General features: G+C 35.6%; 3 protein-coding genes and 1 pseudogene across 14 annotated transcripts in view; 1 reads left to right on the top strand and 3 right to left on the bottom strand.

Moving 5' to 3' along the window:
* LOC131154046 (O-fucosyltransferase 15-like) overlaps window positions 1-3,634 on the top strand; it is a 20,670-nt gene extending 17,036 nt beyond the window's left edge. Inside the window, exons 10-13 of one of the 11 annotated variants that reach the window (XR_009136313.1) lie at window positions 962-1,285; window positions 2,245-2,673; window positions 2,755-3,088; window positions 3,171-3,634. Coding sequence is in view for 4 of the 11 variants with exons in the window: in XM_058106528.1 (XP_057962511.1) it covers window positions 962-1,270 (309 nt within the window). In the remaining 7 variants the exon portion in view is untranslated. Of the gene's footprint in view, window positions 1-961 lie in introns of all 11 variants that reach the window. The other 10 variants (XR_009136311.1, XR_009136310.1, XR_009136309.1 and 7 more) reach the window with 10 other exon arrangements.
* Window positions 2,222-8,054, bottom strand: LOC131152944 (subtilisin-like protease SBT2.4; annotated as a pseudogene).
* Window positions 8,055-18,581: 10,527 nt separating this feature from the next.
* Window positions 18,582-39,306, bottom strand: LOC131153757 (subtilisin-like protease SBT2.4). Of its 2 annotated transcripts, XM_058106204.1 has the most exons (10): window positions 38,906-39,306; window positions 37,842-37,986; window positions 35,788-36,206; window positions 35,551-35,646; window positions 35,220-35,289; window positions 25,630-25,912; window positions 24,582-24,922; window positions 24,227-24,494; window positions 19,391-19,663; window positions 18,582-19,283 (listed from the first exon to the last, which is right to left on the bottom strand). In XM_058106204.1, the coding sequence occupies exons 1-10, from the start codon at window positions 39,085-39,087 to the stop codon at window positions 18,865-18,867; spliced, it is 2,496 nt and encodes an 831-aa protein (XP_057962187.1). In that variant the 5' UTR covers window positions 39,088-39,306; the 3' UTR covers window positions 18,582-18,864. The 2 variants fall into 2 exon arrangements, with proteins under 2 accessions (XP_057962187.1, XP_057962186.1); XM_058106203.1 differs by having other exon boundaries at window positions 24,227-24,922.
* Window positions 39,307-40,192: 886 nt separating this feature from the next.
* LOC131153758 (chromatin remodeling protein EBS-like) lies at window positions 40,193-46,071 on the bottom strand. Its single transcript, XM_058106205.1, has 5 exons — window positions 45,695-46,071; window positions 45,112-45,454; window positions 44,885-44,953; window positions 43,695-43,818; window positions 40,193-40,515 (listed from the first exon to the last, which is right to left on the bottom strand). Exons 1-5 carry the CDS (start codon window positions 45,765-45,767, stop codon window positions 40,489-40,491), a joined length of 636 nt encoding a protein of 211 aa, XP_057962188.1. The 5' UTR covers window positions 45,768-46,071; the 3' UTR covers window positions 40,193-40,488.
* Between the last annotated feature and the right edge of the window lie 26,018 nt (window positions 46,072-72,089).

The raw sequence follows: 72,089 nt of genomic DNA, 5'->3' as shown, positions 1-72,089 counted from the left end.
TTTGTTTTGCCTTTGTTTTTTTTCCTTTTCTTTTTGAGGATTTTGTATCCTTGCTATGATTGTACACTCTCTTTCCTTATATTTCTTCTTTTGTTATGAAAAATGAATGTATGGTGGTCAAGGGGAGGTAGCAATTGTCCCACATGGTGGAGGTTGTGGGTCAAGTAATAGTTGAATCATGGCGTGTGGGTTGCTGTAATATGTTTGATTCCCAGCGTCATGGGTGATTGGGGGTTGAGATTGGAGATTGTTGGCCAAGCTCTGGCAGCAATTGGCCATGTGGCAGAGCCCTGGGGTGTGTGAGTCAAGTTACAGTTGAACTATGGAGCTTAGGTTGTTGTGGTATAAGGATATGGGTAGAGCACTCTAACCATCAATTATAGCTCTAGGTGCAGTTGAGTCCTACAACCTAGAAATTCATTTTGAAATTATTATGTTAATTTCCATGGCGTTAGAATCATTCCATTTTTTTCATTATAATTTAATTTAGGAGTGAGGTTAGAACTAAATTTGTCCTTACATTAGGGTTTTATTGTGCTGGGGCATGGCCCCCTCATCAGTGAGAGATTCTATCGAGGTTTTGAATGAAGAGCTGAAAATTGAGGTTCCGAAATTGGAATTCCATCAAATCAATTCCTGCTTCTAAATGTCATGTCCTTTGTGAACCATCCTACATGCATTGCTACCTATCTTGTAGCGTATGCATTTCATCTGAACATATTATTTTTTTGGTTACACTCTTGTTGCTCTTTTGCCAATCTTGTGATTCAACTCTCAGTTGCAATAGAGCTTGTCACCTGGTGATGGTGGTGGTTAGTAATTCCTCTTTTTTTAATTTAATTTATTTTATTTTTTAACTCTTAAGAACCTTGATTTTTTATTTTTGCCATGAAATTATTTATTTATTTTTATGATTAGTGTTTGTTTTTTAATGTATGGTTGGCTGATTTCTTTTCTGTAGCTTGCAGCACTGGACTTCATTGGCTCCACTGCTGCTGATGCATTTGCTATGACAGATTCTGGGAGTCAATTTTCAGCTTTGGTTTCTGGTTATCGTATTTACTATGGTGGAGGTAGAATGCCAACTATAAGACCAAATAAACGCAGACTTGCTAATATTTTCTTGAAGAACAACACCATAGAATGGAGGGTATTTGAACAGAGAGTGAGGAAGGCAATTCGACAAACAAAGAGGGCCAAGGAAAGACCTGTTGCAAGGAGTGTTTACAGGCATCCCCGTTGTAAAGAATGCATGTGCTTTGCAGATTAGTTTTTGCTTTAGCAGGTAAGATAATGCCAAATTGTAAGATGCAAACGTTCAACTTCATTATATTTATTTGAGCTTGCTGCCACTTGTTACGGGAACATCCATTGTTCATGAATTTTAATATCCATGTATTATCCGATGGGTTATTCTGATTATTTGAATTTTGTAGGGCCATTGCCTCTCTTTTCCTTTAAGCCTCGAGGATTGCTTGTAAATATTTTCTTATAATATTCTTGGCTAGCCTATCAATGGAAGTTACTAATGGTTTAAAAAATTATGATCATGGAATTAGGTTGGTTTGATTGATGCGACTTTTGTTTGGATGAGCAATTGTATACTAACCAGTATGTTGGCCTCGCCCACAGGTTTTGTTAGCATCCTTCAAAACCTGATTGTCCGCAACAAAGCATTTTTAGCATTTGGATGGATGCAAACAACCTCCTATTGAGAGTAATTTTTTGAAATAATCCAGTAGATTGCATCAATTAGCCATGGTTTGTTCTTGAAATTACAAGCTATCATTATTGGCATTGTATAAATGGATTAATTGCATTTCTTTCTTGTTACTTTTCTTTGTACAATCATGAACATAATTTGACAGTGTTTTCTTTGTAGTAAATGTTGAAGAGATAAATGGGTTGTATGTTTCTGCTAATCTTTGTAAAGTAATCGTAAGGCACTTTTTGGACAAATTATGAATAAAGACTAATTTCATTGCGTTATCTATTGCATGTAAATTCTTCTGGAATATTGTCATTGTTCTTGGATCCTTCATGGTCTGAAGTAGTCTGATCATCATCTATTGTGATTTGTTGAATAAATCATAATCGGATTAGTTCACCCTACCTGCAAATACCATACAATTCATTGTTGTCTTCCCTTTCAGCCTTTGTTCTGCATTATTCAATTTGAAAATAGTCTCCAATCCCCTGAAATTAAGGAAGTTATCATCTTTCATCTGGATGACCTTGAAACAGGCAGAACAGATAAGGGTATCCGCACAACGTGATCCTAACGTCCTGTTAGAACAATCTCACCAAAGCTAAACTCATCCATCTCCTGTGTCACATTGAAATGTATTTCCAAATCTTGTGTTTCCCTTGGAGCTATGGTAAATCAAGGTGGATACATGCCAACTGTGACCCCCTTGGATAGTCGAACTGAGAATGAGTATGTCTCTGGCTTGTTCCCCATGTTCTTGACATTCCGTCATACCACTCTGAATCCAGCTAGTGTTGATATTGTTACTGAAGGAAGGTTCAGGTCAGATGGTAAAGTGGCTTATTGCACTACTTGTGTAGCATTTTGAACCATAGCTGGGTTAGTGTTGGGCAAGGAGCACAGGAAGCTGATGTAGTCCTGGAATTTTGCTTCACAGTCAAATGTTATCATATATTTAACCAGGGGTAAAAACTGACAATACTTGAATTCAGTTATTTTTATCTCAGGATGTCAAATAACAAGCTACTTGAACTGGTGGGGGACAGAATCCAAAGAGCTGAAGCTGTGAAAAAATGCTGAGTTAACCTGATGGAAAAACCAGACTTGGATCCTTCACATGAACTGGATCTACAAGGCCAGCATCAAAATCAAAAGGATCGGCACGATTCAAGCTGCTGATATCAGATCCTTCTGCCATCATGGACTGCCCATGGTTGTCATGCTTGGTTGCGGTGGTAGAGATTGCAGAGGCAATCGTTGATGGAGTCCATGAATGATTGTGATGCTTGATGAGTGGCTTGAGTGCTGCTATTCTGATGACGTGAGGTGTTTCCATGTTGGTACCAGACAAAAGTGTAAATCTGTATCCTACAGGCAGAGGTATGGTCAATTGAGGAACTAGGTATAATTAATTATAGAACATCTGATGGGGATCGACATACTATGCTCATGTCATTTTCAGATATTATGACACGTGGACGGTTTCCAAATGTCCACATTTCCTTCGCCGACATGCTAACACATGGAAGACCTCCGGATGCCTCTTTTGTTCGTTGCTTCACAGAAATTCATGGAGTATCTAAAATACGTTTTCAGTATGAGAAAGACCCCAACAGAGATGCTGAAGCAAGCCCGTGATCAAGACCCCATGTGGGCCCCACATGGTCTTGTGGGTCCCACATGGTTTCATATTGGGCCCGATACAGCTGGGCCTCCCCTTTGACATAATTGCAGATTTTAAGTTGTAATAATTATTGAGTCAACTTAGCTTGCAAGTGTGCTAAGTATTTAATAGGTCTAGTAAGTTGAGCTAATTAATGTATTTAGTAAGTTGTGAGCTATTTAATATGTCTTGAAAGCTGGAATATTGTAAGTTGTGTGAGTATTTATTATGTCTAGTAAGTTGTGTATTTATTATTTGTCTCACATGCTTGCGTGAGAATTGTTAATTGTTTAATGTCTTTGTTCCCTCATGCTAGTTAAGCTTATTAATGCTTTGTCCCCCCATGCTAGCTATATATATATATCCCTTTCATTGTAAGAATTATGTAGAGAGAAGTATTGTTATTGAATTAAAAAGGTTTTTCCTTTGTGAAGTTTGTTAAGCTTTGTCCAATCCTTATGATTGTGTAGTGGGAGACTACGTTGTTCTCCTCGGAGATCAGGTGGTGAGAGACTACTATTCTATCCAGTGACTCCTTCCCTATTTCACTTTCACGACTTTCCTCTATCACTCACACGACCACCACCAAGTTGCACTCTAGGCCAACAATCCATCATTTCATTGCAGCATACATGTTACATTTCAAAGTTTGCACGAAGGACTTCAGGAGAGTTTTATCTTGTGTAGAATATCGTTAAGTCAACCATCATTTTGATTGGTAAATTCAGTATTCATCTGGATCATTATATACTTACAGTAGTTCCACTTCCCCTCCATTATATTGTTGCGTTTGTCTTGGTGTTTTAAAGCTTGTTCCAAGGAATTTTCTGACATTGTCCACGACTTGTGTTGAACAACGTCAAGTCATCCAAACATTTCTCTTGGTAATTTTAGTACTTGTGTTTGAATCTTTGCTATACATTGTAAACCCTTGCTTATATTGAAGTCTTTGCTTGAAAGCTTGAAATTCTTACTTGAATACCACATTTGAATTCATTGATTTCAATATTGATACTTGTTAGCTTAAAATCAATTGTGGGAATATTGCTTGCTGGACATAAAACTTTATTCTTAAAATATTGAAATAATATCTTTTCCGCATTTAACTTGATTCCATTGTGAAAGAACTCTTGGGACTTATTTCTGGATAGCATCATACACCTTTTAAAAACCTTGAAACATGTGAAATATAACATGATTTACTGTATTTATGTTTGGATAACTGAATTCTTAATTTAAAGTGTATTGAGTGTATGTGCTTGTGTGAGGGTTGAAATCGTAAGACTAGGCCACCATTTCCCATCCTACATCATCTTGGTATCAGAGCTTAAGTTAGAGCCTAGGTTTAGTTAAGCTGAACTCTCAAAGCCCCATTCCCTTAGCTTGCAGGATTTTAGTTTTAGACTAAAACGGCTATAGGATTTTGCCCAGACTAGCCCACCTATATTCTGAATTTTGGACATTTGGAACTTAGTTTGGTTAGGTTTACACTTGACCCTACTTTGTGTGACCAAACACCATTTCGAGGGCTTTCCTAGTGTGTCCGAATCCTTTCCCAACCCCTAGGATGTCTAGTCAAGTCAGGAATCCTTAATGAGGTTGTAGGATTAATGATGAAAAAGAACCACCTATGCCTCCTAGAGAAAGACCTCCCCTCCTTCCACAAAGGTGAGTGAATCGTCAAGATGACTTTGCTGGGAGACCCCCACGTCATGAGCCCTATGCCCAACATTGGAATGATGAGGACCATGATGTTGATGACTTTCACATTAGGAGACCTTATCATAGGGACCATCGTGATCCTTACAAGGATGTAATGAAGATAGAAGCCCCCACCTATGATGGACAAAAGGATCCTAAAGTCTTCCAAGATTGGTTGACTGTGATGGATTTCTATTTTGATTGGTGTAAGATGACTGACCCTTATCGGGTTATGTTTGTGAAAATGAATTTAACGGGGCAAGCCAAACTCCATTGGATAAACGTTGAGAGGCAAGAAGCGAGATTAGATCATAAACCAATTGAGCATTGGGATATAATGAAGGATAAGTTAATGGAGAAGTATGTAGCCCTTAGTTATAGAGAACATCTTATAGATCAGCTTTACAGCTTGCGTCAAGGTAGCATGACTGTTTCATAATACATGAGTCAATTCGATGAGTTGTTTATAAGATGTGATGTCTATGTGACTGTTAGTCAGCAGATCTCTCGATTCCGCCTAGGATTAAAGCCTGAACTGATGAGTAAACTGTTTCCCCATCACATTGAGTCCCTTGAATAGACCTATAATTTAGCTCATGACTTTGAGCAAATAACTAAAGGGCCCATGGAAAAACAGTTTGATACCTCTTCAAATGAGTCATACTCTTGAGAAATATAGAGTTATGACAAGTCTTGACTAGCACAATCAAGTCAAGTCATCTCTCGAGGGAGCAATTCCACAGTCCAACAACCTATGGACAAAGGAAAAGCATCCATGACAAGATCCTCTCACCAGAGTTCTGGCAGTGCAGTGTACTTCAGGTTCCATAAACAAGGACACTTTTCCGAACGATGTCCCACCAGGAACTTGGCGCTTAAGAAGAAAGATGTTGAGAAAAATAAGAAGGAAAAGAAAGTAATAGGGTGAGTTGCAAACAAACGAAATAACTCATGAGTGGTTGGGGAACTTGACTTAGTAGAAGATTGTTTGAGTTTGTTTATTATTGAATGAGTGATTCTTAAGGTCAGTTTTTAGGTTCATTAAATAATAAATGAGTTGAGCTTGAACATAGATGGTTCCGTTCGTTTTGGCTTGTAAGCTCAATTATAGGTTGGATTGGGCATGTTTATTAGGCTCGAATTAGGCTCATTAAGCGGCCCAATCATAGGATCATAAATAGGGTCAAATAAATTTGTGTAAGCTAAAAGTTTATTATGATAAGTTGGATGAGCCTAATCCCAAATTTATTATGCTCCCACGGGCATGGCGCGGTAGAAAGACATCAGCACGTAAGAAGGAACATCGGGGGTTTAATTCCAGGTAGATACACTCACGGAGTTAGCGATACCTGTGAATGGTGAGAATTTACTTTGTGAGCCAGCAGAGACCGTGGATGGTGAGAGTTTGCTCTGTGAGTCAGCGGGGACCGTGGATGGTGAGAGTTTACTCTGTGAGCCAGCGGGGATTGTGGATGATAATGGAGATGTGTCCCAAGGGTCGCGTTAGCTGAATGTCCAACTGATGCACGGAAGCTGTGTCCGCATTATGGACTTTACCTGATCAGCGAAACCTAGGGGGAGGACGTTGATCCGTAGGTTTGGTGCCGCAACAAGGGTTCCGAAGGACTTGTTGGTGGTTTGAGTTCCTATGTAATAAAAAAAAAAAAAAAAAAATTATGTAATCTAGAGAGTTGTAGGTTGTATCCATGTGTTGAGCATAAATACTATCAAAAATGAAAAGGAAGGGAAACGAGAGTAGTAAGGAAATTTATTTTTTCTTATATTTTGCTTCTTTATTAAGTAGTATAAAAAATGAAAGTTTGTTTTAATATTACTAAAAATTAATAAAAATTAAATATTAATTATGTGTAAGATCAAATTTTTATTTATATATTTAATATATTTTTTATTTTATTTTTCATTTTCCATGATAACCAAACATGCAAATGAGAATTACATAATATTTTTCTTTCCTTTTTGTAATATTTTCTGAGTTCTAAACGAGATCTTAGTTTAGTCGTAACTCAAAGTAAGTTTGCACTATCGAGAAGCAAACGATGGAAGGAAAAGAAAATGGCTTTGCATGAATAAAATTGATTGGAGACGAATTAATCTTTTAGGTTATATTTGGTTTGACATGGGAATAGAATGGATGGCAAAACCATGATAGCTTATTAAATAATAGGATAAAGTATTTTTTTATGTATCATAAAATTATTTGCATGTCATTATCATTTATTTTTAAAATAATTTTTATTCTTAATTTTATTTGGTATGGAGGAAAAAATGACATAAAATCAAATTTTTTTCCATAATTTTTCCGTTTTTTTCTTTTCAAATAGAAAAACATATTTTTTTATGAGTTCTAAGAATTCTAGCCTCATTCCATTTTAATGACACATTTGGTGCATAGCAATGAAATGGAATTGTGAAAAAAAAAAAAAGAATTTATTATTTGATTTTGTTATAAAATAATATTTTTGCGATTAGATGGAGTACCCAACGCTAGCAATTATTAGACCGTGGTTGAGGTGGAGAGCGGCGGTGTAGGTGTCGTCGGTGGTGGAAGCAGCCTCCGAAGGGCTAACAGTCACTACTGCGGAAGGATCGGGGCTACGGTTTCGGGCAGCCTGCACCACCAGAACTCCAGTTCTCTGCGCAAATAGCGTGACAATTTCAAACACCCCTAAGAACGTGATAGTATCATCCGGCGGCCCATCTGATCCAATCGAGAAATTTAGAGTTTTTTTACAGTTTATTATTAATTTATAATAATATATGAAAGTGGAATAGTGATCTCAAGAGGGGGGTGAATTGAGTTATTAAAACTTTAAGTTCCTTTTTAAAATTTTTTAACTTGTTTGATATACACAACAAAGTTTAAGCAAATCAATCAATTCACAACTAAAACAAGCCACAAATTAACTGAAAACTTAAACAACGATCTCTCCGCCTGGTACTCAAACCTGTGAGTTTGCCCATTTTAGTTTTCAAATCATGAATATGCATATTTAAAACACTGTTGAGCTTAAATACAATATAACAACTGCCAACACATTACCCCTTGACCTACGGGTTATGCAATTTACTATAGTCCGATTGGTACCACCTGGTCCATTAATCCACCAGTGGCCACTCCAATATCCAACTAACCATCTCGATACCCACACTGAAATCAACCACAAATACCAAACTAATCATAATTTGGAGACCTTTATGAAATTTCAGTTTTTGTTTTTGTAAGCAATTTGCAAGCCCTGTTTTTTAATTGATTTTTATTATGTTTTCTTAATTAATATTTCCGCAAATTAACTAATGTACTCTCTTGTGGTTTTCCGCAACTGGAGTTACAAAATTATATAAAGAGAAACTTTAAATAAATGACTTGAGTGTGTAATTCTTAGGTTATATGCAAGTATGTGAATGGTATATGTAATGACCCAGAGGAATTATTATATTTTAAATAATGATAAAGAGGGGGAAAATAGAAGTTGGAAGGGAAAAGAAAGGGGCAGTAGGCCTCGTCAACGAGAAAATACCGAGAAAGGGTTTTGGGTGATTCTGAATTTCGTCGACGAGGAGAGAGTTCATCAACGAGTCTTCTTCTTGGCCTCGTAGACAAGATGACGTGGTTCATCGACGAAGTCCAATGTATAAATAGAGTCAACCTTCATTTTTTTGGCCATTTATGGCGCAAATACTCCTCCCTCTCTCTCCTCTACGCCCCTTCTTCCTTCTCTCTAAGTTCTCGGGCCGATCTGTCACCGGTTCGACTATTTGAGGCCACCACGACGCTCCTCGTGAAGTTCTCTACATATCTGCTGGAGTGGATCGTCGGTGGGGCTGAGTTGGAAACCATCCCAAATTTAGGGTAAGATTTTCTACTCAGTACTTGGCCTTACTATAGTTGTAAGAAATGTTATATACGATGAAATACTGAAATTTAGTTCTGGAAAATATTATTTTTAGGATGTTGAGCGGGGAACCTTGCAGGTGCAGGGTGGATTATTTTAGGGCCTTTTTAGGAATCAGGAAAGAGAATAAATTAAGCCAGTAATTTTATGAAAATGTATGTATGATATTACAATAGTTGGTTTCAGGAAAATGAATATGTATGTATATTTTATGTTGGGAAATACTATGATAAATGGCGATGTGTTTAAATATACCTAATACCCATTCTGTGTGACATGAGTAAGATTTATTGTGAAATATTATTTTTTGAGAATATTTTTATATGATATGCTGGCGTAAGGGTTGAACTACTAATATGATATGCCGGCGTACGGACCGAACTACTTATGTGATATGCCGGCGTACGGGCCGAGCTATTGAGGTGATTGAGCCAGCGTATGGGCTGAAACTCTTTTTTGTTGTGTAATGCGGCGTACGGGCTGTGATTGATAAAATATGAAATGCCGGCGTACAGGCCGATGATTTTTCACTTTGTATATGAAATGTGATATGATGATAGTGAATTGACAATTATTACTATGGAATAATGATGTGTCATGGTTTGGAATATGATATATAGTATCAGAACCTGATTGACTTGGTTTAGACTTACACTAGACACGGTACCGTAGTTATGTGGTCACGTTGATCGTGATATTTGTGTTATCGCTGTCGTACGGGGCAGCGTGAGGATGGATAGTCGATGTGGTTATTGAAGTGTTGGCGCCCTGGTATACGGACCAGTCTGGCAGACCCATCGTACTTATAGACATTTATTTTGACTTGGCAGTGGTCGGCCAGCCATTGTCAGGTCCCGCCTTCGGGTCACACAACCTAGTCATGTGGGGGTAATACATGACATTAGCCAGCTAACCTACTAGGGTTGTTTTCGTATTATTATCATTATAAAATACAGATTATGTTTATGGAAACTCAATATGTTCGGTTATGTTATGATTAAACATGTTTTCCCAGAAATATTATCGACACTTTTACTAAATATGTTTATGTATGCTCTTATGTATAACACTGAATATTCATGTTGTCACACATTGGTATTAGTTTATTTTCCTTTATTGAAAGGTGTCTCACCCCAAATTATTTGATTATTTTAGTAGGCTCGGATAGGAGAGCGGATAAAGCTCCGTTGAGATAGATATCGCCGGTCTACCCTTTTCTGAAGGGTAAGTCTTTTTGGTAGGGTCAGAGGAATATTGTGGAAAATGACCCTCGGACTGGTCTTTGGAGATTTTGGGAGTTGTATTATGAATATAGTAAACTCTGGTTTTGTATTTAATGATATTCCAGGATATATATGATTTTATGTTTTCCTGCTACCTAGGCTTCCGCATTGTATTTTTGATATGTCCCTAGTACCCATGGGTACAGGTGGATTATGATCTGCAAGATTTATTAATTTGGAAAAAAAATGGTAAAATAGGCAAGTCATTACAGTATACGTCAGTGTTAATCATGACATAAGTTAGTGTAATTCCTCAATACTTTTTCTTTCTTTCTTTCTTGTTTTTTTCTTGTTTTTAATTAATTAATATAAAACCCTGCAAGTAGACGTGCACAGTGTCACATGCAAATTTTCACCCCCCCCCAAACTAAAGTGGAACATTGTCCTCAATGTGAAAGCATTGGGGAAATAGAAAAACTATGCATGAGTGAACAAACTAATAGAAGAAAAAATACAAAAAATCACTACCAACTAATGCAATAGAAAAAAAAAAAAAGATGCAAATAAGAACAAATAAAATGAAAAATAAAAATTAAAAAGAAAAACAGCAAAATAGAAAGGTCAGAGGACTTCCTTGGGATCTTGCAGAAGTAAGACCTCTTTATTTGGATTGAAGGGAGTCGTGAGAGGCTTGAGTTGCTGTTCATTGATCATGAAGTTGTTATCATTCGTTGGATCCACAAGTTCTACTGTGTCGTGGGAATGAATATGTTCAACAATGTACGAGCCACCCCATTGGGACCGTAGTTTCCAGGGGAACAAATGTAATCTAGAGTTGCAGAGAAGATCTTGCTGATTTAGGAAAAGTTGTTTATCCTTGATTTTATGCAGCAACTTCATCCGCTTCTTCACTAAGCGAGCCTTGTCATAAACTTTCCTCTTGGGTTGTTTAAGCTCGCACACCTGCAACTTTCTCAAACATATGACATTATCAAGTGAAAAATTAATTTGTTTTATAACCCATAATGCATAATGCTGAATCTTAACAGATGCATAGCATGCCTTACCATAAATCAATTTGTAGGGAGTCATCCTTGAATTTTTCTTGAATGCAGTTCAGTAGGCCCAGAGCACATCAACCAATTCCTTGAACCAGGCGTTTCGATTAGGACAACCCGTCTTCTCAAATATGATCACATCAAGACCACAATACAAATTATTTATAGTGGTGACATTCAAACTAACATCTTTCATATCATCGTCATTATATTCTTCCTCAGTTTTTGGAACTCTGGTCTTACCCTCTATTTTCATAGGATCATAATTTCCCTTAGAGACAATCCTCCACACGTTCCGATCTATATTTCGAAGGTAGATGTGCATCCTCCGTTTCTAGATAGTGCAATTAACACCACTGAAAATCAGAGATCGTGTGGAAAAGGGTCCCTCAGGGAAAGGGGTCACGGTGCTATGAGACATCCTAGATCTTTTGAAAAATAACTGTTAAGTCTATGCTACATGGTTCTGATACCAATTGTTAGTTTTATCGTAATCCCAAGAGGGGAAGGGGGGGGGGGTGAATTGGTATTTTCAAATTTTATCTCCTAGGTCAATCTCTTAACAACAGTATTACACAAGCCTAGGGTCAATCTAGTGTAGATAAAGTAAAGCAATATAAATATACAACGAAAATTAAATTGCACAAATAATTTAGCTAAACATGCATAACAAAGCGGTAAATAGAGATGACACCTAGAAATGCTATCGAGGTTCAGAAAACTGCTTACCTCCCCACCTTGGCTAACAAGTACAAGTATTACCATTATAAGCTCACTTAACAGGTTGAGCGGTGTAATCTCCCAGTAAATTGTATGTAGGGAAATGTAAAAATAAAATAAAAATAAAAATAATAAAAATAATAATAATTAAAAATAAAAATTTTTAAAAAATTAAAATTAAATAAATTAAATAATTAATTATTAATTAAATTATATAATATATTATATTATATTATATTATAAAGTTAAAAAAAACTTCTTGGATTGAATGAGAAGCCGTAGGCAGCCCCCAGCATCTCTCTCCCCCTCTTCGTTTTGACGTCTCTCCCACTCTCTTTAATTTCTCGACTCATTTTTGCCCAATCAAAAATCAAAAAATACTGCTAGACTCTATTTTTCACCACCGACATATCCACCAGAGCGAATTTATCGTGGGAGTGACGTAAGTATATCTCCTAGGGTAAGGCCAATTCTCACTCTTACTTCAAATTTTCTTAAATCTTAAGCTCAATTAACGAACAAAAATTTTCAGGAGATTTGTGGGGAGATTCTCTACAATCTAACTTGAGCGGGTTTTCGAGTTGGAGCTTCGGGGCACCAATCCTAATTCGAGGGTAAGTTTAACAATTTAGGCTTTTAATAGACTATTTAGGGTATTTAGAACGTAGGGAAATTTTAGAGAAAGTTACTTTAAGGATTATGACGAATAATATGATGAAGTTTAAATTTCAGAGTTTCAGGAGCTTTGAACGCCGTGGGGCGTAGGTCGAGATTTTATTGGGTTTTTCAGGAATCAGGTAAGGGGATTAAGTTAAGTCGGTAATTTTATGAAATTTGAATAAATTTAATTGTTATTTTTATATAAATTTATTTAGTTGAGAATTTAAAGGTTATTTTTGAATAAAATGAACGGTGGAAAACTTGTTTGTTGATATGGATATGTTAAAATGTTGAAAATCGTGTGGAAAATGGTTTAATTGGTATGAATTATTGTATATTTGGATTTGAGATTTTGAAATATTGAACTTTTTGTGAAATACTGAAATGTTGGCGAAAATATTGGAATTGTTTATGAAATGTAGGAGTTTGAAATAACGGCCAATGGCTGAGTATTGTTTGATTGGCCAAGGGCCACGATTATTATTTGAAGGCCAAGGACCGAGTTTTAATTGACGGCTATACACCAGATTGTATTTTGTGGCCGGGGGCCAGATTTTTAGAATAATAGGAATTATATGTGAATTGATGTTTTAAATGATTATTTCTATTATCTAAATTGCATGATATGCTTTAGGAACCCTGAGGACCAGTGTATTGTGAGCACAGTACCATTGCTATAGATTTTTTTATGTGGCCGTGTGTGCCACACTTGTGCTGAGAGGTGTAGGGTGACCTTGTCCGATTGCCTACGTGAGGTGAATGTACCCCCTAGGTGAGGGCAATCAGACCAGCAGTTGGAGCTGCATAGACCCGCGGAGTATGTTAGCGGAGAGTACAAATGACTATTGTCTGGGTGAATACCCTAGGACAATAGTCCAGCCTTCGGGCCGCACAACCCGTGCTATGGGGGAAGTAAATGACATGTTTGTCACAAAGAGTGTCTTATATGCATATCTGTTAGTTTATGTGAAAACGGATAATTAATAAGATAATTTTGAAAGCTTACTGAGAAAGGTGAGTGCCCTAATAGCAGTAATGGTATTAGAACAGAGGGAAACTACTTGTATGAGTGGGTAATCTTCCCTATCCTTGACTAATTGTGTGTGTGAGTGTACAATAAGAATGATTTCATAAATGTGTTTATCTACTTAGTGAACTGGCTATTTTTTGTACACTAAATGCATGTTGACCACACACTAACATTAACTTAGTTTTTCCCTTACTGGGTTGTGCCTCACCCCTACTTTACAAACTGTCTTTTCAGGGAACCCTAGAGATCGGTCTAGTGGGCTAGAGGAGCCGGGCAAGTAGTGTAAATTTTATGTAGGTAGCGTATAGATAGAAATTTTATTTTTATTTAGTTTTATGGTATGTAATTATGTGAAAATGGATATATTTGTGTATAAGGATAGATAGAACTCTAGTAATGTAATTTGAGGATTTTGTATTTTATTTTCGCTACGTATATGTGTTTTATATATGATGAATAAGGTATTAGGTACATAGACATATCTAAAGTAGCACTCCGGGCCCATATGGCGGGTCGGGATCGTTATAAGTGGCACCTAAACAACTAGGACAATTAGCACAGAGCTAACCTCAACCTTTACAACCAATCCTTACCGGACTGGATTACCGCCCCCTCAGACCACGCCTGAAATACAATAGATTTCTTAATAAAATTTGCATACAACTAATATGCTTCTCAACTAAGCAAATTATGTACCAATATAATCAATACACTATCGAATGATATGATAAGATAAGTTCAGTGTAGCCTTAGTGTCTACTCTCAAAGATTAATGCAACTATTGCAATTAATACATGAGAGTGTAAGTGATAGGAGCTTTGTGTAAAAAATGATATTCTCAATCACAATGTACCAGCAAAGATCACAAATATACTTCAAATATCTCAACAAAAGTTTTTCTCAAAAATAAACCATAAGAGATATTCAACAATGATTTGTAAAAAAATATTTGATCTTTTTATTAAGAAGATAATCTCAATCACAAGATATAGCAGCAAAGATCACAAGCACTCAAGCAAATATCTCAAAATGTATTTCTCAAATATAAGCACAAGAGATATTTTTAAAATGATTTGTAAAATATTTTAGCAACAAAAATCCAATGTGAACTCTTTGAGTATTGCAATGACAATGCAAAACCCAAAAGCTCAATGAAGTATTCTTAAGGAAGACTTATTAACAAAGTCTCCTAAGGAAACTTAAAGTTTTGCTCTCTAATAAAATACTTTCAATCAAGAAGAACAAGAGAGAGGTTAAGCCTATAAGAAGAACACTCAAGCACACTTACAAAGAGATTTAAGCAATAAAGGGAGTAAGAATGAGTGTAGGAGACTTAAAAATGGAAGTAAGAATTTTGAATTTTAGAGGATTTTTACTAATTAAGATTGTTAATTATTGACTAATTTTTGCAAATAAGGGGGTATATATATAATTTCCCAAAATTATAACCATTCAATACATATTAGCCATTTTTGAAAAAGTTTAATTGAGATTAATAAATTTTAACTAGGTTTTAACCTTGGTAATTCTCGCCAACCCGAGAGCACCGGTCGACCAAACTTAAGGTTCGGTTGACCAAGTGGCTGGGTTCGGTCGACCGGGAGAAATTTGAACTGAAAGGATGGTCAACTGGACTTGCAGGGTTCAAGGGCTATTTTCAAAATCCGCGCAGTTCGGTCAACTAGGTCTTTTTGAACTACGAGATTCGATCGACTGGGCAGTTGACATTTCCCACGTGGGGGTTCAATCGACCAGCGCGTTGCCCATATAATCTCGGTTGGTCAACCGAGTGGTCAACTTGTTACCTAGGGAGGTTCGGTTGACCAAAGCTTGCCTATATACTTCTGATCGATTGATTGAGAGGTCAACTTGTTGACTCGGTGGGAGTTTGGTGTAACTAAGTTCGGTTGACCGAACATGCCAATTTGGGCATTTTAGGTCTTTTTCTCTTTATAATGTTGCCCCTATTCATATGATGACTAACTTAAATTTGATAAGGCACTCATTTATACATGCATGGTGGACCTAAGGTCAGTCTAGGTCTTTTTGAGCTTATCTATCCTACCATGCAAGTAAAACATTAATTATTACAGACCCTTGAACTTAAATTATTACAGACCCAAATGAGAAATGAATTGAAATACAACATAATATAGTCTTCAGGGTCTTCATGCTCTACTTCACGTGCCATCAAAGTATTTGCAAATATAAACTTGCACATAAACTAAATAGCCATCAAATATTTGAGTATTTGTTATTATCAAAACCGGGTGTGACCTATGAGGTCAACATATATTGTGGTATTTTAGTATTTTAGTCTATTATTATGTTTATCTTTATTAAAAGAAAAAAAAAAAACCCTATGAAAAAATCCCGAAAGTTTGTTTTAAAAAAAATGTTAAAGATGGCTTGAAAAACTCTACAAAGATTTTGAAAAACCCGGGAATGTTTAAAAAAATACATTTAGATGATTTTTTTTTAATTTTTTTTTTTGTGGGTGTGTCTATATGATTATAAAAAGGGCAATGTGCATTTTTAGATCTCACCTGTATTAGCTCTGATTAGGATTTTTCTAACTAGATCCCCTCTTTTGGGGGTCTATTAGACATTCCTAAATGACACCCTATTTTGGTTATATTCTATTAATTATCTATATTTGTTCATTTATTTGTTTATTTAAAAATGAGTAAACTAAGGTTTATTAAAATTCAATTTGGCGATAATTCTTAGTTAATTAGATACCGTTGGTAAAACGGGTGCATAATGGGTGCGAATACCTTCCCCTAACAGAACCGAACTCCCGATCCTAATCCTGGTATCCGTAGACCGAAATTACTTTTAATTGAGTAATAATTAAGTGTTCTAACCACACCAAGAAAAAATAGTTTAGTGGCGACTCCAAATTCCAAATTTTCCAAAAATCACACTATTTTTATTCCCCTCACCTCTTCGAGGCACCTCGCTCCCGAGACGTCGCAACAGGATTGAAGAGGGTTAGCATATATACAATGTTGTATGTTGTAAATCTAAGTCTTTTGGACACAAGATAGTAAAATTATAGCCGTTTGCTCCCTCGGACGAAGGTATTGCTAAACCATGTAAGTCCTTTGTATAATTGTTTTATTACTTTCATATAATTTATGTGATTGTATTTTTGTATTGTTCAATTGCAAAATTACTTTCACCATCCAGTACTAGAGCAAGGGAATGAAGGAAGTCTCTTGCCATCTTCAATATTATCTGATATCCCTTCGCATCTTTCCTTTGGATTAAACGATAGTATTGTCGTATTTATGGGCCAATTATGTATACAGTGGCCACACTTTCTTGCTGTAAATTTAGCAATGTGTTTGACTAATATATGGAATGCCAAAGCTTTAGGGAACATCGTATGCTCCTCCGAGCAAGTAATATTAGAGCTTAATTAATTTAATCAATGAAGTGAAAATTATTGAGTTGGACCGCTTTGGTTTGTCCAAAGGGGACTTTAATATATATAATGATTATAATTAATATGTGTGTGCGCGCGCGCGCGTGTTTGGATCGAGACATTTACAACACTATATATAGGTTCTTAATTAGTTCCTCTCATCACTCAACAAGTTTGGTAGAATTGTCATCATTAAGACAAATATAAAGGGGAGAGAAAATTAAGTTGTTTTTGTATAATTGATACTAGTTGATAAGGAGGAATAGAGGAAAGAAAAGGCACTTGCATCAAAGTTTGGTTGTATCACTGGAAATGGCATAATGTTTATCTTGAATAATATTTCATAGTTCAGTTCCATAGCTTGGGTCCTGACAGAAAAGAATATGGCAGAAACTATTTTTCCATTGCAGGAAGCTGGGGAAAAAGAGGACCCATCTCGCATGCACCAGAGAAGAAGGGACCACGATCACCACCACGATGATAAGAAGTGTTCTTAAAGGCGAAGCTGGGGTGCATTGGGTTGATGCATGTATCTAAAAAGCCTATTACGATTTCTTCACCGCCATCACTGCTCATTCCTCCACCACCTTTCTTCTCCATCCACACTGCTTTTGGTATCTTTAGGAGCTTAGGAGTTTGGAGTGTAGGTTGTCATTAATTTTATTCCCCTATCCCCCTCCACCACCTTCACTCCACTCACATGTTTCAGCTTCTCAGCCTGAGATTTTCAAATCATTTGGAACCACTTAAAAAGAAGGATTTTTTTTTAGAAAAAGCGTTGAATTTAATAAGTGTCAATAATAGACTAATTGAGATAATACTAAGGGGCATTTACAAGCATCCCCGCAGTAAAGCATACATGTGCTTTACAGATTTGTTTTTGCCTTGGCAGGTAATATAATGCCAAATCGCAAGATGTAAATATTCATTTCTTCATTATATTTATTTGAGCTTGCTACCACTTGTTATAGGGACATCCGTTGTTATTCTGATTATTTGAACTTGAAGGGCCCTTGCCTCTCTTCTTTTTTAAAAGCCTCGAGGATTGCTTGTGAATATTTTGTTATAATATTCTTCGCTAGCCCATCAACGGGAGTTGCTGATGGTTTTTGAGTTTATGATTAGGGAAGTAGGTTTGATTGATGCCACTTTTATTTGGATGTGCAATGTTATACTATGCTGGATTTTGGCCGCGCAAACAGGGTTGTAGCATCCTATAAAACCTAATTATCTCCAACAAAGCATTTTTTGTCTTTGGATGGATGCAGCCAACCTCCTATTGATAATAATTATCCAAAAGAATGCAGTAGATGACACCAACTAGTCCTGGTTTGTTCTTGAAATTACAATATATTGTTATTGGCATTGTACTCTTTGTACTGCCATGAACATAAAATTTACGTTATTTTCTTTTTACTGCATCTTCAAGAAACAAAGGGGTTGTATGCTTGTGCTAATCTTTGTGATCATAAGCTTTTTGGACAAATTATGAATGAGTACTAATTTCATTGCATTATGTATTGCGTGAATTTCTTTTTGGAATATTGTCATTTTTCTTGGATCATTGAAGGGACATTCTATTTAAGTGCTCTGATTACCATCTATTGTGATTTGTCAAATAATTCCAAAGCAAATTTACTTTGCACTATCTGCAAATCCCATATAATTTGTCGTTGTCTTCTCTTTAGACCTTTGTTCTGCATTATCCACTTTGAAAATAGTCTCCAATCCCCTGAAATTACGAAAGCTACCATCTCTCATTTGTGCGACATGGAAACAGGCAGAACAGATAAAGGCATCCGCACAATGTGATCCAAACTTCCTGTTAGAACTATCTCACCAAAGCTAAACTCATCCGTTGCTTGGGTCACATTGAAATGTATTTCCAAATCTTGGGTTTCCCTTGGACCTATGGTGAACCAAGGTGGATACATGCCAACTATGACCCCTTCGGGTAGTAGCACTGAGAATAAGTATGTCTCTGGCTTGTTGCCTACGTTCATGACATTTCGGCGTACCAATCTGAATCCAGTTAGTTTTGATATTGTCACTGAAGGAAGGTTCAGGTCAGATGGGTTGCTAAGTGGCTTACTGCACGATTCTTCAGTAGCATTTCGAATCATAGTTGGGTCATTCTCGGGTAAGGAGCACAGGAAGCTGATGTAGTCCTGGAATCCTGCTATAGGAGCAAATATTATCATATGCTCAACCAAGGTCAAAAACTGATCACGCAAGTTGAATTAATAAGCTACTTGCACTAGTGAAAAAGTTCCCAGGACTTACCTAATGGAAAAACCAGACCCGGATTATCAGCGCGAGCTGGATCTAAAAGGCCAGCACCGAAATCGAAAGGACTGGCACGATTCAAGCTACTAATATCGGATCCTTGTGCCAGTATGGGTTGCCCATGTTTGTCATGCTTGATTGCAGTGGTAGAGATTGCAGAGGCAATTAGCGAAGGAGTCCATGAAGGATTATGCTGTTTGATGAGCGCTGCTATTCCGGCCACGTGAGGTGTTGCCATGCTGGTACCAGATACTAGTGCAAAATTGTATCCTGCAAGCAGAGGTGGTTAAAAAATAAGGAAGAGATGTGTGTATTCACTTGATCCCTAACTTGAGTACAAAGGGGGTATTTATAGGTACAAAGCATGACTTCTGAACATCTAGTTTCATGAACCCAACTAATTACATTAACCTCAATTAATTGTTTAATAAATTAACTACAATTAAGATGCTAATATTGAACTTGCAAAGACATGAACTAAGACACATGAATGTATTAATTCAAATTAATCTCAACACTTCCCCTTAATTTGAACCTTTCTTCCTCACTCCTAGACTTGCTCGCAACCTCGGAAAATCTTCAGATTTGAGAGGTTTCGTAAAAATATTAGCAACTTGATCTTGAGTCTTCACATACTTGAGCTCCACTTCCTTTTTAGTAATGCAGTCTCTAATGAAATGATGTCTTGTATCTATATGTTTGCTTTGATCATGAAAAATCGGATTCTTCGCTAGTGCTTGTGCGGACTTGTTGTCAATGCAATTTTTAGTAGCTTCTTTTATTGGCAAGTGAAATTCCTTAAATAAACTCCAAAGCCAAATAGCATGACAAGTGCAAGAAGTTGCAGCCATACATTTGGATTCACACGTAGAAAGTGTGACAATGGATGGCTTCTTAGAATTCCATGTAATAGCACAAGCACCCAAAATCAATTGTACCTTTTACATACTGAAGAATTCATTTAGTAGCTTTTAAATAAGTGGAAGAAGGAGCTTCCATAAAATGACACAATACCCCAACTGCAAAAAGAATATCAGGCATCGTGCATGTCAAATATCTTAAACTTCTTGCAAGACTTTTGTACATGGAAGGCTCTTCCTTCCTTCTCCCCATCATCAAATTTTGAAAACTTCATTCCACACTCCATGGGTGTACTCACAAGATTGCAATCAACCATCTTGAACCCTTTCAATACTTCCTTTGCATAGCCTTCTTTTGAAATAAAAAATCCATCCTCTATTTGCTTCACTTCAAGGCCCAAATAGTATGACATGAGCCCTATGTCAGTCATCTCAAACTCAAGTGACATAGGTTTCTTGAAATCTTCAAACAGGCTTGGATTATTACTAGTAAAAATAAGATCATCCACGTAAAGGTAAACAAGCAAAATATCACCGCTGTCAAAATTTTTAACATAAAGAGCATACTCATGAAGGCAACGAACAAACCCATTCTTTTGGAAGTACGTATCAATCCAACTATTCCATGCTCTTGGTGCTTGCTTTAATCCATACAATGATTTTTTCAACCTCAAGATCACTTTATCTTCATATCCTTCAACCACAAAGCCAATTGCTTGTTCAACATAAACTTTCTATTCAAGATAGCCATCTAGAAAGGTAGACTTTATATCGAGTTGATTAATCTTCCATTTCATTTGTGTTGCCAAAGAAATAAACAAACGATCAAATTGTCTCTATACAAGCAATAGGTGCAAAAATTTCTTCATAGTCTACTCCATGTTTTTGTTTGTAGCCTTTAGCAAGGAGCCTTGCTTTATACTTCTCCACTTCTCCTTTTGAGTTTTTTTTATTTTTTATTTTTTATTTTTTTTTATTTTTATTTTGTAGACTTGTTTGACTTCAATAACTTCATAATCCTTGGGAAGAGTTGATCACTCCCAAGCATCATTCTTCTCAATTGCTTTGATCTCTTCCTCCATGGCTTGCCTCCACCTTCTGTCTTCCGTAGCTTCTTCAAAGCTTAACTTCTCACTGTCTACAAAGAGACAAAACAAATTATTCATTTCATAATTAGTGACTTCTTTGGTTTCATCATAAATATCAAGAATACTCCTCATTTTTCATCCACTATCACTTAAACTTTCTTGATGAATAGAGAAAGTAGGAGAAGGAGGTGGAGTTGAATCTTGTATAGGCATTATGCTATCTTCCTCTTCATCTTCAAAGTACGGAAATAAATCATAAGCTTGTTCTTTTTGTGCCTCCCAATTCCACGTTGTTTCTTCATCAAATTCAACATCTCGACTTACAATGATCTTGTCATTGCTTGTATTGTACAACTTGTACCCTTTGGAATTTAAATCATAGACAATTAAGACATTCTTAACACTACGATCAATAAGCTTGGATCTTTCTTGTTGTGGCACATGAACATATGCAGTGCTTCCAAAGATCCAAAAATGAGCAATACTAGGCTTTCTTCCACTCCATGCTTCTTGCGGAGTTTGACTTTTTACATTCTTCATTGGTCACCTGTTAGACAAGTAAACTACACAAGAAACAGCTTCTGCCCAAAATTCCTTGGGCATATTTTTTGCTTTCAACATGTATCGAGTCATATTAAGAATAGTTATGTTTTTCCTCTCCGTAACACCATTTTGCTGTGGCAATCTTGGAACCGTTAAAGGACGATGAATTCCATGTAATTAACAAAATTACTTAAATTCGTTGGAAGTCAATTTGGCTCCTCTATCGAACCTTTAATATTTAATTTTGTAGCCACTTTCATTTTCCACAAGAGCCTTGAAATTTTTAAATGCTTCAAAAGCTTCTGATATTTGCTTGAGGAAATAAACCCAAGTTTTTCTACTATAATCATCAATGAAGCTAGAGTAAGAAATATTTATTCTTACTGAATGACAGTGGATTGATTGGTCCACGCACATTTGTATGAACAAGTTGAAGTAGCTCCGTTGCTCTTGACATAGCTTTTTTTGGAAAACTTCACCCAAGACTTTAAGTGCTCCAAAATTCAAGTAACCAAGTCTCATGTCCCACAACCATGTTTCAATTCTTCACGCTCACTTCCAAGCATTTTGCTCCTATTGTATTAAGATTTAGCATAAACATCCTATATTTCGGCATGATCACTTTAGCAATCAAATTAGCATTTTTATCTCTAAGCCAAAGTATCGATCTTTCATGTGACTTTCAGACCCCTTTTTGCGGATTTTTCCCAAACTCAAGATGTTACTTTTCAATTTAGGCACATAATAGACATCATTAATAAGAATATGACTCGCATATTTTTAAAAGAATCAAAATGGTACCCTTTCCACATATTTGAATCTTTGAAGAGTCTCCAAATGAAACATTTCCATTCACCTTCTCCTCAAGCGTGACAAATTTTTCTTTATCTCCACACATATGATTACTTGCCCCATTATCTAAGAACCACAAATTTTTGTGTCATCGTTCTCCTCATTTTTGAATGCTAGTAACAAAGTAGGCTATACGATTTCTTGCTTGCCATCTACTAGATTGGCTTTCTCGTCCACATCATTAGGAGCACTATAACATTCCCAAGAATAATGCCCAAATTTGTGACAATTGTAACATTCAAAAGCGTCATGGAGTCTAGATCTTTGGACTCCTCCATGACACAAACCACATAATCCAACTTTGGAGTTAAGGAATGAAGAATTTTCTCTATCACTCAAACATCTTCAATTTTAACTCCATATCTCTTTATTTGATTCACAACAACCTTCACCCTTGAACAATAATCCGAAATTGATTCAGATTCCAAGCTTCAAAAACATCTCATAATGTTTGGAGTCACATATTCTTCTTTAGTTTGTCAACTCCTTGGAGGGAGCTTTGCAAAATTTCCCAAGCTTCCTTTGCGGTGGATGCATTGGCCACCTTATCAAACATTGAACCATCCAAACATTGATGGATGAGGGTGAGGGCTTGTTGATCCTTGTTCCTTGTCTTAGCCAAAACATCCTTATCATTTTGAGGCAAAGAAACTTTTTTCTACAATTTCCCACACATCTTGCGAGCCAAGCACCGATTTCATACAAATACACCAAGTTTCATAATTTTCTTTTGTAAGATGAGGAAATTGAAATGAATACATTCCACTATTGTTCGCCATCTTTCAAAGGAAATCGCTCTCATAGCACTTTGTTAAAATAGAAGGAAGAGATATGTGTATTCACTTGATCCCAAACTTGAGTACAAAGGGGGTATTTATAGGTACAAAACATGACTCTTGAACATCAAGTTTCATGAATCCAATTAATTACATAAATATCAATTAATTATTTAATAAATGGACCACAATTAAGATGCTAACATTGAACTTGCACATACATGAACTAAGACAATAATTCAAATTAATCTCAACATATGTATGGTCAATTGAGGAAACAAGGTGTAATTAATTATAGAACTATATCAGCCCATACCCAGGTAAAGATTTCTTTAGAAGTTTTGCATAATTGAAAAACTATATCTCTCTCTCCGGCCTAGCTACACTCTTTCTTACAAGCACATGCAGGTGATTTGGCACTATAAAAAATGTTAAAAATTGGTTGGACAGTGGACACCTAATTAAGCTTGTATTAGGAACAGTACTACATGGATCTCAATACTCAACTCACCATTGAGTTGAAGGCCTGTTTACACTTGTTTCTTAGTTAGAATTGTTTGGATTTGTTGTCTTGATTTGATTGGTTCTTAGTGTTGTTTCTGTGAGGATTTTATTTTCATTATCTATAATCTTCCAATTGCTATCTTATTCCTCAGTCAAGTTAGGGCATATCAATAAAGTTTTTCAATTTTATTTAAAAAACAAAAAACTCACCATTGAGGATGGGATCCAGAACACTGAGGGGGCTCCAAGCTGCCCAGATTTGGTGCCCAGGGGCCAGAATATCGGGCTTCAGCACATCAGCAGGATTTCCAGCACTATCGATGATATCGGGTCCCCTCGATGAGAATCTGCTAACAATCGGCGCTGCCCCCTTGAACGCGGCAACTCTTCCTTCGCCAATGGCTGCTCTCCCTGCAAATCTGGTAGCAAATCCTTTTGCACCTCTGTAGGTATGCTGATTATAATACTGCACTATAATCTGTAGCAAAGGCATGGTCAATCTTATTTCATAAAGATTTAATTTCCTTTTGCACCTCTGTAGGTATACTGCTTGTATAAAATGTACCTTTGCACTGGCTACCGTTGGGATCATAATTGCTGGAACAGAAAAAGGAATGGGTTCAACGACAAAATCACCATAGGTGGGGTTGGCGACTAGAACAAAGCCCATGAATCCTAGGAGCTTTGCAGTGTTAATAATGGCGGTGAGTGTGGAGGTCCCTTTGGAGAATCCTGCCGAGAAGGTGCAGATCACCACACTGTCGTGCACTATTGCAGGCTCCAGTGCTTCTGGATATTGACACTCTTCCATGTACTCTGGACTCTTGGGCGAGGTCCAATTTGCCTTGATGGCATCCTTCGCCAACACTAGCTTATATTGGCATGAACTATTCCCATAAGTTCGTCCTATGGACAATGTATATTAATCAACATAATTATTGCCTTTCAAACAAAAAATAATTATATAACTATAAATGTTAATACAATGAAATTCTAGTACGAGTGTAATATACATGAATGAGCATCCGCTTGATGCAAAAATTGGAGTCTTTGAGTTTTGGACTGTATCATGATATATAAGTAATTCATCTTTCATTTTGATTTTTTTTTATGGGACAAACTCACAAATGAAACCTGCACATTTTTAAAATTTTGAGTTGACTCTTCCTTAAACAAAAGCTATTTTTGATCACTCAATATCATGCAAATCATTAGTAGTCATTACTCAATCATGGGTAGTAGAATTGCAAATGAACCAAATTGATCATAAGTACTGGTTCACAGCTCAATATTAGAATTTGTTCGAAGTTGTTTATTATCTAAATGGCTGCTCGACTTTTTTACTCAAACTAAGAAAAGCTCAAAGAGAAATACAATAAAATTAAAGGTATGAAGGCTTATAACAAAATAAATCCATTCAAATGAGAAACATATTTTGCTCGTTTAAAGGTATGCTTGGTATATACTAGTGGAATGGAATGATAGGAAATAAAATTGAAATTATTACTTGATTTCATACTTTTTCATTCAATATTTTATTATGTTTTTAAAATCAAATATGACATTAATGTGTTCAAATAATAATATACTATTTTTATGATGGGATGGAGTACCTGATAATCCAACGCCGGCAACTATTAGACGGTTTCCGAGGAGGAGAGCGGCGGTGTAGGTCCTGTCGGTGGTGGAAGCAGCAACTCCAACAGCCCAAGGGCTGAAAGCCACGACAGTGGAAGGGTCGGGGCCGTGGTTTCCGGTAGCCTGCACCACCAAAACTCCGGCCCTCCGCGCAAATAGCATGACAATTTCAAACACCCCTAAGAAGGTGATTGTATCCTTCGGCGGCCCATCTGGTCCAACTGACAAATTTAAAATATCAACTCCGTCCATCGTTGCCTGCACATTAATGAAAATATGATTTCGTGAATTGCAGGTTTAAAAGCAAATAAATAATTAAAAAATTAAAGTAATAATAATTAATTAGTCCTATTATTATTATAAGGATAAAAGATACTTATCTTCCATGAGATTTAATAAAAAAAGAATGCAACCTTCCTTAGGATAGTTAAACCGAAAAAAAAGTACAAAGAAAATTTATTTTTCATTATATTTTCTTTCTATACCATATAATACTAAAAATAAAATAATTTTAATTAAAAAATTAAAAAATTAAATATTAATGATTCTTAAAATTAAATTTTTAGTCATTAATTTGATTTTTTTTTTCCTTACTTTTCTTAATAACCAAATATGAAAATGTGGATTTCTCCATATTTTCTTTAGCACTTCACATTTTTCTTATTTCAAACAAAACTTAATACTTCAAAACTTTCATAAACCTCTCCATATATATATATATACACATACATAAATATAAACATAGATCTATGTAGTTGTTGGAGTATGTGGCTCATATGGAGTGGGACACATGTACAAAGAAAGCATGTTGAGAAAAAATAAGGAAGTTAGGCTACAAAAAGAAGCAGTCGACGGTTTGAACGACAGTTTCAGTTGCAATAAGAAATTATTGATGATTTGTTGAAACCATCGACGGTTTTGTTTGACGTTATTTTTGAATTTTGAATTGATAAGATTAGTAGGTTGGGAATTTAGAGGCAAAACCTTCGAGATTTATACAAGATTATTTGGGGAACTTCCTAATCCTTTTGCACATGTAGGGTTAGCATATAGACAATGTTTTAACCCTGATTTTGAGATATAGTGAATTTTGGCCCCTACTTGCTCCCGTGGACGTGGGCACATTGTTGAACCATGTTAACTCATGCATGTGTCATTGTTTATTTGTTTTCCTTATTATCTAAGTGTAATTGTGTTTTTCGTATTGTTCATGGTCAGTTGCTGCATTGCACGATTCAATTATTTTTCACTGCACATTAATTTGCACAACAGAAGTGGTAAATTGTAACTACATAGGGGGGAAGAGATGGAGAGAAGATGTCCACTAGTTGGGAACTCTTCAATGGAGCTCAAGATTCATTACAGAGGGGAAGATCTGTTAGGCATTTATACTAAAAGAAGTGCTACATGCTTCATGTAATTGGTTTTGGTATTTATTAATAACTTTAGTTATTCCATTTTGATGAGAATCTTTGGGAGCAATATTTGCCTGACTTTATTTATTTAATGATTATGCATGTGTGTCTTTTATTCTATATAGTAGATGATTTAGTGTGTAGAGTACGACTTATACACAGAAGATTAAATCATCAGTTCTTATAAAATATAAGTTTATTGTTCACAGTCTTAAATGAAATTGGACACACCATTGTTAGGACTGTAGCTCAAGGTTTTAATAGGTCTGTCTTAACTATTGAGAATGGTACAGTTCCAACTCCTTGTGCTGGTACACTTTGTGTGTATTGAATAAGATCGTCTTAGGGTAATTGCTTTTATACTGACTATATAAAATAATTAATACCTCATGGTTATTATGAGTGCTTATGCTCTTAATCTTGATATGATTATTGGACACGTGCATATATTGTTTATTACTTTGATTCATATAAGAGTGAGATTCTTCATGGGTTAACAAACTCAGTGAGTTGGGTGATGACATTATATGTATGGTGAACATTAATTATTGATGGAATCCATGTCCCGGTATCGGGATTGATGATACCCCTTTGAGGAAGCTTATAAGTTTTGATTGTGTCAAACCTTGCAGGTGGATTTTGAATCTGACACATCAAATAAGTTAAGTGAAAGGTCTCGGGGAATTAATATGTCAATTAATTAAATTGTTAGTAATTTAATTTAATAGATGGGTATCTGTAATTTTTACATGAGGAGATAAATAAGCATTTAATAATAGGAGCTTTAAATTTAATTTCGAATATGACATGGAGTGCAATTTTAATTCTTTAGTGGTATGAATTATAATTAACGCAATTAAGGATGAATTCGGGTCAGATTAGGAATTCTTTATTACGTGGAAAGCTCTAGTCATACTTGCCCAGAGGTCCCTACTGTAGCCTATATACACGTGCTCCATTCAGTAGTTAGGTAAGATGTGCGAACTCTTACAGAGGTAGATGTTTTTGTGAGAAAAGAAAACCCCAGTAGCTGTTTGTGAGTCCATTCTCTCATAAGCAAGACGTGTTCAAGGAATACAGTAGAAGATTTCTGGTCATCTTCAATAGCTAGTTTTCGTACTTGCAGATTTAGGATCAAACCAGACAGATCTCGCAGGTATAATCCTAATCACGTAATTAGAGTTTGCAAGATCAAATTTTCTTTATTATCCGTATACACTACAATCGGATCTTCGAGCTATTTAGCAAGTTCCATCAATTGGAATCAAAGCCTCGGTTGATACTATATACGGATAATAATATCATGTTCTTCGAAAATCAAACCAACGCATGCTTAGGGTAGAAAGTGTGTATGCACTAACCTCTATTTGACAGCATTCTGTCTGGCAATTATGGTCATACGAATGTATGTTTTGTGATTGTGATTGTTTATTACAAGATTTGTAGCATGTGAACTCCGGTTATGGAGACATAGGATTCTGTAATCTAATTGCGATTTTTTTTTTTTTAGCATGTGAACTCCGATTATAGAGGCATAGGATTCTGTAATCTGATTGCAATTGTTTGTTACATGATTCATAGCATGTGAACTCTGGCCATGTAGGCATAGGATTCTGTAGTCTAATATAGCTTCATCTAAGAAGGAGGCACAGTTGTGGTGTGTGCATAGCAGTGGCAAAAAATAGGAAAAACCCTACGATATTGATGCGGTTTTTTGTTTCAATTTGAATTTGAATTTGAATTTGAGTTTGAATTTGAATTTGAATTTAAATTTAAATTTGAATAGACATTCTGAATAATTAGAAAATAAGAGATTTATATACAAGTTCTTATCATTTAACTTTGGAATGAATATAGTAATGGATTAAAGGAGGGAAGGTTGGTCATCTCGCTGTAATGCCACTAGTGGATGCGGAATTTAAATTTGCGTTATAGTTATTTGTAAAATGGAATGAAATAAGAATGGAATTAAATTAAAATTTAAAACTAAAGAGAATAAAAATTTGGATGAGAAATACGATTCCATTCTATTCTATTCCATTCCTTTCCCATGTAACATGTATGGAATTAGCTAGTGTTGTAGATATTCGACAACTCAAGTAATAAGCCATGTAATAAGAAGACACAAACCTAAGTTAAGCGATTATGTGGTATCATTTGAAATGATATTTTTCATTACTATAAGATAATAATATCTTCCAGGTAAAGTATTTAGGCCACGTTTGAAACCTGAAAATTATTAGGGAAAGGAAATGAAAATATAGTGGAATTTGTTGAAGATTAAACTTGACGGTGGCAGCTCCACCAACCTCAACCCATTGTTGTTGAATCTGCAATGGAGAGTAGGTAGTCAACCTCACTAACTCCAGCCACCTTCACCAACTAGCCTACTTGTTTGAATTTGATTTTCACCTACCATTCCAATCCATTGCTATATATAGATGTGTGTGTGTAATATGTATGCGGTATAGAGAAAGAGTAACCGGTGAGAAGAAGAGAGATTTTGTATTTTGAATTGTCCTATGTATATTTCAGATTTTATTCAATTAAGTGTTTTTGTGTGCAATTACAAACTTAGTTCAATCACAACTAATGATTGAGTGAGTCCCCTCCACCCATCAGTGATATTGGAGTATTGGGTTTGCCAGAATTCGCCAAACAAAGGTGAACAGAGGGGAATTCAAATTTTTTTCCCAAGTTTGAAGTTGCTCGAAATCAATTTCTAATCATAGACTGCGTCGAGATGAGTCCATAAGTGAAAACTGCGACTCAAACGGAGTCTGAGCAACCTCCCACACACTCACACGCGACACCAGCCAATTCAATGTCGTCTTCACGTGCTGCACACGCCGACAAGACTGTTGACTAGCAATTCACACGCTTTGCGCTCCCGCACGCATCGTCTTTACCCGAGTGACATGATCCGACCCAAAAACCCAATTTGTGACCCGACCCAGCAACCAGCAACCCGGATCCAGAATCGCAAGCACGACCCGACCTAGCAGACTGATCCGCGTCTAGCCACCGAAACGTGGCTTACCCAGAAGCCGCCACATGGCCCTAACGGTGTTAACTGACGTCATTTATCTCCGTTAAGAAAAATCGGCCAGCTTAAATCGGTTCAGAAATATTCTTTATCCGGATTAGTGGTATTTAGATCGGTTCTTTGCAACCCAAAATTGGTTCCTAAGGTTTTTCGAAATTCAAAACAAACTGGTGGCATCAGATTTTCCAAAAAATCCATCCCCAACATTTAGATTTGATACATATTAAACCTAATGGCGAACGGTACTGTACAAGTGGTCATTCCAAAGCTGAAAAAGGACAACTATAACAACTAGTGCAATCAAATGAGAGCCTACTAGGTGCTCAGTATGTCATGGACATCGTTCAAGATGGGTAAAGAGAAACCCCATCAAAATAAGCTAAAGTATCTATGCATAATGCTCAACGAACGACCCTCCACGCCGATAGAAAAAGGGACTGCAAAGCCAAGTCCATTATCTACCACGGCCTCGATGAGGCCACCTTCAAAATTATCGCTTCCGCCAAGACATCCCAAGAACTCTAGAATACTCTCCACTAGACATACAAAGGAGCCGACAAAGTGAAGTGAATTCGCCTCCAAACTCTACGAGGTGAATTTGAATCCTTGCAAATGAAGTCGTCTGAGTCCATTGACGAGTACCATACTCAAGTAATGGTTGTCACGAACTAGTTGAGGAGAAATGGAGAGAATCTCACAGACATGAGGATATGTGAGAAATTTTGCGATCTTTGGATCCAAAATTTCACTACATAGCCGTCACTCTAGAAGAAATGAAAGATCTGGAGACCATGTATGTAAAAGAGCTCATAGCATCTTTGCAAGCTCATAAGCAGAAGGTGAACAGAAGAAGTGACGGTAGGTCACTGGAACAAGTCCTACAATCAAAACTATCTTTGACTGATGAGAGACATAAGAAAGAGGGGACGTTGCACTGAGGATGAATGCAAGATCGAGGATCTCGTGGAAGAGAACCTGGATATACTTAATCCAGAGGAGGAGACCGAGGCAGACAAGGAGGACGAGGACAACAGAATAATGTCCCACAAGGAAGAGTATATGGAAGAAGAGGTGGCAGTTACAACAATCATCAGACTTTTGACGAAAGAAACATTGAGTGTTATAAATGCCATAAGTTTGGCCACTATAGCAATGAGTATTGGGGGTGACAACAAGAAAAGGTTAGTGATGAGGCTAACCTTTCCGAAACTGAAGATGTAGCTAGAGAGTCTTTGATGCTAATGGCGCATAGTTCAATCCAGGACCAAAGTATTTGGTACCTTGACTCTGGAGCCACAACCATATGATTGGCAGAAAGAACCTATTCATTGAACTTGATGAGAAAGTTCAAGGGAAGATCTCTTTTGGCAATAACTCTAAAGTCCCAGTCCGAGGGAGAGGAGATGTTCTGATCAAGAAGAAAATCAGAGACCACGCTTTCATCTCCAACATCTATTATGTGCCAGACATGAAGACCAACATCTTGAGTCTCAGACAGCTTGTGGAGAAAAGCTACCGAATTAACCTTAGAGATAAGCAGATGGTGATATCAGACGCTTGAGATAAGCTTGTCATTGGAGTCACTATGGCAAAGAATTGGATGTTCTCTTTTTCCATCTATCACAATATGCCAAGATGTCTAAGCACCATCAACAACAACAAAGATTGGCTGTGTCAGCTGAGGTTTGGACACCTCAACTTTGAAAGCTTAAAGCAAGTTGGAAGCAAGAAGATGGTGAACAAATTAGCCAACATCCAGCATCTGAATGAAATATGTGAAAGCTGTGTTTTGAGCAAACAACACATAAACAGTTTTGGAAAGCAAGCCAACTGGAGATCAACCATGTCACTCTAGCTAGTACACACAGACGTGTGTGGTCCATTAAAATCATTTTCAAATGGACAGAACCAATACTTCCTCACATTCACTTCCTCACATTCACTGACGATTACAGCAGGAAGAATTGGGTCTACTTCCTGAAACGAAAGTCATAAGTGTTCGATAAATTCAAAGAGTTTAAAACTCTCGTGGAAAAGTAGAGTGACTATTGCATCAAGTCACTCTGATCTGACCAAGGAGGAGAGTACAAGGAAGAAGCTTTCAAGGAATTTCTTAGGCAACAAGAGATTCAAAGCTAGTTCACACCGGCCTACACTTTCTAATTGAATGGTGTAGTTGGGAGAAAGAACCGCATGATCCTTAACATGGCCAGGAGTATGTTAAAGGATAAGAATGTGCCCAAAATTTTTTGGGCAGAAGCAGTGTTATGTGTAGTTTATCCACTCAACAAGTGTCCTACGTTGATACAAACACACCATATAAAGCTTGGAGTAATCACAAGCCCAGTGTGAGTCATCTTAGAGTGTTTGGCTCCATAGCCTATTCCAAGATCCCAAAGGCAAGAAAGACAAAGTTGGAAGACAAATGAGAGAAGTGTATCCTTGTTGGATATGGCGATAGCACCATGAGATATTGACTCTACAATCACATCAACAAGAAATTCATTTTCATACGGGATTCCATTTTTGAAGAAAATGAATCCTGGAAGTGGGACCAAGCTGAATCTTCCAAAGATGTAGATTTTACGCTTGAAGGGGAAGAATCCACACAGATGAGAGAAGTGGCTATCGAGTTACAAGTTCCCGAACTACAGACACCTCCACACGGTTCCATTCACCACAAAGGAATGAAGCTCCATCACCAATTGAGCGTGGAAATCTCATACATGAGGCCTAGAGAAGCCCATACCCTAGTTGACCTATATGAAAATACAGAACCTATAGAAGAGTATATTACTTTATATTGTTTGTTGTTGACTAGCGCAGTTAGCTTTAAGGAGGCTAACGAAGAAGACAAATGGAGACAAGCGATAGATGAGGAGATTCACTCCATCAAGAAGAACAAGTCTTGGGAGCTGACAAATCTCCCAAAGAGCCACAAGACTATTGGTGTGAAATAGGCCTACAAGACCAAAAAGAACACTGAATGAGAAGTCCAAAGATACAAAGCAAGACTTGTCGCCAAGGGCTACAGGTAGAAAGAAGGGATTGATTATGGAGAAATCTTTGCCCTGGTTTCTAGACTTAAGACTATCAGATTACTAATTTCACTCTCTATATAAAATGGATGGAAAATTTACCAATTAGGCGTGAAATCAGTATTTTCTGAACGGTTTTCTAGAAGAAGAGATCTATATCGATTAGCTACCTGGATATGTGAAGAAGGACAAAAAAAAAATAGAGTGTACAAGCTGAAGAAAGCATTCTATGACTTGAAGCAGACACCTCATGCGTGGAACATGAGGATTGTTGACTTTCCAAAAAAAAGTGGATTTGAAAAGTGTCCCTATGAGCATGTGCTATACATGAAAGTGGAAATAGACAGAAGCATGATGATTGCCTATCTATATGTTGATGATTTGATCTTTATCGGCAACAATCCAAAGATGTTTGCCACTTTCAAAAGGAGCATGATCAAAGAATTTGAAATGACGGATATTAGCCAAATGACTCATTTCCTTGGCATAAAAGTAGTGCAAAATGAGAAGGGAATCTTCATCTCCCAAAGCCACCATGCAAAAGAAATACTAAAGAAGTTTGGGATGGACAACCACAATCCTGTGGCAGCTCCGGTTAAAACGGGATTGGAGTTGAGAAAGAATAAGCAAGGAGATGTCGACCCCACATATTTCAAAAGTTTGGTTGGAAACTTGAGGTATTTGGCATGCACTAGACTAGACACACTTTATGGAGTTGGATTTGTTAGCAGGTACATGGAGATTCATGACTAGTCTCATCTGAATGCAGCGAAGATGATACTCCACTATGTTAATGGTGCCATCACTAATGGTATGTTCTATTCATCAAGAAGTGATTGCAAACTTATCGGCTATTTAGATAGCGATTGGGGAAGGGATCTTGATGAAAGAAAAAACACGACTAGATTCACATTCTTCATGGGAGATACAATGTTTACATGGTCATTAAAGAAGCAACACATCGTAACATTGTCATCATGTGAAGTTGAGTGTGGTGCTACCAACTCAACTGTTTGTCATGGTATATGAATCAGTAATGTACTGAAGTATTTGGGATATCTTCATGATAACCCCACAGAAGTCTACATCGATAATTGATCAGCGATTGCACTTGCGAAAAATCTAGTATTCCATGAAAGAAGCAAACATATTGATACTCAGTATCTTTTTATCAGGGAGCATGTCAAGAAAAAAGACGTGGAGCTGATATCTTACAGAACGTATAATCAGATTACTAAAATTTTCATAAAGCCACTCAGACATGATATTTTTGCAAGATTAAAGACAATGCTCAGAATGACAAAGTCAGGAGAGTCAAGTTTAAGGGGGATGTTGAAGATTAAACTTGAGGGTGCAGCAAAATTTGGCGGTGGTAGCTCCTCCAATCTCAGCCCACTGTTGTTGAATTTGCAGTAGAGAGTAGGCAGCCAACCTCACCAACTCCAGCCACCTTCACCAACCAGCCTACTTGTTTGAATTGATTTTCACCTACCATTCCAATCCATTACTATATATAGATGTGTGTGTGTAATATGTATGTGGTGTAGAGGGAGAGTAACCAGTGAGAAGAAGAGAGATTTTGTATTTTGATATGTCCTCTACATATTTCAGATTTTATTCAATTAAGTGTTTTTGTGTGCAATTCCTCACTGAGTTCAATCACAACCAATGATTGAGTGAGTTCCCTCCACCCATCAAAATTCACTTTTTCACATTTAGTTATCAAAAAATATGACAAAGAAAATAAATAAATAAATAATAAAATATATACCAAATCATTGAATAAAAGTTTGATTTTATGAATCAATCATTAACCTTTAACTTTCCTTAATTTTTAATTATGTTAGAATAAATTTTTATTTTTATTGCTATTTGGTACGGAGAGAACATGTAATAAAAAAAAATTCCTTATTTTCCTTTTCTTTATCCAATCAAAATCCTTGATCCACCATATTTTTAGAACCCGTTTGGATCGAGGATTTTTCATGAAAAAATATAAGGAAAGGAAAATACGGAAAATGTTATCTGAATTGCTAATATTTATTTGGCTAATTAATTAAATTTACCTGATCAATTGCTGCAACCACATCTGCTAGAGCACCCACGCTTGGATATATAGCTTTGTACACAGCAATTCTGATTCCACACGAAGATAAGCATCACTTCATGATTATGGCACCATACTAATCAATTATGGAGTTCATATTTGCAAGTATAACTTTTGAAATTTTAATTTGAGCTTTTGAATTTTTAATATATATATATATATATATAATATAATTTTATATTAAATTTATTTAAACTTACATAAATTTATAAATCCAATACTCAAAATTTAATATGTTACGAGTGAGATTTTTCGAGAGCATACATGCATACACATAGAGTCTTACGTACCGTGCACGTGGCGCCATCCCGCTAGCTCTCCCATAGAGGAAGCAATCGACAACCACAGGGGTCCCATAATTTCCGACAGCAATTGAAGCCACATGGCTGAAAAGCAACACACTCTTTCTTTGAGTAGATGCGTAGAACTGTCGTTTACACTTTAATATAGTCAAATTGTTTACACGAGATAATGTTTTAGTAGAGGAGACACGATACTGGCATGAGATACAAGTCTACGAAGTGAACCTGCCATGTCCAACCGCATCAAAGGGGGAGAGGAAGTCGACAGAGGAGTTGAGAGGAGCCATAGCTTGAGCCCCGGCAGCAAAGAATCTGGCAGAAACTATTTTGCCATTGCACGAAGTTGGGGGAAATCGAGGACCAGTCTCGCACGCGCCAGTGAAGAAGCGACGACCGCCGCCGCCGCGATGATGAGAGGTGGGATCAAAGGCGAAGCTGGGGTGCACTGGGTTGATGCCTGTATCTACAAAACCTATCACGACCCCTTCACCGCCATCAGTGCTTCTCATTTCTCCGCCGCCTTCCTTCTCCATCCACACTGCTTTAGGTATCTTTAGGAACTTGGGAGTGTAGGTTGTCATTAATTTTATTCCCCTATCCCTCTCCACCACCTTCACTACACTCACATGTTTCAGCTTCTCAGCCTGATATTGTCAAATCATTTGGAAGCACTTTTTAGTAAGTGTTAATAATGGACTAATTGGATAATACTAAAAGTCATAAGTGTCATTTGATTGTATTTGGATATTCATTTTCATTATAGGTACTATATATAAGCTTGTATTGTTATATTTCATTAATAGTTAATATGTTATAATATATAATTATTTTTAAATTAAAAGTATAAGCATTTTCTAATGAATATTTAATTATTAATTTTGTTATTTATTCTATTTAATTCTAGAGTATTTTCTATTAAGCAAGTTTTAATTAATGCATATCTAGTTGTATCATGTAGCTATCATACTAATTTACGTTAGAAATAATATTATCAAATGAAGTAAATTTTTAACTTATGTGTTTTATATTTAGATATTTTTTTGGTTCCATGATCAAATTTAAATGCAAATCTAAATAATTAATTAGTTCACTTGGTAATCGAACGCTTATTGGTGAAAACTTTGTTGTTCATGATAAAGTTAGTATGTACATGTAGTGTAGTTAATTGTTAGCAAAATAACTAAGAGTCATGTCGAGCAAACTCTAAAAAGAGATCCACGTGCAATTAATGCGAGCCATGGTTATTAAGGAAATGCTTAATTATCTCATTCCTCCACTCCATCATTTGCATAAATAATTAGATGATTATCTATAATTAATTAGTTAGAATCTATAAAAAGTGAGTCCCTAGTTAATTTACTAAACACAAATATTTCAAAAAAAGTAACCAAAAACTAAAAACAAACTCCATCGTTAACTTGCTAAACATGGACCATAAAAGAATAAAAAAAACAAATTCCATAGCTAACTCACTAAATATGGATTGTGAAAAAATAATTTCCATAGTTAACTTGTTACACATGGATTGTGAAAAAACAAATTCCGTAGTTCACTTGCTAAATATGGGTTGTGAAAAAAATAAATTTCATAGTTAGCTTGCTAAACATGGATTGTGAGAAAAGAAATTTCATAGTTAGTTTGGAAATAAAAAAAATTCCATGTGTTGCATGATAGTGAAAAAACAAGTTCTATGGTTAACTTTATAAAACATGGATGGTAAAAGAGTAAAAAAAAATAAAATAAAATCCGTAGCTAACTCGCTAAAAATGGATTATGAAAAAACAAATTCCATAGTTAGCTTGTTAAACATGGATCGTGAAAAAACAAATGACGGCTAGATATGGATTGTGAAAAAACAAATTCCATAGTTAGCTTGCTAAACATGGATTGTGAGAAAACAAATTTGGTAGCTAGTTTGATAATAAAACAAATTCCACCCGTTGCATGAGCATCATCAACTCCAATAAATTCAAACCTTGTCTTTCACATTTTTTCTTTACCAAGATCTTTTCTCTCGATGGAGTCTACAAATAAGAGCCGGAATATTTTGTCAGATGCTCATGACGACATCGAAGACGAAAGTTGAGGCCAAGGGCACCGACTCGGGGGGTACTACCTAGGGTTAGCGGCGGCTCTGATGACTTTGATTTAATGAAAAAAAAAAATTTGTTAAAAGTACACAAGCCCACGTGATAGAAACAAAACGAGTGTAATATACAATAGCGATGAGAAATGAAAAACAAGTTAATTAAAGTGGGAGGGGGAGGGAAGGAGATGACCTGAGAAGGGGTGGTGTGGACGGCAAAGCCATTAACGATGTGTTTGAAGCTGTAAAGCTTGCTGTAGCAGCCGGCATCTAGAGTGCTTCGTAAAAGTTGGTCATGGGAATTCACCAGGTCATTTGCATGAGCCTTTGACGATTCACTAACGTAACCCATCGTATCCCATGCATGCATGCATGCAAGAAGTAACATGTTTGAGAATGAATATACATCGACAAAAAGAAAATAAACTATGAATTTTTAATCTTTATAAATGATAAATACATTGTATGGAATTATTCAACCTTTAGTTCTTGAGATATAAATTATTCAGCTAGATAGTAATCCTAAGCAATAATGTCACATCCACCTATACATTCACAAGAGAAAAAATTGTGTGTGCACATGAGAGAGAGAGAGAGAGAGAGAGAGAGAGAGAGAGAGAGAGCTTTTCAACTCTCCTGTGGGGTATACGTTTATATATAAAGACAAGTACTCCTTATCAGAAGGTATTAATGATTGATTTTGATTTAACTAAATTTTTTAACCTTCAAAAGTACATAAGATTAAATGCTGATGTTAGCTCGGATTTTAAATTTAAAAATTAGGGAAAATTGAAGTGAAGCATGAAATTCTTTTACATTACTTATGAAATTGTTGATGGACACGATAATGAAACTTCTAGAACTAAAATATCATAAATAAAATACATCAATGAGAAGCATTTGTCTATAAGGTGAATAATTATATTATTTATTTGTTAATTATATAAATACATATAATTTACACATAAATAGTCATTAAGATGTTGCTAACATCTAAGTTTAATTTCAAAATCTATCATACTAATCTTTTGTTTGAAGGAAGAAAATAAAATGAGAGAAAAACTCCACTTTGGATTTGAATCTCAAGTTCATTCAATAGTATAAATTTTGCTAGATATTTAAATTTTCAATAAATTTCAAATGATTAATAAAAATTTAGACACAAATTTTGTAAGGAAAAAATTGAATGTCATTTTAATTTTGATGGCGATTAATTAAAAGACAAACTAATTAAAAGTTTGGTGGGCTTCTCATCACCTGTTGGGATTGAGCCAACTTGTTCCTTCTTCAAAACCGTGACGGAATGCAACTGCCTCTCCTTCCACCAGAACCAAATAAACTGCTCTTTCTTCAGCAAAGCAATAAGCTGCGAGGGTCGCAAAGAGAAGCAACACCATGCATTCACGAAACAAAGCAAACGATCCGGCTAGCAATGCCATCTTTAATTCTACTGCTCTACTTGCAAACTAGGACCTGCTACACAGACCTACATACATACAGCAGATTTTATATGTTAAAATTAATCAAGGGCATGGCTAACTTATACTGCACAGCCAACGTGAACAAAAATGCTTTTCCACACCATCCCTAGTCCTCTCAAAAAATGTGAACAAAGTTGATTGCAGGAGTGATTCTCGGGGAGAAAGACAGAGAGTGATATCAGCCCCAAACAATTTTAAGTAACCGTCCCCCCTTTCGGCCTTTCTGTTTCTATACCCCTTACCTTTTTGGCATAATTAATTTCCCGCAGACCATGCTTCTCTTTCCATGACTATATATATACACACACACACATATACTACAGCTTTCGTCGTCCACCTGTTTCCATCATTTCCAAGGAACAGTGAGACCCCTAAACTTCATATTTTCTGATCAATTTATACACAATACAATAGCAAACCAAGTCATCCATTAGATTAGCTGAAATTAACTGGATAAATCCTTTTCCGCGCGCCAATTTATATACAATTCACACCCAAATTTCACCTTCCCTCATTTTCAGCAAACCACGAGACCTTAAATCTCCATCCATGAGACCCCAATCCCATATTTCCCGGCACACCCAAAATACAACTTCCCATATTTTCCACCGATCTAAAAGGAACAAGTTATTTCTGGCCTCGAGGAGAATGGACACTGGCGTTAACCCCATTGGTTCTGGCCAATGTTCCAACTGGTGGAGGGTAGCTGCAGGCGGGGGGGGGGGTGGCATTGCAGGTGGTGGCCGGATGAATTCAGATGTGGGTTGGATGTTTTATTAATGGGGCATGGTTTCAGTTGAGAAGAAAGTTCAGTATGATTTTGATTTTTAGGGGTGGTCGTTGCTGGAGACGGCTTTTGCTTTGAATACAAGATCGCAGCGTGCAAGTCCGCCGATCAACAAATTTTCTATGCAAAGCTGTTGTGTGCGCGTGCATGTGAGATTCATAAACTAGATTGTTTCTGTGCTTGCTCATTCAGGGAACTGGTAAGCCTAAAATGATGTCATCTCATGAGTTACCAGACAATGACGACCAATTGTGATCTAACACGACAACACCAGAATTTTGATATCAGCGTTTTTTTTTTTTTCCCCACTCTAAAGAAAAGGCCTGAAAAACAATATAAATAGTTGGATTAACTAAACAAACCTATTCTCATTTTTTTCTGCACAGATTGAACATTACAAATTGATCTCCTAAATGAACACACATGTTAAAAGACAAATCAACAAAGGGACTCCAGTCTGGACAAGGCATAACATTCTTCTCCGTGCCACTGTACAACTCACAACAACGCAAAGGGCTAAATGCGCAAGATGCATTGATGCCTGGTTCTTCTTTCCCTTCTCCCAGATGCCTTCATTTCTTCCTACGCTTTGGCTCTACCTGTAAAATACAGACTTTATTGGCCAATAAAAATACCAGCGATGAACAATCAGACATGGAATCATGTGGACTTGACCAGATAAAAATATTCACACATCTCTAACAATAAATTTTATGAATTTTTACTTATAATCATTCAATAATATTATAATTTTTGTTTAAGCACTTCTTAGTCCTACTAAACAAGTTTACCATATATAATTTAGAGGGTTTAAATACCAAGCGATTCAGATAATTCAATAATCAGCTAAAATTTTGAAGTCGTTCACTGGAATTTTAATTTAAACTCAATGTTCATCACTTAACACTTGTGTGTTTGGGAGCATGAATTGCCGACCTTGATTTAAATTTGTATGAATTTGGACAAAATTTGACACAAATTGTATTGAATTTTCTTAAAATTCACACAAATTCAAATCCAACCATTGGAATCTATGCTTCCAAACACTTAATTTTACCAAAAGACCTATAAGAGACTAATTAACAGTTAAGAACCTCAGATATGAATGATAATTTCAATATCTTTGCCAAGACTGGAAAAGCTAGATAAATTACTTGATGAATTCTGAATGTGGATTGAGGACCATGACCAAAAATTGGCCCTCTTGGAAAGAGAAGGGGCAGCCACCAATATCATAAACTCTAGGGCAAAGAGCATCAGACTATTTTACATTTGACAGTGAAATATAAAAACGAAATTTTCCAATAGGATCTAATCAACAAATACCCATATTTCAATGTCAATTATGCACCCCTCACAGATTATTTTTTTTTGTAGCAAATGCATCCTGCACACATTAAACATATAATTGCATGAAAAGGTATGTGCAGGTATGTGCCATGTACTATACATATATATATATCAGCCCCCTTCAGCCAATTTATGTTGATTTCAGAGTGAAATAATATCTGGATTAAGTGCATGGGTACTAGGTTATGCTTGATTTGAAAATATATGACAGCACATATCTATTCAACTAGGAAATAACTAGGAAATAGGACGCACTAGTTCTACGTAAATGATTTAAGAAATAAAATATTTCAAAAAGTTCAAGTTCATAGCCCAATAAGTTTCAAAACCATTCTAGCTGCACCCATGCAGCTAACTTCTAGGGAAAATGTGAACAAATAAAAATAATAGTTCAGATTCAGTGAGTCCATCGGGGACCTCATAAAATTTGCAAGTTACCAGAAATCCAAGCATTGGAATCAAAAAACATCTCTTCATTTTCTAATCATCCACCAGATACATCACTTAAATTCAGTGACACGAGGCAATCGGCAATCAGTCATTATTTTCATAAACCCCCACTAGAATACAAGCCTCTTAATATATGTAATAAATATGGCAATGAATGATCACAATAATGGATACTAAAGAAAAAAGGAATTTCTGAGAAACTTTCAACTTTGCATTAATACCATGGCATCAAACATTTACAATTCTTTGTTAAAAAAGCAAGAATCTTAAAATATACATTTTTTAAAAGGAAAAGCACATTAGAATTATTCATTCATCTGAAGTCCAAAGTGTAAATTAGTAAAATCTCAAATGAATCACATTTTCCCATAAGAATTCTAACTCTGCTATCATTCCAAAATATAAATATGCTTCAGGTTTTCTGTAACCTAGTCCTAATGTCCAATTAAAAAACTACTAAGTTAATTAATAGAATGTTTTAACTCAGGTTCCGTAAGTCACCCAAATCTATAAAAACAAATCATAGAATGTTTTAACTCATAATGCATGAATATGGTGATAAAACTAGAAATGTTTAAGTACTGTGAACAACAATCGATTTGGAGTCATGCTTTAGATTTATCTCTGCAAGAAAGTTTTTCAAGTCTCAACTCTGAACACTTCAAGGAAAATAATGAATTGATCTGAAAAATATTTCATCACACACGACTTCTTAAACATCAACTAGGCATGTTATTAATTTACCTTTCTATAACAAAAACATGCAACCTCCATAAATGTTTCAAATGTTTCATTATGGAGAAAATTTCTTCAGGAATACAGCAACAGCATATAAATTTTGTCGAATCCCTCAAAAAATAAAATCAGCAGCCCATAAACGTTTTCCCCAGAAATAAGCAATATTCACAAAGTCAAATTAATTTTTTTTTTTTTTTTTTAAAGTAAGCAACAAAACTGGAAAGCTGACGGGAACAAAATATAATTCAACCCATTGGCAACCTAATTACGAAATAAATCACCAATGAAACAGTTGCAAACCCTTGTCAAGCATGAGAAATATAAGATCCATAATTAAGAACAAAATATGAAACACTAAGGGCCAAATAGGAAAGTATGAAAAGAGTAAAGAGCAACTAATACAAATGAACTCGGAAGCAATCAAGAAAGGTGTCTATAGGACCATTTCTTTTTTTTCTTTCTTTCTTTGTTTCTGTTCCATCCACTTTCTACAAACGTAACAAACCTGACCGCATGATTGACAACGAGCAAGTCAAGTCTTAAATTGAAAAAGAAAAAGAAAAAAAAAATAAATGGTTTAAAACTGTGTGTGCGCACATGCACGGAAGCAACAAAAGTTAAACATAAACAGGAACAACAACATTTCCAAATGCTTCCCAAATGTGCTCAGTTAAACTGAGGCACAAACAAAATATTCCAGCTTTTAAAAGCAAGATGCATTTAAACATCAAGTTGAAAATCAAATTTTAAAATAATTACAAGTCACCTTCTACAGTAAGTTCACTATAATCTGTAAAATGGAAGGCACAGCTTCTAAAATTGAACAAAAACTATATCTCAAACAAGTGAAGGGGCAACAGATGTTATGGTGATAGTCAACTCTAAACATCCTGAATAATTCTAATCATTATTCATAAAATTTCATTTTGAAGCAGTTGAGCATCTATAGTCAATACTCTAATACTTTAGTCCTTCATGAGTTCATCAATTTGACTTCAGAAATTTATTATCACTATTCTCTTATTTAATTAAAACAGCTCACATTGTCATCTACCCTCCCATACATGGAACTTTGAGATGTGCTTTTTACCACAAAAAATTCAGTGTCCAAAAGCCAAAACTATGTTCTTCATTTGGTTGTCCTCTAAGAAACTCGCCAAAAAATGAGGCAGGAGACAACCAAACAACGCATCAAGAAAAATGCATATCAAATTATGTCAAACAGGAAAGGAATATCCACCTTATTGACAGAAGGCAATGTACTCTCAGGTCTTTTGCTGTTCTCATCAGAACAACCATAACACAGAAAGCGATCTAGTCTTTTTGCCTCTTCAATACTCATCCCCACACAAAAAGGATGAAACCTGAAACAAAATGGTCAATGAATGAATTACATATCATATTAAATAAGTTGCATCCACAGCTTATGGTTCACTGACGTTACATTTTTTTCCTACACAGCCTAAGGCTTACAAATGCTCCATTCTATTCCAAAAATTAAGTCATTATGTCACCAATTCAGATTTTATAAACCATTTTCACCAGTGAATTACCCCTAAAATTAACCAAAATAAATAAGGCCACAGAATCATTTTCATTGCAAAATTCCGTTCAACATCAAATGCACAAAAGATCTCATGGATTAGCACAAGTAGTCCATTTGCAAGGAGAGAAAAGAAACTACTTTATAGCTTACAAATGCTGCGTTCTTCTCCACAAATCAAGTTTCTATATCACCAATTTACAAGTGATAAACCATCTTCACCAGTGAATGCCCCTTTAAATTAGCCAAAATAAATGAGGCCACTGAATCATGAGCTTTTCATATTAATGTCACGTGCAACAAAATATCTCATAGATTAGCATAATTAGTCCATTTGGTTGGAAAGAGGTGGATAGGATAGAGATAGAAGCTAGCTTCTCTCAACCTCGTTTGGTTTAATAAGTTATAGTGGGGAGAATCATGGAAAAAAATTAAGTCAATTGTCATTTACAAGAGTTTTCCCAACATGCAAACTGTTTAAAGTTGTATAAGGGTGTTCTAGTACTTTTGCATAGTTTCCCTTCATCGCCCTCCAATTAGGGAAGGAAAAAGAAGAGGCTTTGGGATCTTCTTTCTTCTTTTTCCTTTCTTCTCTGCTTCTCTCCACTTTTTCTCTCTTCTCTCCATCTCACAGAACCAAACAAAAGATTTGAAGAGAAATTTATTCTCTTCTCTTACCTTCTCTCTGTTCAAAGTAACATGAAAGCAAAAGCCTTAGACAAGATAATACACATTTATTAACATAAATATATAGGGAGCAAGAAACCAAGGTAATCCAACAAAATAAATCTCCAGAGGTCATTTTAATTGACATTTTCATGTGTCATTCCACTACAAGTATATCATTGTACATCAACAACTAGAAAACAAGAATATAAGAAATATACCAGTCCTTGCATCCCTCGCACTGTACCATTAGATCATCTGGATTATATGGCATCTCACATTTACAATACCTTCAAAATACAACCCAAAAAACATTCATCAATAATCTAAGCAATCAAACATCAATTACCAATGCAAACAAAGAAAAGAAACTCAATTCCTTCATGATACAGCCCAAAAACATTCATCAAAATTCTATCATCAATAAAACAAAAGAACACACACTCACACAGCCACTCGATCTGGAGTGAATCCCCCAGTTGCAGCCTTGTACTCGAACCGGCAAAAGTAGTCCTCCGCCCCAACATTATCAAGCTTGGTGTAGTTCTTGAAAGAGTGAACCGTACACTTCCCCTCAATGGTGTGAGCACTCTGCACGTCATAGTGATCAGACAAGAACAATTCTTTAGCTCCATGAAACTGTCTCCGCCCGCCCAACGACTCCTCGGGCCGATAGTACCACCGCACCCGAACCTTCATGTTGTTCCGGTTATCAACTTCGATCTTCTCAACACGCGCCACATATGAGGGCTTATCAGTGTCAGACGGGCGCATCAGCACGCAATCTCCCGCTGCAAAACCGCCCGAAAATCACTCCGAAACAGGCAAACACTACACAAATCCGCAAAAGTAAACAAAGAAATAAATAAACAGCAACAGCACCCAAGCTTTAAGACACATTAGATGGGTTGACCACATGGATTCTTTCTGCTATTTCGCCCGATTTAGGATAATATTTTCAGCAAGTTCAAGTGACATCAGATCAAAACAAACCAGACAATGTAGATTAGACTTCAAAAAAAAAATGTTACCTCTCACTACTTTGTTGGTGCCTTTAATGGCGTAGGAGTCTAAGTCTCTCTTGCCTGGTCTAATCTTCGCCATAACTGCTCGAGCCTGGTCCGAACAAGATGAGGGTCTTTGCTTTTTACGAAGATACAGAGACTGAATCGAATACTTTTGAATCTCTTTGAACGGCGAGATCAAGAGGCACGCGCATCGCTTAAGATTTTGCTAAGGCGTTCGATCTTGGGTCCTTCGATTTTCGCGATGATTGTGATCTAAAACCCTGATTTTCGACCAGGAAAAAATAAATAATAATAAATAAACCCTAGATCTCTTCCAGCGGATGAAGCGATTGTAACTTTTGACTTCAGCAGTTGAGCCGCTAACCTTATCATTTTGCTGTTTTTTTCTTTTCTATTCTTTTCTTTTTCTATCGGATAAAAGCCAAGCAATTTTTCCTTACATTTTAAAAAAAATAGAAAGTCACTTGAGCTATAAAATGAAAGGCAATCATCTCCCTTGAATTTTTTCCATTTTTAATTTTATTTTTTAATAAAATATTAAATAAAAATCTGAATGAAGAAAAATTTTTCATTTTGATGCGTCCCAAATCCCGTTGGATTATCTAACGAGTTTTGAATTGTCAGAGTCATTCGTGTGTTGATGCATAGCAAGTAAAACTCATTGGATGGTTCAGCGAGTTTTGCTCAAACCTTTCAAGTCTCCTTTCTCCTTCATTTTCCTTGCGAACGCAAAGAGTAGAGAGCAGAGAACAGAGAGTTGCAGAGAGGAGAGGACAGCAATAGCAGGAGGCTTGGATTGGACTCGCAGCAGGTAATCATTCAAGGGAATAGCTCATAGTAGGTGACCGTTTAAGGGTGGACGGTCGTTAGGAAGTAAGTTATAAAAAGGGGGAAATGAGGTATGATTTTTCTTACCCTAAAACTAAATATATGATTTCATTGAGATTTGTTAGTTTCATTAAAGGACTAAATAGTTTGATTAGAAGATTTGTTATTTAAATTCATAAATTAGTATTTGGTGCTTTTGATATTGTGATTGGAATATGCATCTAAAAACCCTCAATCTGATATTAGGGTTTCATTTCATTATTTGTATTTGGCTGAATTAAATTTGTTGTATATTTAATGTGTAAATGTTATTAGTTAATTTGCTGTTAATTAATCTGAGGTTAGTGTTGAATCTGTGTATTGATTTATAAATTAGTTTGCTATTAATTTGCTGCTAAATTAATTCGCTATTAATTTGTTTGCTATTAGAATTTGGCCCTTTTAACCCTTAAACCCTAGAATCAGGTGAAAATTAAATTATTTAATGTGTATATATATATATAAAATTTATTAAGAGCATGCTAATCATGCATTTTCAGTCAGCTCTTTAATAATAGAGTTCAAAATATTTTGTAATTACTTAATTATATATACACATACTAATAAATAAATAAATAAATAAATATATATATATATATATATATATATATATATAAATCAAGTGCATTGTACATAATTGTATGTGAATAATATTAATGAAAAGATAAATTTTTAATGGCCACTACATTGTTTATAAACTAATTTAATAAAAAAGTGATTATTCATATATTAATTAATAATTATTTATTAAAAAAAATCTATGAGTAGTCAATGTTTTATTTGGTTAATTTATGGATGATGCAATAGATTTAATCTACCTAATAATTATTTTTTGGTGAGGCTAGTCCCTAAATTCTCTCCACCCCTAAGTCTTAAGAAACAATGTTAAATAGAAATTTCAATACATTCACACCTTACTACGTAAACATCGAAGTTCAAACTCTGACTAAATTCGAATTAGTCTATTTTTGTTATGTCATGCGTTTATATATACAATTTTATTTTCCATAGGTCTTTATTAGATCTCGAGGGTCAATCTAAATGGCAAGAAGCTTACGCAGTGTTTCGGTAATGGTGTTGTTGTATATAGGGGGGGGGGAATTATTACTAGAGTAGAAGGTCTTAGTTATTGTAGTGACACGGAAAATAATAGTATTTTAATAATAATGAGAAAGAGAAAATGGAAACAGAAACAGAAGGAGGTCGTAGACTTCGTCGATGAACGCTCCGTGTTCGTCGACGACATCGCATTTTGGAGATAATAAAAAAATTAAAAAAATAAATAAATAAATTCAGGGAATTGCCAGACTTCGTCAATGAATACAGGGTTTCGTCAACGAAGGTCTTCAGGATCTCGTTGACGAGTTCCCGTTTCGTCGACGAGAAAATACTGAGAGACGAATTTGAGCTACTCTGAATTTCGTCGACAAATACAGGGATTCATCAACGAATTTACTTAAGGATTCGTCGACGAGGTGACGTGTCTCATCGATGAATCTGGCCCTAAAAATAGAGCAAATTCGGATTTTTATTCAAATTTCAGTGCTCTCTCTCTCTCTCTCTCTCTCTCTCTCTCTCTCTCTCTCTCTCTCTCTCTCTCCCCTACAGTCCCTCTCACTTATCTCTTCGATTTCGGCCCCGCCAATCCCCGGATTGACGATCCGAAGCCACCACGACGCTCCTGACAAAGTTCTCTGCAAGTCTGCTGGAGCGAATCGTTAGTAAAACGAAATTGGATTTCATCCCAAATTCAGGGTAAGACCTTTTAGTCCATTTTTGGCCTTTTGACAGTTATAAGAATGATGTAGGCGAAGAAATACTGATATTCTGTTCTGACAAATGTTATTTTCAGGGTGTTGTGTAGGAGGCCCTACGAGTGTTAGGCCAGTATACCATAGAGACTTTCCAGTAGTCAGGTAAGAGAAATATGTTATGTTAGGAAATTTTAAAATATAATACAATTTATTAAATTATGAAAATTATGTATTAAAGTATGGTGTGGCTTGAGAATATGATTGTAGTATGGGATATGTTTTATGAATTTCAGTATCATGATTTTACAAATTTTAATACAATGATTATACGAATCTCAGTACTATGATTATACGAATTTCAGTACTATGATTATATAGTTTTCAGTATTATGATTATGCAGTTCTCAGTATCATGATGTATTAATTACAGTTACATCTTATTCAGAATCATGGTTATTACAGTTATTTCAGAATTATGGTAAATCAGATAGTTGTATATAAAGATATATATTATATAGTATTAGACCTTGTTGGACTGTGCAGTTACAGAGCACGGTATCGTTGCTACAGATATTTATGTTATGAGTGCAACCACTTATTTAGATAATACAAGGTAGTAGGTCGATCACCTAGGCCCTTGACGTGGACAGGCTCCCCACCAAATATGGGTTGAGGTAGGCAGATTAGACCGATGAAGTATAGTGATTTATTCCTGGTTGGCCAGACAGGGTAAATCCCGCCTACGGGCCGCACAACCTTGTCATGAGGGGTTAAATCATGACACACAGTTGTCCACAGGAAAAGTTTTCAGTTACTATTACATATATATAGTTTTACAAAAACAGGAAACATACTTATGTACACTAGAAGTATTTTGAATAGTAACCTACAATACTGTTATGTTAAAAAACATAGAAAGGGTGGTGTATTTCATTACTTGTACTGTACTTTCGTATCCAATTATACATGATTATATAGAAACATATTTTCATAATATTGTAGCTCATTTGCCACACACTAGTAATAGCATATTTCGTCTTACTGAGCGTTGGCTCATCCCAATTACTTTAACATTTTTCAGGTAATCCAGATAAGCAAGCAGACCAGACTCGCAGATAGAGGGGTCATAGTACTGCCCTGTCAGTAGAGAGTGAGTATATTTTGGGAATATTTTTGTATAGCCCTCACCAGTTAAGGGTATTTTGGGAATACAGTTGTACATGTATATTCCGGAAAACAATTTAGCACTCTGGTATTGTATATAATTATATGTGGTTATGTTTATTTGATTTCTGCTTCTTGTTGCTTAGGTTGATGGCTGGGTTTAATACAGTATGGTATCAGAACATATTAAATGTCGTAGTGAAAAAAAAAAAAAACATGGAAATAAAGCAGGTCGTTACAGTTATAGTACTAAGCCGGTTGTACCAATTCGAATTGCCAATAGGACTAAATTAATTAAATTGTATGCAAAGATAAACAAATATTTGCATATTAATCCAAACCAACAAGCATTGTGGGTGACCATAAGATACCCTATACGAGGGTTCAATGATACAGTCATCTATAAGGTTGTTCCTATAACAGATGACTATGGTTTGCACATTGTTTTGGTTGCACATTGCGTAGGTTCGACATATATAACTGTGTAGTTATATGTGGAAGTCATTCCTCAAATGGGCGTCGTCGCAGATAGGCAGACAGGGACGCTTGCCGAACATGTGGTTGAAGTGGAGGAAGACACCCAACAAACACGTCATTATGAAATCACTGCGGACGAAGGTATTGAAACATACACGAGTGCGAAGGTTGGTGGGACGTCTGCTGTGGATTTTAAGGAAGGCTAGGGATCGTTGTTCGAGCTGCCGACATATAAAATACTTGTTTTTCACATGGATGAACAAGGAGGTCTCGAAGAAGTTCCCATTGAAGATCCAAGATCGTTGTTTGCCATTGCGAACGTTGCGTTAGATGTGGGGATGAATATTATGAACGATGTTAATTTAGAAGATGAAGAAACATATGAGCAGGAAACCGATAAAGGGTTAAATGAGTTCACCGATGATGTGATTGTTGACCTTATAAGTCATATCTATAACAACTTGATTTTTCATGCCATTTTTTTTCCTTATAAATATATACTGTAAAATTTCACTGCCCTAATACCTTTTATTATAAATCATACCACCATCATGATCCTAAACTACCTATGCAGCGGAAAGTATAAATACATACAACCATATCAATATATACAATACTAGAGTGTCAGAATTTTTCCTAAAATATACATACATAACCATTCTCAAAATACCCTCATCTGAACTTAGGGACTACTTAAAAATGACTTCTCAAAATACTCACCCTACAAACAGGGCAATACTGTAGTCCCTCTATCTGCGGGCTTGATCTGCTCGCCTAACTGAATCACCTGAAAAATGTTAAATCATTGGGATGAGACAACGCTCAGTAAGACAAAATATGTTATTGCTAGTATGTGGTAAGTGAGTTTACATATTTGTAAAATCTGATTTAAAAATACCATAAATAACTGAATATGAGAGAACACGTATAAATAATGTATAGTATAGCTCATACCTAGGTTACTTAACATAAACTATTTTTCTGAATTTTTTATTCATAATACTTCTACTATTCATAGGTATGTCGATGGTTTCTGTAAATCTGAATATAAATATAATAATAACTGAGAAAATTTTCCTGGATGGATAACTGAAAGTCATGATTTAACCCTTCATGACAGAGTTGTGCAGCCCAAAGGCAGGATTTATCCTAGCTGCCTGACCAGGATAAGTCAACTAAACTCCGAAAGTCAGATCGGCCTCCTCAACCCTAACTGGCGGGGAGCCTGTCCACAACATAGGCACGATCGACTACTGAATATTCACATACTATCTGAGTTATGTGGTTGCAATCTAAACTGAAAATAGCTACGGTACCGTGCTCTGCTGGCTGAATCCAGTCCATCAGGGTCTAATACTATATACATATATAACTGATATATCTATAATACTATTTTACCATGATTTTGAAATAACCATAACACTATGAAACTAATTTGAATAAATTTGAAAATCTAAATAACTGACTGAATATTTATTATCTGTATAACTGAAAATCTGTCTGAGTATCTGAGTATCTGGGCATTATGGTTCTAAAATCATGATATTCTGAAATTGCTGAAAATATATGTTTTTGTACATATACTGTAAATCATGTTTCTTAATATATTGTATAATTTCTATCTATATGTATACTAAAAATTCATCATTCTATGAAATATATATCTCATGATATTTTATACTAATATACTGTAAAACATGGTATTATTAGCTGCATAAATACTATGCTAAATTGTTATGAGCTCATACCACACACAATTTAAATAATTAAATTCACATGCTCTAAAATCTATGTTTTCTGTTATACAAATATTTTATGGTATGAATAATAATAATCTGGTAAAATACATAATTTCTGCTAATAACCATACTAAAATTCCTAGCATATCATATTTTCTTTACCTAACTATTTGAGCACTAATTGATATTTACACTCTCACGTGTGTGGCATTTATCATTTCAACATCCTGGGACAATACACATATAATTTCACAATCCAATAACTGAATTCACCTAAATAATTATCACATACATATTTCCCCAAATCCACATATGCGCAATTCCTAAACTATAATTCATATATCATTTTACCTACGTTCCTGAAATATCACCCATAGGGGTTCTCACCCTTGCCTGTAGGGTACCAAAACACTCTACTCCTGAAAATATAATACCCTAATTTTATTTCACAAAATTCCAGTATATTCGCATATAATACAGAATTTGGCCTCAAATGAATTGGGTAATACTGAAAATACTCAATAATCCACTTACCTTGATTTTGGGATGGTTCCCAAACTTCTCAAATTAACATTTCACTCCAGCTATGTTGTAGAGAATCTCTCCATGATCATTGTGGTAGCTTCTGATCGTCGAACCGGGGAGAGACGGAACCGAATTTGTAAAGAGAAATCAGAGGAATCGTGTTAGAGAGAGAGAGAGAGAAAGAGAAAGAGAGAGAAACTGTAAAAATGAATTTCTTTCATTAAAAATCCATTTTAAGGCTATATATAAAATGTTGTCCACGTGGCCTCGTCGACGAGCCACGTCACCTAGTTGACGAGTCCAAGCAGTAGTCTTGTTGACGAACGCCTACTCCTTATCGATGAGATTTAGGCCTTGGAACGACCCTCTCGGTAATTTCTCATTGATGAGACGAATGTCCCCGTCGACGAACCCAAGAAGGATGCTCGTCAACGAGCGCCCTGCATTCATCGAAGAGACCCTATAAGTTCCTTTAGAATTTTCTTGTTTCTCTCTTTTCTCAAATAATCAGGTATTTAATGTCTAGCAAGTTTGTGTGCAAGTTCATATTAGTAAGATCATTTAATGGCATATGAAGACTTGAAAAATAAAGACCCAGAAGATTTATTTATTGTAATTTATATTATGTTCAATTCGGGTCTATAATAGTAAAATAGGAAAGGTTTGTAATAATTAAATGCATATCATGCATGTTGGAACTAATAAGATCAAAGACCTTAGAAAGACCCTAGGTCCCTGCATTTACACTTAAGTTAGTCTCCAAAATCACATATGCTATTAAGGAAACTTATTGAATTAAAAAGGGACTTAAGCCTAGTAAGGCTTTGGGCGACCGAACTGTAGTGTTCAATCACCTTGGTCGACCGAATCGTTGAATGGTCAGCGAGTTGACTTGGTTTTGAGCAACCAAACCAAAAGGACTGTAGCGTCCTCGATCAACCGAATCTTTATTCTGACATTTTCCACCAACTCGGTAGCCCGAACGATCACATTCAAATCATCCTTGGGAGACCGAACCTCGGACATAATGGAAAATCGCCTAGGCTAGCAAACCGAACCCTTATTCAGGCACCCAAACATTGAAAAGTTACTTTTTCTGTTGTGTTTGTTCGGGCGACCAAACCAAGGGTCAGGCACCTAAAACTCTCGGGTTGTCCTAATTTTTATCGTGGTTATTTTGCGTTAAACACGGTTAATTTTTCTAAACATTTTTAAAATAAATTTAATAATACACTATGTATCCCCAACGGTTATAAAATTGGGCAAGTCTATATATAGGGGTTCATTTGCTTGGATTAGTGCATCTAATTAGCATATTGATTAAGCAAAAAATCCTCTAGAATTTCCTAAGCTCTATTTCTTCATACAAACCCTATACACTCATATATTACCATTCTTTTGAGAAATCAAGCCTTATGAGTGTTTATTCATTGTTCTAGTGTGCTGAAAACCCTCATTTGTTTATTGCATATTTGATTTTCGGATTAAGGGTTTAGCTAGGTTTTTCCCCTGATTTTATTTAATAAATTTGTGTGGGAAAAATCTTATAACTAAATGAGTCTTTGCATTATTATTGCAAGACTCATTGAGCTTGTATTTTTGTGTGTGAAAAAAATATTTTCACAAACTCATTTTTGAATATCTCTTTGTGCTTTAATATTGAGAAAAATATTTTAAAGATATTCCAATTACTTTTGGTACAAATCTTTGAAACCCTAAACTGTGATTGAGATTTTCATCTTTACATAGTTTCAAAGATTAGCTTGTTGATACACACTTGTGCTTGAATTGAAATAGTCATTACCTTGAGTGTTGATTGCACATATACACCATTGAGCTTATTATTCTTACATTATTGGTGTGCTTATTATTACTGGTGCAAATCTGCTTGATTGAGAAGCATAATATTTGTACGCATCTTGTATTGAAAATTGGTTGTATTCCAAGCGTGGCCTGAGGGGGTATTAATCCAGTCTGGAAGGATTGGTTGTAAAGGTTGAGGTCAGCCCTGTGCTAATTGACCTAGTTGTATTTAGGTGTCGCTCCACCCGTTAAGTGGGTCTTAGTGTAATCCTTGTGCTTGTAAGCCAAGGTAGGGACGTAGATAGTTTGCTAAACCTCGATAACATATCTGGTGTCATCTCTCTTTACTGCTTTATTATGCATGCTTAATTAGATTACTTGTGCAGTTTAATTTTCGCTGAATATATATTGATTTATTTTATCCGCACTAGATTGACCTTAGGTTTGTGTAATACTACTGCTAGTTGATTGACCTAGGGAATTAATTTTTAAAATACCAATTCACCCTCCTCTTGGGATTATAGTAAAGCTAACAATTGGTATCAGAGCCTAATAGCTTATACTTAAATGTTTTTCTCCAAATGATCTAGATGGCTTATAACACTGTAACCTCTTTCCCTGAGGGACCCTTCTGGAAACAGAGGATGCGTATTTACCTTCTGAATATTGACTGGAAGGTATGGAGAGTTGTCTATAAAAGAAACTATATTCCTATGAAAACTGAAGGTGAAACTAGAGTTCCTAAGACTAAAGAGGAATATACTGATGATGATATGAAAGCTTTTAGTATAAATGCTACTGCTATGAATAATTTGTATTGTGGTCTTGATGTTAATGAATTTAATAAAGTTATGGCATGTTCTTCTGCTAAAGAAATATGGGATAAGTTGAGGTCACATATAAGGGTACTAGAGATGTGAAGGATAGTAGGATTGATATGTTAACCAGTGTGTATAAAGCATTTAGGATGAATACTGGTGAGTCCATTCAAAGCATCTACACTAGATTCACATATATCATTAATTCACTGCATGCATTAGGTAAGACCTATCGTACGTATGAAATGATTAGAAAAATACTTAGGGGTTTGCCTCCTATTCGGGAAGCAAAGGCTACGGCCATATCGGAGGGTACAGACCTTAAGGCTATGTCACTAGATGAATTGATAGGTTCACTTATCGACTATGAGTTAGCCATTAATGAGAGACTAAATGAGCACAATAGGATAAGAAAACTAATTGCCTTAAAAACGTCTACTAATACATCTAGTGAGTGCATTGAACCTAAATCTGGAGATGACATGGCTATGCTTACTAGGAAGTTTAGCAGGTTCTTCAGGAAGAACAGTAAGTCATAGAAAGTCTAGAGATTCAGTATCTAAAAAGAGAGAGTCTACTAAAAGAAAAGAAAAATTGAACGCTCCCACGTGCTACAATTGCAACAAGGTCGAGCATATCAAACCTGATTGCCCGTTGCTGAAAAATGAGTCTAAGAAAAAGAAGAAAGTCATGAAAGTAAGAACCTCGTGGGATAGACAAAACAGCAGCAATTCAGATTTAGATTGCAACGACTATGAGATTGCTAACGTGTGCCCGATGGCATAGGATGATGAGGTATTGTCTTCTTGTTCCTTATCCTTGTATTATTCTGATGATGATTGTGATTCTGATAACATGCCTACTTTTAAAGAATTGCAATATAAATATATTCGTGTATCTAAATTGTTAAACAAAATGACCAAGGAGAATGATATTGTGAAAAAGAAATGTGAAAATTGGTCAAAACTATTTGAAATTGCAAAGAACTCTCATGTCTTGATTCTTAAAGAAAAAGATTTGAAAATTGCCAAGCTTGAGAGAAAATTGGAGGATAGCTCCAGAATTGTTTTTAAATTTACTGAGAACCAACGCAATTTTTAAAAACTACTTGGAGTTCAAAGAAACTCTCTTAGCAAAAAAGGTCTTGGATTTAATGGTGTTGAAAACGTGAGACGACCTAACGTTTATTTGGGACACTTTACATGAGAATCAAAAACCCAAATTCCATCTAAAGATCCTATGTAATAACCCTAAAAATAATTAAACAAGATTACTGGAATGATTCTAAAAAAAAATTAAAAAAATTAAAAAAATTAAAAAAATTAAAAAAATTAAAAAAATTAAAAAATTTAAATAAAAATTAAAATTAAATTAACATTAAAATTAAAATTTAAAAAATTAAAATTTAAAAAAAATTAAATAATTAATTATTATTGCAAGTGAGCAAGTATTCTGTTGTTTTATGTGAGTGACATGCCAATTGCTGTGAAGGTTTCGACTAAGGTAAATTAGTCGGGGACTGTTGAGAATGGAATAGTTGACATTAAGGTTTTGGGTGCTTCCAAGAGTATTCTTGGGTTGGAGATTTGCAAGGGTAAAGTTACAGGAAGATTGGGATTATCTCAGGGTGACTTTGTAATTATAATTGCGGGGATATTGGTGTTATCTCAGGGAGGCTATGTGGTCAAAATTACATGGAGATTGTTCAGAATGTATCAAAGGTTTCCTACGCTATTGTAATTGGGTACTTCGGCGGGCAACAGAGGGATTCGTCAATTGTGAGGTTCGCAGATGGAGACTAAACAGGGGACTTGGATGACAGGAGGCTTACAACAGGGTATGTTGTGGGAAGGCTTAATTGTTGGAAGTCCAGGGTACAGTCTCAGGGTGCGCTGGTTACAACTGGATCGGAGTTCTTGGCAGTGGCTGAGGCTGTCAAGGTAGCATTGTGGTTCAAAGGATTGTTCAAAGAGATGGGTGTTCAGTTAGGTGGAGTTCTTGTTACCACAGTCAAGTTCAAGTGTGGCTTGGACTTGATTTATGTCTCTAGGTGTTATATGGGAGGCGGGTCCCAATCTACTAGCTTAGGTGGAGCAGCAGGGATTAAGCTTTCAAATTTCTCCTAAGTGGTGAATATTCGCCAAGGTGGAGATTGTTGGGATGTGGCTCATATTTTAAGTGGAACGCATGTACTGGGGGAAAACATCGTGAAGCGAGGGACTAAGAGAGAGATGTATGATACAACCATGGGGGTAAATCATCAACGGTTTAGGGTGTAACTGTCAACAGTTTCAGGCAGTGTTGCAAGGGCAATCGTCTCGGCTTCAAATCGTCAATGGTTTGGCCTAAACCGTTGATGGTTTCACTCGTGGACGTTATGGATTTTTGAATTCGAGATCAGTAGATTGGTTATATAGGAGGGATTTCCTCCAGGAGATTGCTACAGAAGTGTTTTAGATCAACTATAGGTTTTCTATATGCATTATATCCTTATATAATCATTATTATGTAACCTTAGATGGGATAAGGCTTGTAAAATTCATTGTTAATAGTGAAAATAGTTGCTACTCCCATGGACGTAGGCAAATTGTCGAACCATGTAATGTGAAGACCTACCTAATTTCCATATTTTTTTATATAATAAAAACAATATCATAAATCCCAACTCAGCAGATCATAATCCACCTGGACCCGTGGGTACCAGGGATACATCAAAACACATAACGGAAGCCTAAGCAGCAGGAAACACACAATCACAATATTATAAATACGAAAACATCCATTACATTACCATAAATATCAGAATCACTATATTCACTGTATTTCAATATATACATCCCAAAAACAAGATCTAGGGACACTTCCCACAAAATCCAACTGTCCCTACTAAAACTTACCATTCAAAGAGGGCAGACAAACATCACTAGATCAGCGGGCCTTTTCCCGCTCTCCTATCTGGGGTTCCTAAAAAGTTTATAAAATTTTGGGGTGAGACACCTCTCAGTAAGGGAAATAAACTAATATCAGTGTGTGGCAACATGAGTGTTCCGTGTTATACATATACTATACAAAACATATTTAGTAACTGTTTTTTCAAATCTGGGAAAACATATATATCATCAAAACATGGCAGAACATACTGCATTTTCATAAACATATTTCATCTCATATAATAATAATACAAAAAAATTCCTGGTAGGTTAGCTGACTGTTATCATGTATTACCCCCACATGACTGGGTTGTGTGGCCCGAAAGCGGGACCTGACAATGGTTGGACGACCACTACCAAGTCAAAAGTATAGTCTATAAGTTTGATGGGTCTGCCTGACCTGGTCCGTACACCAGGGGCGCTTACACACTTCTTAAAAATCGCATTAACTATCCAATCTCACACCACTCCGTACAGCGGCGTTAACACATATATCATGATCATGATGACCATTGACACATAGCAACGGTACCGTGCAAGTGTTAGCCTAGACCAAGCCAACCAGGTTCTGATATCATATAACATATACTGAAATTATGATACATGGATATTTCATATCATTAATTATCAAATCAATCATATCATTTCGCACATATACGTATATTATAAAAATCATCGGCCCGTACGCCCTCAAGTCATATCATAGCACAGCCCGTACGCTGGCAAATCACATCCATAGCTCAGCCTGTACGCCGGCAAATCATATACATAGCTCAACTCGTACACTAGCAAATCACATCCATAGCTCGGCCCGTATGCCGGAAAATATATCAAAATCTCGGCCCATATGCCGATTTTCCATTATAAAAATCCATATCATTAACACATTCCTAGAAAACAGTATTTCATAACAATTTCTACTCATGCCACACTAATAGGTTTTTCGCATATTCAAGATACCATCATTTTCAAGAGTATTTTCCCAAATATAAATCATATATAAATATATTTATTTTCTGAAATCGAATGCTATAACAATATACATATTTTCATAAAATACTAGCTTAGTTTATCCCCTTACCTGATTCCTGAAAAGCCCCTAAGAAAATCTGTATTGCACCCGCAGGGTTCCCTGTTCAACACCTTGAAAATGGAATTTTCCATAACTAAAGTTCAGTATTCCTACGCTTACTACGCTTCTTTCAACTGTCAAAAATCAAAATATTGAGTAGAAAGCCTTACCCTAGATTTGGGATGGTTTCCACCTTAGTCCCACCGATGATCTGCTCCGGTAGACTTGCAGAGAACTTTCCCAGGAGCGTCGTGGTGACTTCAAATCGTCGAACCGGCTGAAATCCGGCCCAAATTCTTAGTGAGAAGGAGGAGAAACGGTATGGGGAGAGAGATAGGGATTCGGCGCAGGAAAACGACTGAAAATTTTCATTTAACCCTATTTATACTGCGGGATTCGTCAACGAGCCACGTCACCTCATCGACGAGTCCTGTAGAAAGTTCGTAGACGAACTTCAACCCTCGTCGACGAATTTCAAGTTTCCACAAATCCTCTTTCGGTATCTTCTCGTCGACGAATCCTATCCTCGTTGACGAACTCCTGTTATACCCTTGTTGATGAGTCCCTTGTATTCGTCGACGAGGAACTGAAAATTCCTCGGGATTATCCTTTCTGAAATGCAGTGTCGTCGACGAAGTCGACTGCCTCCTTCTGTTTCCGATTTCCATTTCCCTTTCTTTTATTATTTAAATACCATTATTCTTTGGGTCGTTACACGTAAATCTTATGTTTTGATTGTTGCTTTCACTGATTCTCGTTGTTGAGTGATTGCTAGGTTCGTATAGTTCATCGTTGAGTAATTTCTTGCTTATTCCATTGATTATTCGTGAGAGTTCGTGTGAGGTCTTCCACTGTACCCACTCAGTGCCAACAATTGGTTTCTAAGGGTTGATTGTTTGAGAACAACAAGTGTTGTCAAACCTAGGTGATTGTTGGTGTGGTGAACAACAACAAAAATAAGCTCATGTCATGTTGTTTTCATGCTGAAAACATTTGTTCTCAATAGAACATCACAATGATATAAATTATCCGAGAGACTTAAAATATTTTCTTTACAAATAAACTCAGGTATATTTTATATATAAAAAAATACTAACATAATCAAACCCACTTACATTGATCTCCTCTGGAATTGAAAACTTTCTAGTAAATTCTTAACCTATTACAAGATAACCAAAAATCCATGAATTCAAAAAATGAACTATAATTTTGCTTTGAACCCCCTCAAAGTTCTAATTCTAAATTTATCTAATAAACTATTATTCAGAAAATTATGAGGCTTATCTTAAAATGGTCTTATTTTAATGCTTAGAATTTAAAGATAAATTTTGTATCCATACAACATCGTTTGGTCACTAAACTTGATTTTTTAAATTGACTTTCGGTTCTCCTAATTGAACTAGGTACCCAGAATTCAGCACTTACTTTGAAAAAACAAAAAATCATCTTCTCAAGCTTCAAAAATTACCAAATTTAATTCATATGTTCTTATATACGTTATATATGAGCCTACTAAATTTTATGGTCAAATTCGAAGTAGAAGTTATAAAATAAATTCGGAATCTAAGTCTGGTTGTAACTCTAACAACACACCGACTGTAGTGTTGAAAAATCAAAAACCATATCAAATGACTTCAAAAAATTTTAAAATTTATCCCTAAAAAATATTGATATATTAAATAGCAACCCACCAAATTTAAAATTTTTTGGACATAACCTCGGCTCCAGAGAAATCCTCATCTTTTAGACATTCAATATCCCGGTAAGGTTCAAAATATAAATCTTGAAAATTCTGAAGACCATAATAGGGTAGCTCCCAAATTCAGAAACTAAACAACTAATATAATTCTTATACTATAATAAAAATTAAAATATACCATCAAAATTTGATTTAGAAACATACCTTGATTTTACTTGTCACGCTACAATTTGTTGGGGATCCAAAATTCTAATCCTCAAAATTTTGGACTCACTTGTTGTAGAGACCCGGATAATTTTCATAATTTAATAATAGGAGAAGGAGAGAAAAAAAATTGAAATTGGAAAATTAAAAAGGGTTTCCTCAATGAACACGGGGGGTTCGTCGACGAGCACACATGCGGGTCTCGTCGACGGGGACGTGTCTCGTCGACAAGAAGATACCAAAAGACTATTTTTCAGGTTTGAATTTTGTTGACGAGGAGTGGGCATTCATCGACAAACTTCCTTCTTGACCGCGTCGACGAAAGTCAGTGTATAAATAGCCTAAATTTGATTTTTCAGCTGGAATCCTCGCACAAATCACTCTCTCTCCTCAGTTTGTCCCCTCCCTCTTCTCTCTAAGTTTTTGGGCCGGATTCTCGCCGGTTCGATGATCCGAGGCCACCACGATGCTCCTGGGAAAATTCTCTTCAAGTCTGCTGGAGCGGACCGTTGGTGGGGCTGACTTGAATTCCATCCCAATTTCAGGGTAAGACATTTTATTTAGTATTAACCTTTCCTATAGTTATAGAAAATGTAATACATGGAAAAATACTGATGTTTTATTCTGGGACATGTGGTTTTTAGGGTGTTGAGTGGGGAACCCTGTGGGTGTGGGACCAGATACATAAAAAGGGGTTTTTCAGAAACTGGGTAAGGGAAATATGCTATGCTAGGAAATTTTAACAAAGATATTAGAAATTTTGTGTATATTTATATTTATACCAGTTTATTATCCAGTTTTATAGGTTATGAGTTTTAATATTTGTGTGGCCTGAGTGGATGTTTACTTGATATAGAATTCATATAGTTTTTCCCAGCATATCATGATTTACAGTGTATACAGATATGGACAGATATTTATCAAACAAGTATTACAGTTTTTTTTATTATTTAGATCAGTATATAACGGTTTTTATTCAGATCAGTATATTACATAATACCATGTTTCCTAAAACCATAACACTCAGATTTACAGATTATACAGACAAATATACTGTTATTACAATTAGTTACTATAGATATGTGATCCAGATATTATAGTATATACAGTTGAGATTTACAGTGTTATGGTTATTTTGGAAACATGATGAAAGCAGTATAGTAATTATAGTAGTAGTAGTAGTAGTAGTAGTAGTAGTAGTAGTAGTATATATATATACAGTATTAGATTCCTGATGAAATATTACAGACAGATACAAATAACAGAGCACGGTACCGTTGCTATTTACAAATCAGAGTGCAATCACATATCTCGGATAGTATGTGAGTACCGTCAACCACGCTCGGAGAGGTTGCTGACTCCCCAGAACTCAAGGTTGAGGGGGCCCAGTTTGACGAGGTAGTTTTCCAGTTCCGTGCTTAGGAGTGGATGCAGTTTGGCCGGATTGAGGAAGAGTAGAGTACAATGACTTACCTGGTAGGCCAACTAGAATTAAGTCCCGCCTACGGGCCGCACAACCCTGTCATGGGGGGTTAAATCATAACCTACATATTTTCAGGGAAAAACAAAATTATGTAAATGTATACAGATTTCCAGTGTTTGGTAAATATAGTATGATATTAGAAGTGTGAAAAGTAGAAAATCAGATGATACAGTCATATTTCAAACTACGATGAATATATGATATACTTTGTATAGATTTACTATTTTATATAGTTTCAGATATTATTATAATTGTTATGCAACTTGGTCACCACACACTAGTAATAGCATATTTCCACTTACCGAACGTTGTTTCACCCCATTACTTTAACATTTTTTAGATGAGCCAGCTAGACGAGCAGATCAGGCTCGCAGATAGAGTAACCCTTTATTTGCCCTACATATAGGGTAAGTGGGTTCAGAGCATGGTGTTTTTGGATAGGTAGTACTGGTGAGAGATGTAAAAATGTAACTATGGTTTGGAAACACTGAATTCTGGCATTGTATGTTTATATATGGTTGTATGATTTATATTTTCCGCTGCATAGGGGTGCCTATTATGTATAGGAATACCTCAGTGCCCTTCTGATACCTGAGATGCTATAGCTATTGTAATGACCCAAAAAAAATTAAAAAAAAATTAATTAATTAAAATTATTAATCAATTAATTAGTTAAATACTATTAAATTAATGTATTAAATAAACAAATAAAAACAAATAGTAGGGGAAAAAAGTTAAGAGTAATTATTAATTAATTATTTATTATTAACTTGAATTAATTAAGTTAAGTAAAATGATGATTATATATATATATATATATAAAAGTTAAGCTAAGTTAAGTAAGTAAAAAAAAAAAGACAAAAAAAGTAAAGAAAGTTGAAGCTTTCTTCCAGAGGCGTCTCCTGTGCCTCTCTCTGTGCTCTCCCCCACTCTCCGTACACTCTCCTTCTCCGCCTCTCTCCCTCCCCTCATTTCTCAACGAATACTCAACCGATCGGGAAACAGAAGGTGCCGTTGGATTCCTAACTCCGCCATCAACATTTCTGCTAGAGCGGATTTGTTGGGGAGCGGCGTAGACACCATTCTTGGGGTAAGAATACTTTCCCCTAATTTCTTAATTTCTTGTTAAATTTGCTATTAAATCGATGATCAGACACCACCATGGGGTCCTAGCCGTGATAATTGTCATTTTAAAGTAAGTAAAGTTCTAATTGGGGTTTTCTAGACCCCACTCCAAAACGATAGTGAAATTTGAGAAATTTGGTAATTTGGCTATATTTAAGGGTATAATTATTTATTGGGTATTTAAGGGCCTAGGAAGTATTAAAATAATAATTTATTTAGGATTAATTTAATGAAATTAGGATTTTTGATTCAGGGTCTGGGTGAGCGCCGTAGGTATTTTTTGGGATCTCTGTTGGCGTAGTTCAAGAAATCAGGTAAGGAGAAAAATATATATTAAATCAGAATTTTTACGAATTTAATAAAAAATGAATTGTGTTATATATACATGTATATGTTTCGGTTGGGTTTAAAATGCCAACCATTTAAATTATGTTTTTATGAGTTTAGGGTCGTTTATTAGATATGTATATGCGAAAATGAACTGATGAAAGTGGAAAAATATTTTCAAGATAATTATGTAAGAAATGAAAGGTATTTTCAGTATATAAACGTTAAATGTTGGTTGGCTTATTTTATAGGCAGTGTATGAATTTTATTGCTAAATTGTGTGGCATGAAAAAATAGGAATGTTGTATGGAAATTTATGTTAAATGTATGAGATGTAGGTTAAGTAAGTAATGCATTGTGAATAAAACATTATATGGACTATGTTGCTTGTGTGTGTTAATGCAACCATGTAAATAACTGAAAAATGTTGGGTAAACAACTGAAAAATGTTGGGTAAAATAGCGAAAAAATGTTGGGTAAAACAGCTGAAAGATGCTGAGTAAATGTGCAACAACTGAAAAATATTGGGTAAAACAGCTGAAAGATGTTGGGTAAATATATGACAGATGAAAAATGTTGGGTAAAATAGTTGAAAGATGCTGGGTATGAAATGAAATGAAATGAAAAGGGAAATTAACAGAATGGAAATGAAATGTGAAATGTGAACAATGTAAAATAGGAAAGAGTCACTTAAAGTGAAATGAAATGCAATGTTTAAGTTATGAACATGAACAGATGTGTATGATTGAATAATGACAGAAAAAAATAATGTATTATAATATTAGAAATATTTATTTATGTAGAACATGTTACATTTGGGCGGGGCGCACTCTTCGCTTGAGGGCTTGCTGAGTAAGGTAAGTGCACTAGTAGCTTTAGATGTAGCAATAGCTGCATAACGTACTAGGGCAGAGAGAACCTACTTATATGGGAGGATAGATTTCCCTATCCTTAGGGCCTTTGCAGATAAGCTATTGTTGAACTGTGTGAGTACGAGATTAGTTTTACACTTGAGGGCTTACTGAGTAAGGTAAGTGCACTGGTATGTTTTAATTGTGACCTTAGGGTTGCTAATATATCAGAGCAGAGGGGTGCTACTTGTATAGGTAGGTAAATCACCCCTATCCTTGGGTAATCTTGTGAGTTAAATCTCAGCATGTGATTGATTAGGTTCAGAGAATGATTTCAGTGTTTATGATAATGTTTTGCAAATGTTATTAAAATGATATTTATATACCTCATATTAGTCACACGCTGTTTTAATATATTGTTTCTTCCCTTACTGAGATGTGTCTCACCCGAATATGAATTTATCTTTTTCAGGATTTTCTCGAGATCGAGCTTTGAGAGCTCGAGGTTTTTATAGCATTATTTGGAAATAGAAAAAGAAAATGGTATATTCCTATGTTAATTTTGGGGAATATAAATATTTATGTTTTATGTCTTTATATTTTAGGACTGTTGAGTAAGGAATGATTGTGAAAACTATTGAAATGTTTTGGGAGTTATGTAGATTTATGGAAACACAAGTGACAGATGATTTATTATGAATTATAATTAGAATTAGTAAACTCTGGTATTATGTTATATGGAGATTATGTTTATATTTTCCGTTGCGTATATATTGATTTATGGATTATCAGGTATAACGCGCTGGACCCGAGTTTAAGGGTTCGAGGCATTACATTATGGTATCAAAGCAATGTCCAGTCATAAGTGTGATTAGATTCACATCGCCTAGATATGGAAATGTTAGAGTATTAGGTTAGGAATGATTTATACCAGAGTATAGGATTGAGTTGTGATAAGGATAGTGATGGGTAGATTAAGATATCGTTAGGAATTCAGAGTTGTGTTTCGTAAGCTTGGGGGCAAAAATTCCTTGATGGTCTTCTGTATTTTTTTTTTAAGTAGCTAGCTTTAGAAAATCATGGTAAATCCATTGATGATGATGTTTCTGAGTAGAGAAATAAGAACCTAGAATTTGAACTCGAAGGTTAGGTTTATTGATTTGCAGAGGAAAATCTTTGAAGGAGAATAATTTTAGTGATGTGATTAAATGATTTGTGGTCAAGTTGATGTTTGATATTTAAATTGAAGTATATGGAAATGTGTGGTATGAGGTTGGCTAGTTGATTTCCGAGGTTAAGGAAATGGTTGATTAGTTAGCAAAATTTCGAGGACGAAATTTCTTAAAGGAGGGAAGAATGTAATAACCTGGAAAAAAAATTAATTAATTAAAAGTATTAATCAATTAATTAGATAAACACTATTAAATTAATGTATTAAATAAACAAATTAAAAGAAATAGCAGGGAAAAAAAGTTAAGAGTAATTATTAATTAATTAATTAGTTAATTAACTATTATTAACTTGAATTAATTAAGTTAAGTAAAATGGTGATTATATATATATATAAAAGTTAAGTTAAGTTAAGTTAAGTAAGTAAAAAAAAAAAAGGAAAAAAAAGTTAAGAAAGCTGAAGCTTTCTTCGAGAGGCATCCAGCGCCTCTCTCTGTGCTCTCTCTCACTCTCCGTACACTCTCCATCTCCGCCTCTCTCCCTCCCCTCATTTCTCAACGAATGCTCAACCGATCGGAAAACAGAAGGTGTCGTTAGATTTCTAACTTCGCCACCGACATTTCTATTGGAGCGGATTTGTCATGGGAGCTGCGTAGGCACCATTCCCAGGGTAAAAATACTTTCCCTTTTTCTCAATTTCTTGTTAAATCTGCTGTTAAATCGATGATCAGACACCACCATGGGGTTCTAGCCGTGATCGTCGCCATTTTGACATAAGTAAAGTTCCAATTGGGGTTTTCTAGGCCCCACTCCAAAGCGAGAGTGAAATTTGAGAAATTTGGTAATTTGGCTATATTTAAGGGTATAATTATTTATTGGGTATTTAAGGGCTTAGGAAGAATTAAAATAATATTTTATTTAGGATTAATTTAATGGAATTAGGATTTTTGATTCAGGGTCCGGGCGAGCCCGCAAGTATTTTTCGGGATCCCTGTTGGTGTAGTTCAAGAAATCAGGTAAGGAAAAAAATATATATTAAATCAGAATTTTTATGAATTTAATGAAAAATAAATTGTGTTATATATAAGTGTATATGTTTCGGTTTGGGTTTAAAATGCCAGCCATTTAAATTATGTTTTTATGAGTTTATGGCTGTTTATTATATATGTATATGCGAAAATGAATTGATGAAAGTGGAAAAATATTTTCAAGATAATTATGTAAGAAATGAAAGGTATTTTCAGTATATAAACGTTAAATGTTGGTTGGCTTATTTTACAGGCAGTATATGAATTTTATTACTAAATTGTGTGGCATGAGTAAATAAGAATGTTGTGTAGAAATACATGCTAAATGTATGAGATGCAGGTTAAGTAAATAATGCATTGTGAATAAAACATGATATGGACTATGTTGCTTGTTTGTGTTAATGCAACCATGTAAACAACTATAAAATGTTGGGTAAACAGTTAAAAGATGCTGGGTAAAACAGCTGAAAGATGCTGGCTAAATATGTAATAGTTGAAAAATGTAGGGTAAAACAACTAAAAGATGCTGGGTAAATGTATAACAGATGAAAAATGTTGGGTAAAACAGCTGAAAGATGCTGGGTATGAAATGAAATGAAATGAAAAGGGAAATGAATGGAATGGAAATGAAATGTGAAATGTGAACAATGTAAAATGGGAAAGAGTCAGAGTCACTTAAAGTGAAATGAAATGCAATGTTTAAGTTATGAACATGAACGGATGTGTATGATTGACTAATGACATAAAAGAATAATGTATTATGATATTAGAAATATTTATGTATGTAGAACATGTTACGTTTGGGCGGGGCGCACTTTTCGCCTAAGGGCTTGCTGAGTAAGGCGAGTGCACTGGTAGCTTCAGATGTGACAATAGCTGCATAACGTACTAGGGTAGAGGGAACCTACTTGTATGGGAGGGTAGATTTTCCTATCCTTAGGGCCTTTTCCGGTAAGCTATTGTTGAACTGTGTGAGTACGAGATTAATCTTACACTTGAGAGCTTACTGAGTAAGGTGAGTGCTCTGATATGTTTTAATTGTAACCTTAGGGTTGCCAATATATCATAGCAGAGAGGTGTTACTTGTATGGGCGGGTAATCATCCCTATCCTTGGGTAATCTCGTGAGTTAAATCTCTGCATGTGATTGATTAGGTTCAGAAAATGATTTCAGTGTTTATGATAATGTTTTGCAAATATTATTAAAATGATATTTATATACCTCATATTAGTCATATGTTGTTTTAATATATTGTTTCTTCCCTTACTAAGATGTGTCTCACCCGAATATGAATTTATCTTTTTTAGGATTTTCTCGAGATCGAGCTTTGAGAGCTCGAGATTTTTATAGCATTATTGGGAAATAGAAAAAGAAAATGGTATATTCCTATGTTAATTTTGGGGAATGTAAATATTTATGTTTTATGTCTTTATGTTTTAAGACTGTTGAGTAAGGAATGATTGTGAAAAATACTGAAATGTTTTAGGAGTTATGTAGATTTATGGAAACACAGGTGATAGATGATTTATTATAGATTATAGTTAAAATTAGTAAACTCTGGTATTATGTTATATGGAGATTATGTTTATGTTTTCCGCTGTGTATATATTGATTTATGGATTATCAGGTATAACGCAACGGACCCAGGTTTAAGGGTTCGGAGCATTACAGTTGGGGTATCAGAGTAATTTATTTTTTATTTATTTTAAAAATGGTGTAATTTTTGGGTCATTACACTTATTTTCTCTTTAACTCCTTCTCTTCTTCTCTTTCTCTTTCTCCTTCTTTCCCTATGCAATTCCTACGTATGGCATTCCTCGACTCCCCCTTTATATAAATGTGCTAAGGCACATTAATGAGGGGATAAAACACATTAATGAAGAGATAAGACACATTAATGGGGAGATAAGACACATTAATAAGAGGATAAGACATACTAGTGAGGGGATAAGTTATATTAGTGAGGAGGGATAAGTCATATTTGTAAGAACCCGACCCGTGAAATATGGATTAAATAAATAAAAAAAGAGAATGGAAATTAAAAGGGAAAAAAAATAGCAGGGCTCGTCGACCAAGGCTCCTTCTCTCATCGACGAAATTCCTTCTACAGCTCGATGATGAAATTCAGAGGTTCGCAACGAGAGGATCCCAAGAGATTTTGGGAATTCTAAAATCCCAGGCTCGTCGATGAGGCAACTACGTCGTCAATAAATACCTTTCTTTTGCTCATTGACGAAGGCGCCATCTCATCGACGGGGCTGACCAGGTCAACTAAGTTATAAATATCTATTTCGTTGCTTAATAGAGAAGAAACTCAAAATCCTCTCTCTCTTTAGAACTCAAACCAACTCTTTCTCTCTCTATCTCTCTCTCTCTCTAAGATTTCGGGCTATCTGTTACCTGAATCAACGATCCGACGTTGTTACGTGGATCAGAGGAGGAATCTCTACGATTATAGCGGATCGGATCTTTATTTTAAGGATTTTCAGGTTTTGTCCTAAAATCGAGGTAAGGGTCCGATTTTTTTTTTGGTTCGATAGATATGTAGTAAATAGGATTATATTGAAGTTGTGTTCTTCGATTTTTAGATTTTGGGAACTCGGTTTGCTGTTTTGAAGCTGTTTAGTTCGTGTTTTGGTTTTCGGGGAAAGGTAAGTGGTTTCTGTTTATATCATTTATTTTTGTAATCTGAATCGGTAAAACTGTGGTTTACGATTATATGGATGTTTTGGTTACTTATTTGGAAAAATCTATCGGGTGAAATTACGGGATTTTCAGGTTTACAATTTTTGGGAGAATTGGGGTTTCTGGTATCATCTCTATTTCTATTGGAAAATTATATATTTGTATAAATTGTAATATAGAGATAACCGCACCTTTGATTATGTTAAACTGTATTTTCAAATTATCTGTTATGAGATTATTTGTTTGCCCAAATAAGTGTGGAGTGAGATGATGAATTGAATTATGTGTTTTGCGGAAAAGCGTGTCGGTTAACTACCGTAGGCTGTGAGTAATTCAAATGAGATATAGGAATAGGAGTTCCAAAATTGTTCCAAGTTTTGTAAAAATGCCGATTCGGAATAATACCGAAGGCCGAGGACAATTGAAACATGCAGGTTAACTACCGAAGGCTGAGATATGAGGCGTGGCAGAATAATATCGTTGGCGGCCAAGTCAGTTAACTACCGCTGGCTCAAATGTCTGGTTTTTGTCGAAAAGTGTGCAATACCACTAGACAGGCCGATTTATACCAAAGGGTGTGAGAACACTAGATCTGCACTGGTTCAACGTTGTGGGGCCTTATGCTATGCCCTGTTACCAAGGGCACTAACTTTTACCGAAAGGTGTAAAATATCACCAAACAGGCCGGCTTAGGCCAAAGAGTGTGACGATACTAGATCATATTGCTTTGTATCGTATGTATACTGGAACTGTATTGTGAAAATACTAGAATTGTGAAATGTTTATGTTTTACTGTTGAAATGACACTCATGTGCCACACACTTATAATGACCTCAAAATTATATCATTATATATATATATATATATATATATATATATATATAATCATACCTATGCAGCGGAAACATAAATCATACATCCACATATATCATACAATACAAAAATTAGTATTTCCATCACAAAGTTATAAAATACATCTCTCCCTAGTAAAATCTATCTCAAAAATACAAAACTCTGTCACAAACTCACCCTACAATCAGGGTAGCCGAGTAACCTCTCTATCCACGAGCCTGCTCTGCTCGCCTAGCTAGCTCACCTGAAAAATGGTAAAGTAATGGGGTGAGACGACGCTCAGTAAGTGGAAATATGTCATTACTAGTGTGTGGCGACTAAGTCATAAAACTATAATAATAGTATTTAGAACTGCATGATCTAACAAATTTGTAAAACACATTTATAGTAGCTTAAAACATTTGTATTATCTGAACTTTCTATCATTCATACTGCTATACATACTATATACAAAAAAAGCTATAAAACTGTATGTGTATATATACATAACTGTGCTCTTTCCTTGGGACTCTGTATGTCATGATTTGACCCCTCATGACAGGGTTGTGCGGGTCGTAGGTGCGACTTAACCTAGTCGGTCCTCTAGGAAAGTCACTATACTCTACACTACCTCAGCCCGACCAAACTGCAAACTCTCCTAGGTGTGGGTTTGGTTGCTACCTCATCAAACTGGCCCCCTCAACCCAGCGAACTAGGGAGCTGCATACTCTCCGAGCACAGTTGACGATACCCACACACTATCTGAGATATGTGGTTGCACTCTATCTGTATTAGCAAAGGTAATGTGCTCTATAAATTGTATCTGTCTGTAATATTTCCTCAGGGATCTGATACTATATAAATACATATATATATCTTGACTGTTTTCATTATGTTTCCAAAATAACCATAACACCATAATTCTATACTGTAAATACTGTGATATCTGAATAACTGTAGTATCTTGATGCTATAACTGTATAATCTGTCTTTATAAATTCTCTGTATAAACTATCTGTATACTCTAGGTGTTATGGCATTTAGGAAAACATGGCATTCTGTAAATACTATTCATACTGCTCTGAATAAACATTTGTATACAGTTATGCATACATTTATCTGTGTAATCATCTGACTAAAACTGTGAATATACATATATTTGTCTGTATAATATCTGACTATATCTATATATGTTGTATAACTCAATATATTGGAAAACTACGTAAAACCCTATATCAGGTAATATGTACTCAAGCCACACATACTTTAAAAATACATATTCTGTAAAATTACATAATAATTGGTATACATGCATGTTTGTAAAATTTCTATCAATATATTCAAATCTCTTAGCATAACATATTTCCCTTAATTAGTTTCTGAAAAGCCCTCATTGAACTCTGGCCCTACGCCCGTAGGGTTCTCCACTCAACACCCTAAAAATGACATCCTCTAGAACAAAACATAAGTATTTTCCTATATACAACATTTCTTATAACTGCAAAGAAAGCATATTCTAAATAAAACACCTTACCCTGAATTTGGGACAAATTTAAAACCTCTTGCACTGACGATACACTCCGACAGACTTGTAGAGAACTTTGCCAGGAGCGTCGTGGTAGCTTCAAATCATTGATCCGGCATGAAACGGGGCGGGGATCGAAGAGAGAAGGAGGGAGAGGCATTTAGAGAGAGAAAGGAGGTTTCTTGCGCTGAATTTTCATCAAAAATCTAGATTTTCACTATTTATAGAGCCAGATTCATCGACGAGACACACCATCTCGTCGATGAGTCCTTATGTAATTTCGTCGAGGAACCCTACCTCCTCGTCAATGAAATTCAAACT

This window comes from Malania oleifera, chromosome 4 (assembly GCF_029873635.1).
Source record: "Malania oleifera isolate guangnan ecotype guangnan chromosome 4, ASM2987363v1, whole genome shotgun sequence".
Taxonomy (NCBI): domain Eukaryota; kingdom Viridiplantae; phylum Streptophyta; class Magnoliopsida; order Santalales; family Ximeniaceae; genus Malania; species Malania oleifera.
The sequence above is the reverse complement of the archived record's forward strand: the minus strand, read 5'-3'. Positions and strand labels throughout refer to the sequence as shown.

Excerpts from the sequence above, each read along its gene's own strand:
- LOC131153757 (XM_058106203.1), bottom strand. The coding sequence starts at position 39,087 with ATGGCATTGCTAGCCGGATCGTTTGCTTTGTTTCGTGAATGCATGGTG. Across the intron at positions 37,987-38,905 it reads AGTTGGCTCAATCCCAACAG|TGAATCGTCAAAGGCTCATG; the intron begins GTGATGAGAAGC and ends GGGTTACGTTAG. Across the intron at positions 35,290-35,550 it reads GGGATGGCGCCACGTGCACG|AATTGCTGTGTACAAAGCTA; the intron begins GTACGTAAGACT and ends GTGTGGAATCAG.
- LOC131153758 (XM_058106205.1), bottom strand. The coding sequence starts at position 45,767 with ATGGCGAAGATTAGACCAGGCAAGAGAGACTTAGACTCCTACGCCATT. Across the intron at positions 45,455-45,694 it reads CACCAACAAAGTAGTGAGAG|CGGGAGATTGCGTGCTGATG; the intron begins GTAACATTTTTT and ends GCGGTTTTGCAG. Across the intron at positions 43,819-44,884 it reads TGCGAGGGATGCAAGGACTG|GTTTCATCCTTTTTGTGTGG; the intron begins GTATATTTCTTA and ends ATTTTGTTTCAG.